The 72,089-nt window shown below is 28.3% G+C and overlaps 1 protein-coding gene across 1 annotated transcript; it reads right to left on the minus strand.

Moving 5' to 3' along the window:
* Window positions 1-5,995: 5,995 nt before the first annotated feature.
* LOC100165020 lies at window positions 5,996-55,242 on the minus strand. Its single transcript, XM_001951206.5, has 6 exons — window positions 54,979-55,242; window positions 47,398-47,766; window positions 41,126-41,264; window positions 33,728-33,900; window positions 25,664-25,687; window positions 5,996-6,778 (listed from the first exon to the last, which is right to left on the minus strand). Exons 1-6 carry the CDS (start codon window positions 55,055-55,057, stop codon window positions 6,696-6,698), a joined length of 867 nt encoding a protein of 288 aa, XP_001951241.2. The 5' UTR covers window positions 55,058-55,242; the 3' UTR covers window positions 5,996-6,695.
* Between the last annotated feature and the right edge of the window lie 16,847 nt (window positions 55,243-72,089).

Genomic DNA, 72,089 nt, shown 5'->3' on the forward strand with positions numbered 1-72,089 from the left:
ACCGTAGACACTTGAAATGTACACCATATGTTTTTCTTTTCATTTTCTATACATACTTGATAAGATTTTCAAAATATTGTGACTTTTTTCGAGTTGCTTACAGATATTTTCAATTTTCAAATTGTTCAACATTTAATTTGTATGTAAATTAATAAATTACTTTTAATATTATAATATATGCATTTTATAAATTATTTTTATAACATAAGTATATTAGGTACATGCAATAAGTCCAATAAATATAAAATACAAATTATGTACTACTTATACTTTATATTGTCTGTGAAATTTTTGAAAATTAATTTGGAGAGACCTGAGTGGTTAAGAATACTTGTAAAGAGAAATCTACCCTCACAAAAAAAAAAAATAAATATAATTTGCAAAGCTCATGTTTAACATTTTAAAATTATTAATAATGGAATAGTTATTCAATGTGAACAGCATTTTTATTTGAGCTGTTAAGAACAGTTTTATTGTAATTCGTAATATTGTAATGGATGAAACAAAAAAAAAAAATGTTGCACTGACATCTTCTTAAACCAATAACTTTATCACTTTATCATTCCGTTCAAGATCCGTGTAAAAAGTGATGTCACCCCCTTTCACGAATTGGGTACGTATGGAAGTCACAACAGTGGAGCTGATTGCTTTATATTATTTGAAAGCAATGATAAATTGTTGCATTTGAATGACGATTCTGAGCGGAGTTCAATTTATCCAAAAATAGTCAAGATTAAATTAATTTGAACCATTCTTGTTAATACATTTTTTTATATTATCTTACTGAAATTTTTGATTTCTCAAAACTTCTGGGAAATTCGAGAAGTTATTCTCAAAACTTCTGGGAAATTCGGGCAGTTATTCTCAAAAGAATATTTGATCGTGAATCACTCAATATTAAATAATTTTGTTTTTAAATAATTTACTACGGCATAACAGATTAAAAGTGATATTCTAAATTCTTAACGTGCCGTAGGTACTTTGAAAAGAGTGAAAATTATAAACTTAAAGAACAATTTTAGCTTAAGGAGTTTTTTGATACACAACATTCATAAATATTTTAATAATCTTATATTCTTATATAAAAATATATTTCACTTTTAATTGTACCCTAATCAACTTTTGATTTCCAATGGGTAACCCATATTTTTTATTTTTATTCCAGAAATAAATGATAAAACATGTCCTTTAATGTGTTATAGCGTTTACGTCATTATTAATTTAATTCAAACCATTTGGGCGGTAAAATCACTTTAAGTTGAGTATTTTTAAGAAACGTTATAAAATCGTCGATTTTAAACGATAATTATTACTGCAGTAGCTATATTATATAGTTAAATAAAATAATATGTTATATTATTATTATGTCAAAATATAAATAATTCAAACAGTAATCTAATAAACGGACATAACAATAACTTTATTACAGATTATCCTGTGTATTTCCATAATAATAGTATGAACAATTTTTTCAGGCAGATCAAGAAAGTTTAACCTAAAAAAAAACCGGGCCAGTTGGTGTTCTGTATAATTGCCAGATGGTTATGACTGTTATGGGTGTATTATGCTCATAATATTATGTACCTCGTCATTGAGTTGGTCGCTGTAATGGATGTGTAAAATAAAATAAAATTTGAATACGATGATGAATCATCGCACTCGAAAAATGATTTTGAGCACAGACGGCGTGTCAACCTTTATTTCTTAAGATATCTTACAATTTATTTATACTACCGTCTAGTAATTAGTTTATCTATCAGTAGTAGATACAATTGGATGTCATTTTTTTGCATCAAACATTGTATAATATAATTTCATAAAATAAAATATTTAGTTAAAACTGATGTACCTACTTACCTTAGATTGGTGTTTATATAGGATTGTGGAATAAATAGCTTAAAATTAGTCTGGATATTTTTAAAATGTCATTGTGAATAATACAATTAATTTTATGTAGGTAGGTAAAGTATTTCACATCTCTGTTGGCTGCTTTTGTCTATCTACTGAATTGTTCAAAGAAAAAAATCGTTGTGTTTTGTTATCTATAACTTATTGTCCATACATTATTTGTACCTACTTGAAATGTTAACAAAAAATAAATAAAATACGTCCATGTATTCATTTGATATTATTGAACTGTTATAAGAACAATTTATAAAGAATATTTAATAAAATAGATCAGTCGATCAATTTTCTAATTTTTGTGATTGTGTCGAAAATTGAACTTTAATAGCTCATAAAAAAATTGTGTTCATGTATTTTATTTAGAGACCTACATTTAAGTTGCTACAAAGAAACCTCACGGGGAACCTGCTTATATTAAATGTTTGAGCTTATAAACATTTTTTTTATCAGTATTTAAGGAATATAAAAAGGAATACAATTTAAAATAAAAATATAATAAGCTATAAGTAGCTTAACATAATATAAACATTTTGAAAATTGTATTGTGTCTATGTATTTTTGATTTTATTTATAGCTATATGTACAACATAAAAAGAACCTAATGTAATATTTTAAAGGATGCTGAGTTACCTAGGGTAAAATGGCAGTTTGACCATTATGAAATAACTCCTGCTGGTCGAGTTCACTCCTGAGTCCTGAATACACAAGTAAATACGTTTTGTTTTCTAATATTTTTATCTTTATGAAATCGTAATCTGCAATTAATGTTGTATGGGTTAATTTAAATGATTTACTAAAATATTTCCTATACCAAATCTACATATTGTAAAACGGCATTAAAAAATTATGAATGCATAATAAAATAACGTTATTTTATTTATAGAACCTATTACAAAATAATTTAACAACGAAAATCATTATTTGATACGAACCATGAATTATTAGAAATAAAGTTTGAGAGTATTCTAAAATTGTAAAATGTTGTGTGTAAATGTTCAAAAATGGTACAAACAAAATATTTTTCCTTATTAATATTATTAATTACTTTATTAATTCTTTATATTTGTGTGTAAATAAATATTAAATAATTACTATATTGTGTGTTAAAAAAATCACAGTTTAATATATTGTTGATAAGTCAATAATTTTCGCCTTGAAATACTAACAAAAATGTAATATACTATATCAATAATATATCATCTGCTACATTTAAAATTCAAACGATAATTAACAATCTACCTACCAATCTAAATAACATAATAACTTTAAACAGAAACTTTCACTTGTTTACGATTTACGTACCTGTATAACATTAATGTTAATTAAAAGTAGCTTTTTAATTAAACGAAATTGAATAACAAATTATTGAATTGTCGCAATAATTAGATCTTTGCCTATCATTAATAATATAAGTATGTATATTGTATACTATAGGTACATAATAGTGTTAGTGTGTTAGTTATAGGTTTATACCACAAGTATACTATTAATAACATTATTACTATACTTACGAACAGGTTAGTTTAGAGTTTTGAGGTGGATAAAGGGGTAGGGCGGGGGAGGGGCTAGCTCCCCCAAGCTATATTTCTATTAAATTGTATAGGTACTGTTAAAAACAAAATTGCAAAAGTAAAATCATATTATAATATCCAAATTTTCTGAAAACGAAGACTAAAAATGTCATCACTGGAGCCGCATCTGGCCATCTATGTGACATGTTGACTCAACGGAAGAAAGATTACAAGGTAGGAGATTAATTAAATATATTAGAAAACTTTAATAAATTAACTCGCGATTGATTTTATAGAAAAAAATAAAAACAAAAAGTCAAAAACGTGGTATTAATCCTCAACAACGCGAATACACGAATACATGCTGTGTATAACAATATAATATTATAATGCATGCCGTATTTTATATATATTTATGTATCGTTTAGGTACGTTGTTAAACGCACGACTTTAAATGTATTTTATAATAACAGTATGTTTTAAACCGTGTGGTTAGACGTCATTCTTGCCGCAAAGTGAAAATTCATACTTTGATAGGTATATACCTACTGTGATATAATAATAATATGCAGCTGAATATTAATATAATAGGTGTATTCAAAAATCGGTAAAGCAATACCTATGTGATATTATTATAATCCACCGGCAGTAATAATAACTATACGGGCACTATAATACATGATATATTATATTTTATATTTACATTATATTTGCACAGTCATTGAAATAACAAGCGCGAGTCTATATTATAATATCTGTATATACACGACTCTACACCGTATATTATATATATTTATATGTATAGCGTATGTACCTATATAATATAGTATATAGGTATATAATATTATTACATTGTACGTGGTAGTAATGATATCGAAAAGACACTTTTTGTATGTTTTTGCTCTACACACACATTCGTGTTCGGTACATGCAGGTACCTACCTCTATACCTACGAAGCCATACGACCTACCTAATACATTTGTCGAGCTGTTGAAATGTCTAAATTGTAATGTGGGTACTACTCACGGTGATATTATTACGGTGAAGTTAGCTTCACCAGCTCGTCGTCCGATCGACTCCACTCTGCAGGTGTCAATATTATGTGTAAGTACACTGTTAACTGTATAAGGTGGTATGTATATTGCAAAGCGGTTCACACTCTTAAAATACCTGCCTACAAAATATATAATATAACGCACGATATAACCCGTGATTATTTCAGAAATAATTTTAATTTACTATTTTAGGTTGTTGATTATTTTTTTGTAGTATGTTGAAAACTATAAAAATTTCGTTTTAATATTTTTTTAAATGTACATACCATCCACTTTTACGTAAAATCGATAGGTTTTACTGATTTTTGATTATCCAATGACAATACACTTACGTTTTAACTCTCAAAAGGACTTTTTTCCTGAAAATGTCGATGTTATTACATGCATAAATCTACATTGGACGATGGTTTATTAATTTTAACCTTTTAAGTTGGGAACAGCGTGTAACGGTATGAGGAGAACCCGGGACAAATTACTTTAATATATTTTTATACTGTCCTACAAATTCACCCGCACAGAACTTTAAATACCAATTATAATTAATTAATCATTACTCGAAGATTATAGATAAATTATGTTTCAAAATATAATATTCCTGAGAATTTAAGATCAAAACCGTAGGTCTCGCATCTGCTGTATAGTATAGATTTCAAAAATTCTTGTTCGTTTCAGAATAAGTCACTGTACATGAAAAACGGTTTTGAGTAAAAAAAAACTGTCGGTTACCATATTTCATTTTTCATGATTATTTTTGGTATATTTTTATTATTATTATTTAAAATTGCAAAATGTGCTACCCTCCAGAAACCCCTCGAAGTTGAAGATTGAAGACATTTTTCTGCTCGTCGTGAGGACAGGCACACACACAAAATAAAAATCATACTTCATTGTAAAGCCAATTATTATCATCAGTATAATTCTGATTATATATTATATTATAAAATGCCCACATGGTAGAATATATTATACAAGCCAGATCGATACCTTAATGTTTATAATAATATATATACCTAAACCTACCTATTTAAAATATACCTATATAATCGCCTAAATGTAATACACGTTGTTGAACTCGTCCACTGTTAAATTAAGTTTTGATTTAGTAGCTCGCAGATTTTTTAACGCCTTTCAGTTCATAAATCTTGATCATTAAAACCTGGTGATATCGTGCGTATAAAATATGCATGTGCGCTCGTGCTCTTCAGGTAAGTATACCAAAACCAAATACACATACCACACCTGAAGGAAAAGCGAAACCATAAATTATCACATTATTAATGCAAATGTAAATAAATAACTAAAACAGTCGTGATTCTTAATCTACACCTTTATAATATAAAATAAATATTTAAGGTGTTTATAATTATATGTATTTTTTACTATAATATTATGTTATCTACATAAGTGGTACTATAGGTAGTTCACATTGAGTATAGATTAATTATTGTATTTATAATTTTGTTTTTTGCTTTTTAACAATAAAGGCATAGAATTATTATCTTAATTTTGAATGTTTTTTTTTTTCAAATATTGTTTGACTAACTTAACTTAAGTATTAAAAATGTAATTTAAAATGATTTCCTTCTAGTAAATTACAAAAAAAAGTAAAAAATACAATTCAGAGAGTAATAATGAATCCTTTAAACATAAACGTAATTTAATTTAAAAAAAAATTAATACTGTTTAAATTACACATTGACAAAAAGATAACTACGAAAAAATTGATAAAGATATCATTAAAAGTAATTTTAAAATTAAATTAATTCAAAATGTTCGTGAAATCAAATGTAAAATGTGCGTTTAAACGTAAAATCCCATAGCATTGTTATAAGTTAATAATTTATTACCTCCTTGTTGTATATGAACATAAAAAAAATATCAATCAAGTTTCATTTGCAATATAATGATCCTGCCTTAACTTAAAATGTATTAATGTATGGTTTCATTGAATTTATTTTGACAGCTTATAATTCTTTGAGAAAAAAAAGTTTATAATCTAAATATAAAAACTTAAATTTTTTGTACGTATAACCTGTAAATAATTAAAGAAGTTTGTCATATAACGCATACATAATTTAACGACGTCGTTACATTTGTCTTATATATTTATAAGTAATGTATAATTTCCGGGTAATAATTATTTAAACGAGACTGTAATTAATCGTTGCAACTCTCATGAGAATCAATGAATACTAAACAATAATGATATGATTATGAATTTCTTCAGTGTGTAATGACAATAAATAACCATACGATAGTTGTAAATTTTAGCATCTGAGACAATTTTCTTGACCATGCAGCATTTTCTGAAAAAAAAAACAAACAAAAATTAATTATTTAAAATAGATTATAAACAAATACAAGTGTATACAATTATAAATTTATATTTTAATGTTGTAGGTAAGTACAGCAGTTGTGGTTTAAAAATGTTTACCATTATATGAATACATATTAGTACCTACTCGTATATTACACTTAGGCAATTTTTTATATAACTTTATTTGTGTACCGAATAAACTCTAAATTACGTTTTAAATTGACATAATCATATAATATTATTCTAGTATAGTTATCTTGACGTTTAATCGATAAAGAAGTTTGTTGGAAGTTGAAAATTAGTTAGAGCAATAGTTTTTACTTTTTACAAATGTATATTTTAGAAACTAGTTGTATTAAAAATAAAAAACAACATAATAATTTATAAATCTTTGAACAGTAATAAATAAGCATGATTCAAATTGTTAAGAGTTTTCAAGAACTTCATATAAGTTATAGTCTTCAAATAAATTATTTTCTGTAGCGGTGGAACTAGCTTAGTATATAAGATATTTTATTAAGTAAATAATATGTCTCACTAAACATTTACGTCCATGCACAGAACTCCTTTAGTAAAAAACGAAATAATTTTTCAGGAAAATGTTTAAACTAAGAACCTCAAAGTAATAATATACTCGGGTTTGTATTAATATTTTTCTGTGTCATTTTTTATCTCATATGAATGGCAAACGTTTGGCTAAATAGTATATATTTTTTTTATTTATCAACTATATTGCCGATCAATTATTAATAATATGTAGGTACCTAGGTTTATGGAATTTGTTTTATATTTAAATATAAATATATAATCATTTTTTTATATTTGAATTTATTTTATTAGCTGTTGACTACAACATGTCTATTAATTATTATTTAAAAAAAAGAAAAAAAGTAATAATTGTAATTTATTTAATAAAAATAAAAATATCTACAGATGGTTATTTGAACTTACTTAAAATAATTTTGCATCAATATTTAATAACTTTTGTATATAATTTACAATACAAGCTACCTAGCTTATATTTGTTGAGATTCGATATGATTGATTACATACCTATTTATATGCTCAACCGACAACTACTAATAATACTGTGGTAACGAATGCCTATATATTTTAACTTATAAGTCATTATTAGTAAATAGTAATATAAAATAATATAATATAATGAGATCAATAAAACTATTAGTATTCTAATGTTTTCATTTTATTTTTAAAATATTGTTTGAAAATAAAAATAAAACTTAGAGCTAAAAAATTAAATTAAAGAAGTGACTTTTCAATTAATAATTCAATGTAGTATAATAAATATAGTTATTACGTTTAAGTGTTAATTCCATTAAAATAATTTATGCGTCACTTGGTCGACTAAATTATAATTATAACTATTAAAAATGGAAGGCTGGAATATGTTTGTCTTTTAGAAAACCAAAATATATATATATATCACTAAATATGCATCATCTCCAACTAATCTGCATAATTATTTGGTGATTTTAGAACAATAATAATTTGTTTCGTCAAAATTCTAAACAAAAAATAAGTCTACGCTACCGATGACACAGAAATAGATATTAATGTTCCTTCATGAGATTGCTTCATTTTAAAATTAACAAAATTGAACGGCAACTCTTTCGTTAAAACACAACAAAACTTTACCAATATCTTTTGGAAAGGTCGACTGCCTTAAACACTCCTAGAAGTATAATGGTGTAATTAGTGGCGAATGTAGGTGGGGACACTAGATGAATTCATTGTTCACCCTTTCACTTTTATCATGAAAATAATGAGTATGCATTCCAGTCAACTCATTCTTTGGAGAAAAAAAAGAAGTTTTGTTCAAAACAAATTTAATTTCCAATGTAAATTAAAAAGGCAGAGCGTAAAGACATGGACATACGACGACGTGTTTTTTTTTTCAGTGATGTAATGAAAACTCTGTAAAGAACCAAGTGGGTCAGCAACAGAATAAACTTTTTTGTCGTTTTACACGCATTAATCAACCAACAGAATTACTTTTACTACCTAAAGAACTTGTATTGGAAAAACATTTTAAAATGACCGCAAAACGATAAAACAACAGATGTTTATTGAATATTAATTTATCAAGTGCAATATAATCATCAAAATACTTGTCGCTTGTGACATATAATTTTAATTGGAATTCACAAGATAATATTGATATAATAGCTGGTATATTCTTTAGCCAAATTTTGAATATTATATTTTAAAGTTTAAACGGAGAATAAAGTCTATACTCGAAATGTAGAAAAACACGTTTAGGAGATAGTTATTTTATTATTAAATCGATAATATAATATTATCATAACTATAAACGAGTATGAAATTTTTATTAGATGCACATGTTAAAACTCTAAGTGATTCCATGAATGAATTTGATTAACAATAATGTGTGTTTTTATTAAAGCAATTGTGATTTGTTTTGTGTCTGTTATCAGATTTTTAAAATGCTATTCAATCTTCAACTCTGAGGTTCAACACTTTTACGCAAAATTGTTTTTTACATAATCCTGTTAAATTCGTTTTATGTAATACAATAATGAATACCCAACTGCAGAGATTTAAACTTTTCCCAAAATATTTATATTAAGATACATTTTCTAGACGAAATATTTAATTCAAAAAATATTTTTTAGACTTATTTTAAGATAAATATTATAGAAATATATTGGTATTTGAAATTTTTGAATTTTCTTCGTTTTTTTTATAAACGTTTTATGTTGAAACATTCTATGCTTATTGAATAAGGTTAGAAATGTAAAACCAGCTTCCTAATAAGTTTTACTTATAGCAATTTATTTAAAAAGTATCCAATATACATTAAAACAGGTTTAATTTATATAAGCGTATAAACTTTTAAAGTTCAAATTCAAAGTTCACATTTTCCAAATTTACAAAAATATGTGAATTCTTTTGTAGTTAAAAATGTATATAACATTTTACATTTTATAATAGCTAATAGGATTGAAAATGTAATACAATTTTTATCATCAGTTGTTATCTTATATTATATAAAACAAATATTTAAAAAAATAAATTTGCATACATTTTAAGTTTAAATTTTCACGGAATTGAATGCATATAAATAGGTAAAGCTTTTAGTTATTTTATAGCAATTAAAAAAATATTATTCGTATGGGCTTAAAACTTTTTCGACATTACGTATTCTGTTATTTACTAAATACAAATACTACTTTTATACAATAGTATTTTCAAAATATTTAGATTAAATTAAGCTATTTATCTCACAAATTTATTTACACCATTCAGTATACGTATACTCATTTATAACTTATAAGTTTATAATATAACATCTAGTAATACGTATAGTGTATGAAATGATATTGTAATAAATGTCACTATACAATTTGATTTGTTTTTGTCAAAAATTAGTTGAATAACCTACCGTATATTACCTACTAATATCAATGTACGTATAAGATAAAATATTAAAATATCCAGCTATTATAAGTTTTTGGAATGAGATGGTGAGCAAATATTATTATTACACGCGTTATTTATGAAATATAGAGTGTATAAAAATACAACAACAAATACAAATATTAGCAAAGAAAAAGAACGAGAAAACCGAAAAACATGTGTTTAAGTTTGCCCCAAATCTAAATAATAATAACGATATAATTTATTAAAATACAAATAGATGGGGTAAAAACTGCACTAGCGACTAAGCTCGCGGTGAAGTTTGTTACTTGTAAGCACTTATTTTATATTAATAATGATCGAATTACATGCCAGAGTTCGTCCAAATATCGATTTCAATGAAAATAACTCACAACGTCATCATATTTGAATAATAAAGTACTCATGTTATACGTTATAGCCAAAATAAAATAAATATTTTTGATTAAAAATAATTGATTATAATATATTAGTATATTACTGTGTTATTTTTTCATTATTTGCCCAAATAAAATTAATTTTTTGAACCTGTGGTATATTATATTATTATTAAGTACGAAAATCGCAACTAAGTACATCCGTGTTGAAGAACATTAAAATAAAGAAAATTTTACATTCACTACCATTGTATTGAATATAACGTATACTGTATTACTGTCTGAGTATAGTTAGTTAGAAATGTTAGAAACGTAACAATAAATACCTACCTAATAAGTATTTGTATTATAACTTAAGAAAAAATTATATAAGTTTCTTAAGCAGGTAGACACTTTCAGGATCTTAACATACTCAGAGTGGTATGAAATGTATGAATTTAAGCTGAGAATGACGCATAATACTTTTATCATAACTATAAAAATGAATAAATCAAAAGTTATCAAAATTAGTTTTCTCTGAAGATACAAAAAGGTCACTATAAATATGATTAAAAATGACGACATAAGTGGCCCAATAATAAGACCAAACGTCGAATACGATTTTATCAATTTGAGTTCCATGCTTATCTATTTAGATTTTACGAATCACTACATTCAAGGTTCTTATTTCTGTTTATTATAAAAATCAACAGAATAATATGTACTTCGTCGAAAATATTTTTTTACATAATTTAAATGATAGAAGGTTGAATATTTTAAAATCATATTAAATTTGCTGAATGGAGGTAGGATACTATAATTGTATATAAAGAACACTATTTTTTTTTATCCATTATGTACAAAACTAGTAAAGATTTTTTCAACTGTACAATTTAGCAAGCTAATTTTAATCGGCAATAATTACTTTAGTCTGCGATGTTTTTGAACTATGCAGGGTATTTAGTATTGTTTTCACTAAATTCGAATATAAAGGATACTAGAACCATTACAATATTACAATTTTAGCTGAATTGTCAGTTATTAACGAAATTGAAACTATTTTAGCTACATAAAATGTAATACATTTTCGATTAAATGTTCTTGTTTATCTTACGCAGTAAATATATAAGTATACAAACAAAACAAAATAGGTAGGTACACTTAACCAAATTATCTTTTTTTTCTTTTTAGAAGTTTCAATAAAATACGTTAATGTTAAAAACATTTCGTACACACAAATTTCGAATCAACGGATCGCTATAGCAGTAAATGTAATAGAAAAAAAAGTGGACCCATTATTGAGTGAAAAACTACTTTAAAAAAAATATTCCGAAACTACTTTACACATTCTTGAGGGTGCGTAATTTCTGTACCTACTCGGCATAAGAACAATGGACACGAAATCAATAACGTCTTCACCACAGTAAACAATTTGAATTCAAAAAATCTTATATATATATATATATATATATATATATATACATATAATACACATATTACATATTGTGTAGTATATATTTTATATATAAAGTATACCTATGTGTATTGTGTATAGTGTATGTATATATATATATATATATACATAATAATTGAGTAAAGTGAAGAGTAATGAAAGCCTTTGATGTGTACCGTTCTCATGCGGTCGGTTCCTTTGACGTGATACTTTGCGCTGACCCAATTGTACACTCAGAAAAAGTTTCCAACTTCGCACAAGGCCATTAATATTTAAAAAAAATATATATATATATGTAAAAAATTATATATAATGTATATTATGTAATGTAAAAAACGAAAAACTTTCGTGGCAATACTATTATTTGTATAAAATAAAAACAAACGTTCAAAACTATATTTAACGGCGTGTGTCCTACACCAATGCCACAACTATCGTATCACCTGCACCACTAGTATGACAACCATTGGGAGGGGGGGGGGAGCTAAAATATTTGAGTTAACAAAAATATACGGGCGGATGATTACTACGAAGTACATTTTAGTTTTTACTATATTATTTAAGCCTTATATTGTTGTAATGATTAAAAATTGGTTATTCGGGAACCACGGTGTATAAGAGCTAGGAGAACGACGTTCAACAGTCGTCAAAATCTCTAGAAAAAAATCTTTTATTTTTTTGTTATAGGTTCTCTTAATTTTATTTCACCTATCAACATTAATTCTAAACCAAGAATGATTTTTTTTCGATTTATTTATTTGTGAAGATTAAGTGAATATTTTGATGGTTTAAAGTCATGAATACTTACATATTATGTACCTAACTTTAAAAATAAACTTACTGAACTTGTTATACTAGACTACCAAGTAGGTAGGTATAGGCACCATAGACTATGATTATTATCTATTGAAATTATTTTTACTATTTTAAATTAAGTTTCCAATCTCTTTCTTACTATATTCGTTAACATTCGGCACTCTGTACAACATTGAAGTTAATTTAATTGTTGTATTTTTCCCGATATTTATTTTTGTAACACTTATTTATCCTACGCATATAAGTGAACTATATGTTGGTCTCATACTCTCATTTGTCTTACGGATATTCTTTGCTCAATTTAAAAATAATCCTTCAATATTGCTGATCATCTCCTGCTGTAGTGCTGTTAAATTTAAACAAATTCATAGAGAAAATTTCCATCTATTTAAGTAATTCAAGAATTTGAAAATAATTTCTAATTCAAAAGTAAAACTTTAACATATACCCGAACATTTTTATATCAAATATTATTGATGATATAAAATTTAATGTGTGATTTCTAATTTTAAAAATACATCTAATAAATTGGCATTAAATACATATTGATAGGATCAATGTGTAATAGATTATGTAGGTATGTTACATTACAATTTATTTGAACATTTAAGAAAAATGTCTATAGCTTGTTTGATAATTTAGTTTGGAAATTTCTGACAGTCTGAAGTTTTAACATCACTAGCCTATATATTAGCTTAAATAGTTAACTTTGTTCGTAATCTATCCTTATATTTCAGTAAAAATGTGTTTATTTTATTTTCATTAATTGATAAGCTGTAGTATTTTGTGATATAAGCTAAAAATAATACACCTAAAATACAGTACTTAGAGGTAAATATAATTTTAATATTCTGATAATCATGTTAATTTTAAAAAGGTGGATGGTCGTGGTTATATCTAATAATTACTTAATAGTGAAGTTTTCAAGATAATTATATAGGTACTAACATATTTGTATTTATTGCATAATATTGTATGTTTATACTCTTATACATAATTTTGATCTAATTAGATATAAGTGGAAAATGTTATAACTTTCAGGTTATTTTTTTTAAGTTTTACAAGTTGTTATATATTTTGTATCTCTTATTTTATATTTATATATATATTTATTATAATAATATGTTAAGTGTTGACCAAAATTATAAAATAATTAGTAAAATAATTTGTTATGTGGCACTTAAATAGTAAATTATTGTGAAATAAATTTAATAAAGAAACCTCTTATAAAATAAATAATACATTTCTATTGTGGTTGTTTTTATCAATTATGGGTATAAGACAATATTATGCAAGTTTATCGTAATGGACATGTATGTTTCAGAATACCATATTTAAAGTAGGTATAATACAGAGCATCTCGAACAGAGGCAAATATAAATTGATTCTCCTATGGGAGGATGGAAGGATTTTTCAATCTGTGAACATTTTTTTTCTCATATACTCATACACATTATTACATTTACTTATTGTTCAATATGTTTATGAACAGATTGTGCAGTAAAAAAAATATACATCATAAACTATTATGTTACTAAGAATAATAATTTGTTTATAAAATCATATTGGTATAAATAAAAATTGTAAAATAGACATATTTATATTTTTTCTAGATTCTATTTAGTATACTAGCATGCATATAGTTTAAACATTTAATATACCCATGTCGATTAACATATATTTATATAATATTTTATATGATTATTAATAACCACTACCTATAGAAATTTGTTAATTACTTAAGAAATTGTATCTTTATTTTATGGGCAACCCAATAATTGTTCGCACCGGGCATCACAAAACTTAGTTGAAGCACTGTACAACACGCGACCATATTATTTATTTATTCACTCTTAGAGTTATTCAGATATGGTGAAGAAAATGAACTAGTAAATAGTTGATCATTAAAATAATTTAAAAACATCAAACAAATTTCACAAGCACAGAGCCAGCCAATATTCGTAGCAGAAAATTTAGGAAAAAGTATTAGAGATGTGCAGTTGTCATTTTTACAACAGTATTAAAATTAAAATCAACGTGAATTCTGTAGTCTATGATGATTGAAAGTGATGCACGAAAAGAGGATTCGTTATCCTAATTAACATTATTATCCATTTTAAAATGTTTATATAATATTATGTCTTGTATTAAAAAATTAAATAAAGCCGGCGACATTAAAACCATTTTTTTTTTAATCCTGCTAATAAGTTTCACTTAAAAATTCATGATTATTTTTAGCCTAAAAAAAGTAATTACTAATTAGTAATCATTATTTTGTAAATTGAGTTATTGTACCTATATGATGTATGGCTGTATACGAGTAGTGAGCTACTAAATGGTTTTGCACATTTTTTTTAAAACGTTTTAAGGGTTTTTATAACTATACATTTTATGCAAGGTAACTAGTACATCATATTATAATATATATTTGCTTTACTATAATTGAAAACACATTGTACATGATGGTACAAATGCTCAATGTATAGATGGTAGGCAACGTTGGGCATTAAGAGTTAAAAAGTTAAAAGTTAAGTTACTTTTAATTAAATTACAAAAAACAAAACGAGTGGGTACTATTTTTAAAGTAGCTTCTAACTCTTAACGAGTTACATTATTTTCTTTTCTATACTGTTAATAATCAGTTCATTTGTTTTATAGTTACGTTAAGCTAATTTTGTTGCTAATAATTAAACCGTAATTATAAATATTATACTATACATATATAGCTATTTATGCATATTGTACAAATTGTTTCTTTATAAAAAAAATAAAAATAATAACCGTAATCATTATTATGTAATACCTATATGTAACCTTTATTTTTAGTAAAATTCTGGATGAAATAGGGATCAAAATAACGTGTATAAATATCACTTTTTAAAAATGTCTATGGAAAATCACAATGTCACCCATAAATATTTATTTAAAATCGCTCAACAATTACATAAGTTACAAAAATTCTGTGAACATAACTCAGTTCGACGTTCACAAAGAATTTGATGCAATGATATCTAAAAACTAAGTCAACCCAAAAATTCACCTAAATGGTGACTAGGTAGGTACTTCTGCTAGTTCCATTCTATTATTTTCTGTTATTTTTTCATCAGTTTCGTTTATAGGTACCTATTATACTAGGTATTAATTTCGGTTTTGTGTACATACATTTATATAATTATTGGTTTTTGTGCTTTGGCATGGATTATAAAATATATCCAATTTACGAGTTAAAAAAAGTAAAGTAACTCTTAACTCTAACATTTATTTACATTTATCTATACTAACTCAACAAGTTAAACAATTAGTTAGCTTGCACCGCCTCACAGTCTTGGACTACTGTGGTATTTTAGATTTAACAGAACTAAAAAGTACTCAGCAGTTTTTGAATACAGATTTATACCTATATTCAAGGGAAAATAATAATATATTAATTACCACTATTGCATTAACCGTATTATACCATATTATATTGCTGATTTATTGTACCCTTAGTGAGCATAAAGGTATAATATTTCCCCACGCTTTTTTCCGACAGTAAAAAATAAAAGTATACTTTTCCCAGAATGTATATAAGCACCCCAACGCATACATTATAATATTATAACTATCATAAAATCTGTGGATTTTTTTTTCATCTATTCTATAAAAGGTTAAAAACAAAATATATTATGATCATACTAGATCGAATGTATACCTACTAGTAGTATATCTGACCGAACAAATAATTGAACTATTGAACAATATAAAATTTGTTCTCATAATATTATCTTCGGCAAAACCAATATTTTTTCAATCATTTTTCTGGTCGGAATCTAAGCTAACGTATATAATTGAAGGAAAAATAATATGTCATCGTCCGGTTTATTAACTCAATAGTTTGTTCGCGTCTGTCGTGCATTATATAGTCATTTCGAGGAGGAGTTGAGCAAAAAACAATATGCATTGGTATTACTATCAAGTATTCAGGTCTATTTAAAATTTAAATGGCGAATAGAGGGTACCTATAAGAATATGACCTTCATCGTCAATATTTATTTTTTTGAGCTTCGCCATCATACCGTGTAAGCAAATAATAATTATTAACTAAAATGTTATAATTGTATTACGTTGTCGCAACTAGGTGTTAATGTGTGATAGTAAGTTAATACCCCTCATATTCTTAATTAAATTTAGATGTAATAAATTTCTATTTTTTAACAAAATTTTTAGTCTAAACTCCAACACCAATTTATCAAGAATTTAAGCAGTGTAAAAGTTGTATAACAAAATATTTTATCTCAAATAAAAAATAAATATTTTAAATAAAAACATTAATTAGGTATATTTTTTTTAGGACGTACCTATATACATTAAGTACATTTCTTATATTTTTTCTTAACGCCTACACTTGAAATAACAAAATATAAAATAATATACCTAGCTTAATAATAAAATATGTATTATTATATTTAATATGAAAAAGTTATACCATTCATTACCTATACCTACTTAATCAAACGTGATGTGAAACAGTGAAATGCGATAAAAGAAATGTAATTTGTTAAGGTGGTACTATGTATAATTGTATTCAAAAACTGCATACAAGATAGTATTATCAAACTGATAAATATTTAATAAAATATCTTGAAAACATTAAAATAGTAACATATTAAAAAAATGAATTACCTATTATATTAGAAAAAAATTATTACAATTTAACCTAAAGGCTTGAGCGCGTAGCATCTGTGTACCTTTAGAAGAGTTGACGCTGTAAGTGTGGACAGAATTAACTAAGAGGGGGGCCGAGTTCCTTTGCACCCCCCCCCCCTTCTCCACTTTAACTCCTGATTATTATAGGCATCAGTGTCATTGCTGGCATTATAACCGTGGACGCAGACGTATGCTTAAATGTTTTATGAACAGTCGGCCGGAAACGCGAAACATGAATCATTTATCTCGTCGTGTAACGCTCGCTCGCGGGCAGACTCCCCTGAGAATCTGTTCGCTTGAACTAGGTATATATGTTTAATATAATATGTGCGAATCAGGCGTTTCGGTGATACGATAATGACGTCATAAAGTTAATCGAAATCGATAATGTGCAGGAATGGCAATTATTAACCACAGACAGAATTAACGAATAACGGTAAACGTAATAATATTATTTAGGTATGTCCTACTGCAATCGTATGCGATTTCTTAGCCTTAATTTTGGTATTTTTTGCTTTTTTTTTTAGACAAAACTACTGTGAACTGATACGCATGCTTTGAAAATGTATAAACGATGATGTCTTACTCAGAAATAATCGAAATCACATGATCGCTCGCTTCCCCGCCTTTCGGCAACAGCCAACCCGAATATACGATCTGATATTTACAAAATAAAACCTAAGATATACTTAAACTTCTGTATTATAAGCGTAGCTATGTGATTGGATATTTATAGACAAAATGCAATATAATATATCTATATATTAATTGAAAATACAAGACTCAGCAAATCGAAATTATTTTTCAACGAATAAAAATGTTCAGTACACCAATATTATTACATGTAAGTCAAGCGGAAACTTTCACGCGGAGCGCCCGGCGACAAACGCCCAACGGTCTGACGGTTCTATAGTGGTTTTTGCACTCGCAAACACACATACAACACACACACACACACTTATATATACAATAACATATAATATATATATGTATGTGTTATAGTCGAACAAGTTTTTGGCCGAAAATTCGTTTTTCCGCGGCGGCTGTTCCCAAGAGGGAAAAACGTTTTCCGGCAAACCCCTGCTTTTACCACGCGGCGCCTATCCACACCCCCCCACCCCCACCTCAAACTGATCATTGGGACAACGGTGTACTCTCCCACCCCAGAACGACCCGTTAACGTGATATTTTAAGTTCCTTCCGACGGGAAACTTTTACCGCTTTGACGCGTGCATCGCAACACTATACGCCTATATTATATTATTATTGTATATATAAGCCGTCCACCACGGCCGCGGTTTGCCGTTAAACAACGCCCGGCGGACTTTGTCCATACCCGTACACGTATATTTACGAATTTACGTACTGTACAGTATAGGTATATATTTTATATATTATAAAGGTGTATGCGCGCTACACATAAATGCAGTACAGTATATATCAGCAGCTGTATATAAAAGCTCTACGGAGTTAGGTATACGCCATCGCACAACCTTTTCGTGTCGTCGCGGTCAACTGTAATAAAACATCCGCGTGTGCAGACTCGACCCGGAGCAGCAGCTGACTCTCGTAGTCGTGATCCCCCGTGTTGAATGTGTAATTTGAATTCGCTATATTACGGCGTACGTCTTTAAATGGCAGCCGTCACGCCGCCTGTACGTGGTCGTTCTTAATATAATATATATATATATATATATATGTTTGCATGTAATGTTTATCGTAGTAGGTATAGTGTATACATATTATAGTAATAGGTAGACACAGCGTACACACACGATACACGCTTAGGTATATATATTTAGGCTAAAGGCTAAACGCGCCCGATAGACGTCGTCGGTCTAAAACCAGCCGGTAAGTCTCCGGAAATTAAACGGCCGCTATATGACCACCGAAAACGATAGTCGTCGACTACGCAGTCGGTATATTGCACACATATAGCCGGTAGGTTTATATAATATATATAGCACAATATAGACGGACTCGCGGTCGTACGTTTATATTATATAAATCTATATTACCTATATAATACGACGTAGGTATATAGAGTTTTAAGTGACGGCCGACAGTTTGCTATTATTATATACACATGTGTTATGTGTGCGTGTATATATTATCATATAATGTTCGTATACACGCATGAACAAACCGCGGTACACCGTTATACACATATTATTATAGACCGCGACATGTAGGTGGTACCTATGTAAGGCATATTACGGAAACCAACCAGCAAATCACACACTTTTGTGTGTGTAACCGAGACGGCGAAAAGTCAATAAAATACCTACACAATGTATATATAATATGATTTTAATGGAATTGATGTTAACCAAGTTTTTTTTTTTTTTTTTTTGTTAAATTATACGTACGAAGCCTCAAAGAAACGTCAACGTTGTATTTAATACCAACAAACAATGTCTTGCGAACGTACTGCTGCAGGTTGGTATAATATATATTATATAGGTACCTATATATAGACAATGTTAAACCGACTTCCGTTTAGATTAATATTTATGCTTACAGCGCTTTGTCTTTTAATATATACGCGTGTTTAATATAATTTTACTCCTCACGTCGAAAACTTTAGTTGTTTGGTAATTGAAGGAATTCGGTTGATTTATCTGGATTTGTAACTGAAGCGTATTGCTTTTTATTGCCAATCGTACCCATTAAATACATAAAACATTTCGGCATCTGCAGGTTTACTAATTATGTAAACTTAACTTTAGACTTGATTTAAAACAACCTGAAGTTTTCTTTTTGTAGGTATATAATATTAAAAACACGGTTGTATAATTTTAATCAAAAACATTTTCATTTTTATCGAAAAGTAATCACCGAGTATAGGCCAAGTTTTTAATCGATTTTAGGAATTCGACGACGTAAAGAAAAAGAAACTTTTTCGAGATGGTAAACTATACGATCAAAATATAAATTTATAAGTATAATATACTACTTATACACTGGCCACTAGGCATATTATATTTATATAAAGAGATTGTTAAAAGTAAAGTACCTACATTAAATTAGAATATTCAAAGTCATTGGCTACGGACAAAAATCGATATAGAGAGAAAGTGTTTGCAAAATGTATAAATAACAAAAAAAAAATAAAAAATGAAATAAAATAAAAAATCGAATTGAATATTGAAGTAGTAGGAAAAGATAAAAAGAGATGAAAAATTAAATTGTTTGAAATAACTGATCGCATTCGGTAGACGACGCGACGCCCGACTCCCGCGGTGGTGATGAGAGTGAAATAATAATAATAATAATAATAATAATAATAATAAAAATAATAATAATAATCTCGTCGTGCGAATTATATATTAATATGAAAAAAAAGGTTTAATATTATTATGCGAATAGTGAAGAAGAGAAATTTATATACTGTAACACAACAACTATTAGTATACATTATTTAGTTTACGTTCGATGAAAATTCCTTAGCGATCGTCAAATGGGATTACCTGCAACGTCGTGCAAATGCCAACGATTTTTGCGCACGTACGAGACGGCAGGCCGGTTATTATAATATACGCGTGACGTTTACATCCGCGCGGTGTTATCGAAATGTTCCTCTCCAAAATCCAAATTACCAAAACTATTTTGCAGAATTAGTTATTTAAATTCACAAATCGTTTCGACAATGCTAAGACACTTCGATAATATTATAATATAAATATACGGTGTGTTGGTGGTAGGTACTTCGCGGTAGACTACGCGCACGACGACCGCATTATGATAATACTTGCAAATAATATATTACACGCAGGTATATAGGTATATGTATCGAGGGGGCCGCGGCAGAGGAAAACGTGCGCACGTCATTTTTGCGATTTTCTTGTCGAATATCCAATTTGCATACACTTTCGAGAAAAATATCGGAGATACTCGACGGGTATAAAAGAGAGCGCCTCTCACCCCATAATATTATATTATTAGGTGCGTATTATTATTTATTATTATTATTATCATCACATATTTTGCAGTACTTTTGCGGCTATCGGCGCGGGTGTGTAGGTACTACAACAACAAAATTACGTCGTCCGCCAGCACGAAAGCCGGCCGCGCGCGTTCATTTCGTTATTGCTGTAATTATTATCGGTAAAATCGCATTATCGGAACGATAATGAAAACGCGCCGGTAATTGAATTTATACAACGCCGCCGTCGTCGACGAGTTTTTATTCGTAGCGTCGGCCGATGGGCCTCTGACGAGATGGCTGTAACGAGCACATGACACACACACACACACACACACACACGCACGCGGAATATATACCCGTGTGTGTTTGTGTTTTATTACCGAACGTGCAGGAGTAAACGCTATTGCACGTTTAAAATGCAATTTATCGAATTAAAAAAAAAAAAAAAAAGAAAACTGGTATTGTACGCCTTTTGTAGTTTTGTACGAAGAAATAAATAAGGACTTCGATGAAGTGAGCACCCACAAGGCGGAGTGCGGAACACCTAACCTTACGAAAATATTTTTCTCCCGTTCTTGTGATTCCATTATATTACTATTACCAAATCAAGTTACCCAACTATCATCGTCGTACTTACATACGTTATATTATAGATCATGACTAAATAACTAGGTATAGACACAAAAAAATCTGCAGTTTTCGTCCGGTTGGCACATCTCCGCATTATTTTACACACAAAACCATAGCTCGTGGTTCTCCATAATTCATTGGTCGGTTGTAATGTCAATAGAATATGATATAGAAGCGGAAAACTACGCGATATAGACGAGGTAAGGGTGGTGTACACATCTCAAAGTTGTGATCATACGACCTGTTTATTACTTAACCTACTATGTAGGAATTACTAAATACCTACCTATAATAATGTTTGGCATTGATTAAAATAATTAATTATATTCTATATATTCTATAGTTATATCATTGTATCAATAAGACGTTATAATATATCAAGTGCGAAGCTAAGAGGAGGTGGGGGGGGGGGGTATTGGGACAATAGCCTCTCACACGATGAGACATGATTTTTATATTCTGTTTCTTTATAATTTATTGTAGTTTTTGTATAAATATTATATTTTGTGTTTTCTAAGTTGAGTGCTAACAATCACATTTATTTTATCATATTATTGTTATCTACGTAGTACATTTATGAAGGTATCCGTACAAAATTTCGAAAGTAATAATTCAATGTAATAATAGCAAAAGTAATAATCGTAAAGTAAAAAGACTGAAAACTTAAGTAGCAAAGTAATAATCGCGAAATCCAAAGCAACGGTGGATAAATGAAAAAGCTGAAAAAGAAGTATAAAGATAATTAAAATATTACTTACGTAACTAATAACTAATAAGTAATAACTTTTACTACTCAAATATTCAATAATAATTGTGTTATATTTTAGATTCTGAATAGAACGACGAATGTATTGATTTTACAATGATGTGTGTTTTTTTTTGTGTCTGTGTACACGATAAGTAATCGAAATAATGCTTCGATTTTCAACTTCAGTATCTTGTTCGATGGGAAAGTGAATATTATTGGTGCATTGAGGAGGTTAAAATTTAAAATTCCAAATAGTTAGCAAAAGCGCCGGGAAAAACCACATACAAATTGTGGTTTTCCACAAAATCGATTTTGGTTTTTGGTTTACCTCTAAAACAAATGAACGTATACACAGGAAATTTTCACTGGTTGTTTTATTTCCATTTTCTATACACGATAATTTTCAAAATATTTTGATTTGTTTTGAACTGTTTAGGAACATTTTCGGTTTCCAATTTGATTAGTCTTTTTTTCTACAAATATCAATTAACCTTTATTTGTTAGGTAAAAAAGCTTGAAAATCTAATACAAGGCTCCTACTATATTGTTACAATGACATTTGAAAAATATTAAAAATCCTTAGTCACAGTTTTTATTTATAAGCATTTAAAGTTCAAATTTTGATAAAATACGAAAAATTCGCGAAAATTACCAAATTATTTTGAGTTGAGAATTCATAAAAAATTTTTCTTTTTAAATAAGAATTGAAAATGTAATACAAGATTATTCATAAGTTTGTCTACCTTTTTCAAAAAAGAAATGTCTACAAGCAAATCAAATTAAATTTTAATGAGCGTTTGAAGTTCATATTCTTACAATATTGGATATTTACTCGATTTCTCATGTAGCGGTTTTGTTATTTTATTGTTATTCAAAAACGAATACATGAAAATTTTTCTGAGTGTTTATATTTTCATTTTACATACACCATAAAAATTTTGAAAATATTTTGACTCTTTTTGAGCTGTTTACGGCCATTGTCAGTTTTACATTTTCTATAAATATCAATAAAATTTTGTTTGCTGGGTAAAAAAGCGTGAAAATTGAATGCAATGCTCCTGATATATTCATTAAAATAGCAGTTGAAAAATATTAAAAATACATAAGTACGATTTTTTTTTATAAGCATTTAAAGTTCGAATTTTGACAACATTTATCAAATTTAAAATTTAATAATTATTTTGTAGTTAAAAATGTATAAAATGTTCAACTTTTATAGCTAAGGATTGAAAATTTAAAACAAGGTTCAACGTAAATAGGTTATATATAAATTACTTTATTCACAATAATAGCATCATATATACTTAGTATTATTATAGGCTGACTGAACGTTTTCGCTCAGAATCGTTTTTCTCATACCTACAATGATGTTATGGATATTAAAGGATTATAGTCAATGTTATTAGTTATTATTATCAATATTATTATTATTTCATTATTTTGTTATATATGACTATTATTATAGTATTGTAGTATTAAAGATTCAAGACGAAATTTTACTATTGATGAAAAAACCTATGAGCAGAACCACCCATCCAACTACGTGCGGAAAGAAGTCTTTGAAAATATTAAGAATATTTTTTTTTTCAACAGAGAAATAAGGGAAGCACCATAAGTGCTTTGAAGTTCTATTCAGACCAAAGATCAATTCAAATTAATAAACAAAATTTAAAATACTTTTTTGTTTCAAAAATTATATAAATATTTTTATATTACATATTATATATTATTACAACTATTTTATATTTATTGTATTATATAATATATTTCTTATTACATTGTTTATAAAAATATTCTTACCAATAATTAAGAACTGAAAAGTAAAAACTACCAACAAATTATTATGTGTTTTTTTTTTTATCCCGGGACATATTATAGCATTTCATTGATATAGATTTACTAGATTTAGTAATAAACGAATTTAATAATTTAATGAATATAAGCGTCTGTTATTTCTTATTGTATACTTTAATAGTATATATATAGGTGTATTCGTAGTTCGTATGTACATTTATCCAATGTCGTTAAAATAGGTCATAAAAATCTAAGTGGCTTTATGATAATTTTTTTATCAATTTTCAGGTAAAAACTTGAGGAATCTTGTATTAAATCTTTTGTCTGTTATGAGCGTTATGGGACTGAAAATTCTTTCGAATTACTTGCAAAAATTGTCATAAGTTTGGTCTCGATTTAGAACAGGTATTTATATTAAAATTAGGTAAGAAACTGGAAAACTTCAATTTCACTAGATGTTTCTAGATAAAATTCGTATGAGTACATATTTTGCTTTGTGAAGTCATTATTTACATATGCTTATCAAACTTTATCCGTTATTGGAAATCATTTTATTGAATCTACAGTTATAACCACTTCACTTGTCTCCAACACCATAGTCGTTGATTACGTAACTGGTAAAAATATTTATCCCACTGTAGTTACCATATCGTAAGAATATAATTTAAAAACATTTTAAAAAGTAAAAATACGTATGAACCGACTAACCGAGTATGACCAAGTATATTTTAAAATGCTTTATGACGACGAAAGCGAAGATAACACTATTTTAGAAGTTTCTGATCATCCGACAGTTATAATACTTACTATAAAGTAAAGACTGTAGTCAGGATATTCAAATGAAGTATTGAAAAATTACGCACAATGAAAATAAGTTTAAAAAATGTATGATAAAATGATGCGTACTGATTACTCAATGCGGTCAAATATAGGTATAAAAAAAACCACACAACCAATTGAACTTGTATGGTGAATATTACCTATAATATCATGTTTTTATAATAATATAATGCAATAGTACATACCAGCAGACAAACTTTCGGTGTTACCTGAAAATAGAAAAAAACTATTTAAATAGGTAGCATAGGTAATAATTATAATAATAATAGTTGTATAGAGCTGAGTACGTAATGTTTCCAAATATATTAAAATACTTTTGCTACACTGATTTTACAGAAATAAAATAAAATAAAAATTATATACAAAATATAAATCATTATCATGATAAACTTTTCATATTATATTGCATTTTAATTTTAAAGTGTATGGCTAAAATTTGCACAAATCTAAGGCGCATATTGCGTGAGAATTTGATTTTTCGTTTATAAAGGTAAGACAATATCTTAACTATCTTAACTGATCGACGAGTTGTTATTTAAAACTACAACAGCGTAGTTATAAAAAAAAAGCTATATGGAGAGGACCGAATCCATGAATACTAATAAATGCAAGAGGGTGGCCACTTTCAAATTATTTTTATACGTTTCCCAGCAGAGGAAATAACTGCAAAATCCTCTGGATACTTTCTCGTTCGTCCTTCCGAGTATTTAACAAATAGTTTCGAACGGAACCGTGTTTGTTATCCTAACGAGAACAATGCCCTGCTCCTACTTTAGTCATCATCATCACTAAGTAATATTTTATTTTGATTCTGTCAGCCCACGGGCTTTTTATTATTAATACTAAAAATAATAATAATAATAACAGTAATAATAAACAATTTCATCCTTTTGACGGTGGAAAATACATGAGTTGCACCGCTTAAAACTTTTCAAATATTTCATTAGATCACGAGCACTAATATGGCCGATTCCAACCTACTCGTTTGTCTGACGGTTTTATCTACAACAAATGTATAGTTTTTACCCGTAACCATTGTCATCGTCGGTTCTCTCATCGCTGAGCACCAACAAACACTCACAAGGTCCAAAATACTTTAGTACGTGGAGGTTTGGTGGAATTATTATTATAATATATGTAATAATATGTGTAGGTACCTGCATATATTATGTGGAATCAAATTTTTAAAAGCACTAGCATCTCAACATAGTGCAACTTTAAGTGAAAGATGTTATGACGTTGGGGGTAATAGGTAGGTTAGGTTAACCTTTATAGGTAGGTACTTAAAAATGTTAATATTTTTATAAAATTACCAAATATAGGTAGTCAATTTACAAAATATGTGCTTACATTTTGTACATTTCAAAGTGACATTATCTTATAATTTACAAACAACTGCAAGACCATAATATATCATTATTTATAAGCTAATAAATAATGATTAAGTAATAGCTTATGTCTGTTAAGTTAATTATATAATATAACATAATAATTGATTTATGTCCAAAGAGCTATTTTGAATAACTGTTTAGTTATTATTAGTTTTCTTATATAAAGTTAAACGTTGTGGGATCACTGTTTTGAACAGACCTTTCAGCCAAAAGCTAAATTCGTAGCTGAAACACACATACACACACACACACCCACACTCACGGCCTGTCAGGATCATGTTCACGGTGGACCCGTCGAACATCGTTTATAAAAATCGTTACTAAAACCGTTTTTAAAACCAGACGGCGATCCAACCCGCTTGTCCGGTGACAAGTGTCGAGAAGATATCACAACAGTAAATCCCCCTCGCGATGTCAGTCGTCAGTCGTCAAGGTCCACGACAGCGTCAAAAAGTAAACAAGAACGCTGCACCATGATCATTAATAGTATTTTTATAATCAATAATATACTAATGGACACCGAACCACAGAACCGAAGAAGTACTTTATTGTATGTATTGGCTAGGATATATTTTAATATAATTATAGGAACGACGGTACAATTATAAATTATAATAATAAAAGCTACGATGACGTCGTCGGATCTGACGGTTTCGCCCTTATATCTGCGGATGAGAGGAATGTAGACCACAGTCTATATACAACACCCCAGGATAGTATGAAAACAAAACTAACTTTCCATTATTATCAAAACATTAATAATATTAATGAAATATTTATAGCAATATTAAATAAGGTACATTTTTGTTGGTATAAACATACTATTTTATTCAAATATACCGCTATATTAATAAAAACGGAATACATTGAGGTACTGTAAACTTAGATAAACATCAAATTTTCAACTCATACAACTATAATTAAAAAATATTTTTAAAAGTAAAATAAGCCATCAACATTTTGAAATGAACCATTATTTTTTAATTTAAAAATCAGATTACATATTTTATAAAGTATACACTATACACTATACAAAAAAAATTAATGGTCAAAATGTATCGTTCTGAATTTACTTCCCTAGGTAGTACAACTCCACAGTTCATACAGTTTAGTGTTTGCTATATGAGTTGAATAAATAAAAAGTTTGTTGCTATAATATAGTACTTGTACCTTTGTTAAAATAATCATTTGTTATTGATAAATTATTACATTATTTAATCTTTTTAGATTCTGATAGCGAAGCAATTATTAATGTACTTATTGATTTTGCAATGATGTATGTTTTTTTTTGTATATGTGTAGGTACACGATTTAAAGTAAAAAAATTACTCAATCTCCAACTTTGAGGATAGTTTCTGATGGAAAATTGTATCAAGCTGGACTTTTGGTAGATCAATGTTGAAAATTCTCAGTAATTTTCCAAATTATAAGAAAACAAAAAAAATAGCAAAACACAGCCTTTTGACGGAAAGCTAGTATTCGACAAAATTGAGTTTGTTATTTTGTTTAATTTTCAAAATGTTTAGATTAATTTCAAGATATTGCATATTACCTTATTACTTATAGTACCTATAATAAATCACTTTAATAGTAATATAAATATATCAAAAAATAACCTAACCAAATGTAATAATTTAGTATAATTTAGGCGACAATGCGTCTCTATCTGAATCCTACTCAATGATAAGATATACTCAACACCGAATGTACATCATAGTGATTACCTACTTTCTCCTTTTTTAATTTTACAAATAACTTAATCATACATAATTTATATTTTTAGTTGGTGTATTATGCTTGGAAAAAATATTGTTACTCATAAAAGTTATAATAAATTCTTAACTGTATGTACCGAAATAGTAAAATATCCAAATATGCTTTGTATAAACTATAAAATATATAAAAATGTACGACTTCCGAATATTTGACCATGATAATATTTATCCATCTATGGATAATATAGGTACTCGACAAAAACTATCTGTAGGTACATCCAGTACCCTACATTTCTATACCTGAAAATCTGCACAGTTTGAGAATAATGGAGTCTTACATTATTTATTAGATAAAATTAGCTTCTTAATTTTACAAATTACAATAATAAATTGTGCGTCGTTGTCTGTTAAAACAGAAATATGTTTGAACAACAAATGAACTTTCTTGAGTTAACAAGATGTTGATTATGGTGCATAAAAATATAATGATAAGCCTAATTATTTTGAAAAAATAATTCTGAGAAAAATAATAATTATATCGGAATACTTATTTTTAAAATAAAACACGAAATGTCAATAATGTATAATTGAATTGCCCATATATTATTTTATTATGAAAGAACAATGCTCTATTTTGCTGGAAATATATATTTTTATGAATAAAATATGAAGTTTATAAATTGTATGATTCGTGCTTGAAGATAACGTCTGCACTTTATTTGTTTTCTCTTTGGACCATTCGCAACATAGACAAAAACAAAACGCATTCACGTTTTTATATATTTTTCATGTAATCTTTATGTAAAATCACTTATTACAAAAAATATAGAGGATAATATTTTTGAGTGTTCAACATTTGGTTTAGTATTTTATATTTATTAATTTATTATTATCTGAGTTTAAAACTTAAATTTTACTTTGAAAAAAAAGGAAATATGTATAATGATAATGTATATTGAATTTTTAGCAGAGCTTGCATTCGAAAAAAAAATTCCATTTTATGTTATTTACAATTAAAACGTTACACAATTTTTGCATTTATTGTTATTTAGAATTAAAGCGTTATCCAAGTTTTGCGTTTATCGTTATTTAAAATAGTGTTAATACCTATTGAGTTTAAAAATAATAACTAATGCTGGTAGGTAATGGCCCGGATATGGAATATAATATAATATAATCAATAGATTGTTTGCATGAAATAATTGATGTTTCTACGAAATGTATACTTTTAAAATATTAAATTATTTTTAGTTTAATGATGTTCTATAAATTACGTTTTGCGTTATGTTTTGCTTTATGATAGATAATATATTTTATTAATCATTATATTTTGTTTTGCGGTACTTAATTATTTTTGATAATAGCTTTCCGTTAACGTTTACAAATTTCAATCGTTTTTTTTGTCAAATATAACGTTATAATCTTAATGTTATTATAACGTTTGCAACCTCTGATTTTTAGACACAATATTTGTACAAAATGGTAATATCTATAATTTTTGAAATAGGTAGGTAGTTGATTTTAGTTTTTACTATCGCTGACATATATAGAAAATGTTTTATTTTTATAAAATGATGTATACCTAAATTTATCGATTTTAATATTTTAAATATAAAAGTAAAGTAAGTTATTCGAAAGACAGTTTCTCTAGAGTATTTTATACGTGACTTTTTTTGGTCTATATAATATATATACGGGATTATATCCATTTAACGCAGGATATACTCATTATTACAGATGATAAGAACTTATTGAAAATATTTCTGTTGCAATTTTGGAAAAAATTATTTTGTACCTAATATATTTTTTGTAGGTATCGACGTATCGTTATAATTATTAAGTATTTTAAATAATTTGATATATTATGTCAAAGAACTCCAAAAAATATTCTACTTTGGAATAAGGAAATAAAAATACATGTTATCATTAAAAAAAGAAAAAATATTTACAAAATTGATAATGGTAAAAAAAAGTCAAATATAATTTTTTTAAATGTAGTTTCTAATCTTTTAAATATTTGGGAGAACAAATGTTTTCAAAAATGTTTCAGTGTTTCCTAATGTATTAAGTAACGAGTATCTTACGTTAAGTGGATGGCCCGGTTTAATAATATGAATATACTTAATGAATTATTTCCGTACGCAGCGCCTCCGCACAGTTTATGTACATTTAAGTCTGTGGTCTGTCCCCGTAATATTTTGGTCGTGAAACGTAACATTAATATATAATGTATAACGTCATTGTATATGAAATTCAAATTTTCAGTTGTGGGTGGAGAGTGGTAATAGTAAAGCACCGATATATAGATAATATTATAGTCCCATCGCGCGTATCCCAGGACGTAGCAGTATTATATGAGGAGGTATTACGTCGCACATAATATTAGGATTATCATTATTATTGTCATAGGGATTTATGCGCGTGTCGCCGTCGCATACTGGAAAAGCGATCCTACAATGTTTGTTTTTATTTTTGTTCTCTATCACTTTCTCTCTCTCTCTCTCTCTCTGTCTATCTCTCCGTTGTGCTTCCTCTTCTCTTTCAAAAACGAAAAAGAATTAGTCGCGCGCGCCTAATACGTTTCGACGTTCCCGCGAGAGTCGCGAAAGCAATATCCTCTTCCGGTCCATCTCCCTTCTCCCTTCCAATTCGAGCGCGAGCGGACATTATATGACCGGGAAATGCCCAACTCCATAAAGCCTCAACGTTTGGATCTTATTTCGCGGGGCCCGGGTGAACGAAATGTACGAAGATTAAACACGTCATACCGGCAAAACTGTTTACAAACCATTTGCACCGGGCCATCGCCGCCTCGACGGATCCCGCCACCGCAACCGTCCCCGGGGGACAGTTATAACTTTCCAGTATACGTAAGTGTGTGTGTGTGTGTGTGTGTATAAGGTGTATTAACCACGTGTCACTACGATCACTGACCTAGATAAAAATAAATAAATAAAATAAAAATAGGAATAAACTGCGTGTATAGTACTGGATACTTTGGTGGCTGATATCGCTGAGGTCGATAAGCGAGCATGGATGTATCGTATACACACACGTGGATATTATACTTTAGTATAGAATTTTTACACATAAATATATATCCACATATATATTATATATACGCGAGTCGCAAGTATAATAATATATACATATTATACTCGCACCTATATATACACAAACGAAGATTACGTCGTGTATATATACGGAAAACACTCGGAATATTTTACGATATATTTTTGTCATATACGCGTGTATGATACATGTTTAATATGATAATAATATGCGTGTATATTGTATATTATTATATAGAGGTAGGGTACTTTAATATATTATTATTATATTATTCACATTTGCAGCCTTCATCCGCGCCACCGTGCGCGCGAGATACTGCCACGCCGCCGTCAGCGTTTCCGTCGCGAAATTTCGGTTGGCCGTTTTTCCGACGATATTTCTGCTCGCGATCACGAATTTAAAGTTTCCCTTAATAATAATTACAAATTCCGTCTCGAGGGCGCAAAACAATTATAACGATTAAACAAACTATACTTTGTTTACACAATTATTTCTATTGTATGGGACCTGTGTATAATATATTATTATTATTATTATACAAATTTGTAACGTCCTAGGTTGAATACTATTTCGGATTCCGAAATTGATTGAATAGTTTGTGACTCTAAATAAGTAAATAACGCTTTCATCTTGGGTAAGCGAGTGTACATATATGCGTGTGCGTAGTGCATGTGCGTTTGTATACTGTTTGGTAAATACTAATCTATAAGGATCGTATATCATGTACCTACCCACTGCATTTAAATATAGTGTGAATAACATTAATTCACTATTATTTGTTTACGGTGAACCGCGTATTATGTGTTATGTGTTATTTATTGTGAACGTCGAAGTTATTATTATTATTGTTCCTGCAGTCCTGCTCCTGTATTTACGTAATATTTCTATTGGCTATATTACACAACATGATACTTACCTAAAATAGTAAAATATACTTTATTTGGATGGGATATGATAAAAGAAAACAACTGCGACGGGACGAAAGACAAATAAAACAATAATAATATTAAAAGATTGTTATTTACTCGCCGCGAGTAATACATAATAATATACTGCTATGATATTATTACTGGTATTTTTTTTCGATTGTCTATAGTACCTACGAAATATATAACATGTCAATATAAAGGTACTTACATAATATAGCTATTCAAACAGAATTACACCAAAGTCATAATATAGCATTATACCAAAGTCAATATTTTTCATTTTCATTTCATGAAAACGTTAAATTTAATTCGCGAGAGATTAGACAATATCGTTTGTCTAAGAATCATTGATGACAAATAAATCATAATTTTCACAAAACAAACTTTGAAAATTCATATTCCATTGCTTAATCAAACATTAGTGAACTCAACAAAATACATTAAAATCAATATGCTTGTCTCAGAAGTTATTAATATTAAAAGTTGCCCAATAGAAATTAAATTTTATAATGGAATATAGAGAATGAAGTTGTCTTTGGATATTACATTTTAAAAATCAAATCAAGAAATAAAACAATAAATTATTTAATATAGGGACCCAGTACTCTTGGAGCTGACATGATTATTTTGTTTACCTTGTTTTTAATGAGATTTGAAAATAAATCCAAGAATATTTTCTTCACCTATTCTAGTTTTTGATTTTTAAAGATAAAGTATTTTTGAGGCTGACTACCCACTTGAATTAAAATTTTCCAACTTTTACTCATGCTTGGCCAAATGAATAAACAATATTACCTATATGGCTAAATATAGCTATATACATTAATATATAAATAGGCTATATACATTATAGTATATAAATTTATCACGTTTATCTAGCTTTGATATATTTTGAAACAGAAACAATGACATAAAAAAAACAAAATAATAAAAATTAATTGTTTGATTCATTTAAACAATTTTTTTTTACAACACACAAATATTAGGTAGGTACTGCTAAACATTTGTGAGTATTGTATTTACACAAACTCGTACTTTGATAATAAAATGTTTTGATTTAAAAATTGTAAAAATATACATAAATATATACTTGTAAAAAAATATTAAAATTTTATAATATTTATCAATAATATATTTCTTACCAGGATTATAAACGAATCGTTTTGTGATACTGTATGGAGTACTCGGTATTATGAGTTCACAAAAAAATGTTGTTCGCGATGGTAATTCAGATTCGGAGAACAACGTGGATACTGTGACATCAAATGCACCATCGTTCTGATAATCCAATATTTCAATAGGCAGAGAATTGTTTCTAAAAAAAGAACAAAATAATTATATCAAACATATATTTTTAATTTTAAATCAATCAATGAAAACAATTTATTTATGACTGAAATCAAACGAATTGGTCCATACACCGAAGGCAATAAAGGCTATTTGATAATTTTTTTTCAATCAAATATTTACCATAAACCAAAATTAAAATATATTCAATAGCCAATATTAAATAATATTTGAAATAAAAATAAAATCTTATAAACATATTACACTTAATTTAAATTTGGTACTTGTAAAGCTAAATATAAATAATTTATATTACAAAATAAGAAGATGATGTGTAGGTACATATAATAATATGTCTATATTTTAAGGCATTAAATATTTATAATAAAAAATATATAAATATTATATATTTATTTGAATGCGATAATTCTATTCTTAAACTGTATCATCACCTTGACTTCGACATTTTGAGATTGCGTACGACAACGACTTATAAATTGCAGGCCTAAATAATATTACGAATAATGTTTGTGTTTTTTTTTTTCATTGAAACAAAATATGTTTTTATATAATACTTTCTTATAAATTGTTTTATTGTATCTTTATTATATTTTAAACTCGAGATTGAAACATCTTAACAAAAGCTAACCTATCAAGGAAAATATATAACAGATGATGCACATTACAAGTGTCTTTTTTTACGCTCTTTGTTTAGTCTTACTATCCTTAATATGGGACTTTTGAACTTTTGATTTTTGTTTTCACAATGTGTTTTGTTACTTTAAGTAAGGATTTTCAGGAATGTATTAATAGATCTTTCAACTCATCAATCCAAACAATCTTGTTATACGAATCGCTAACATGGATATTTTTTTGTAATTCAAATAAAATTCGTAATAACTAGTAATCCGCTTGTTTATATTGACAATTTCAATTCAGTGGGGTAGGTACTTAGCTCGAATTCAATAAAATAATTGGTTTTATATTTTCTTTACGTTTGTATTATATTCTTATGGAAAATAAATAAAATTAGGGAAAAATTCAATACTTACATAATACATATATTTTAATTTGTTAAAAAAAAAACAAGAAAAATATAGCATTATTGCATGCACTTGAACAAGCTGTTACGGTATTGCTCCTAAGTTATACTAGTCGTTAAACATTTTTATATACCTAGCGAAAATTAGTAATATAATACGCATATTACCTACTGATAAATATTAAATATATTGGTTATTAAACATTACACAATAAAACAACTTAAGAATACATTTATTTCAATTAACGAGGTTAATAACTAATAGACTTAAAAATAAATTTCTTATGACAGTTTTGAACTAATTAAAATGTAACAAAACTAAATAAATGAAATGAAATGAAAATACTGTACATAATTTTCTTCATTTAAAAATTAATTCAACAAAATTAAATTAATAAAAGTTTTGTTGAAAAATTGTTGAGACAAGATACAGTAATAATACTGGGGTCTTCAAATTGTTATAGAAGTTGGTCGATTAAAACTTTGGCTGTTTTAAAAAGCTTTCAGAATTTCTCGAAAAAATTAATATGAATTTTAGAAATTATAAATAACTGAAAACATGACTAATATGATGTAGGTATAATAACATGTAATAATCTTACTATTGTTAATATAACAAAATATTACCAAATTATTTCTATTTTTTATCATAAATGTGTTAAATAATAATTATAATAAGAATATATTTTCTCTTTATAGTTCAAATTCACGTTTATTAATATTTGACTTTATAATGTGAGCGCAATAAAAATTGTAATGACATTCATCGTGACTCTAAAATTATTTTGGGAATTGGTTAAACCACTCGAGTGACACTTTTTTTTGAGCTCAAAATAAAATATGGATTATAATAATAGCATTATTATTAGCTTAAGAAAAAATAATAGAGGTAGATATATAGCGTATAAATTCTGTGAAAGACGATCAGTCATACAAGAACACAGAGCTATTTTTTAAGAAAAGATCTATAGTTATTATATAATATTATACATAGTATGAATTCAACGAATAATAAATTATTATAATAATCCCGAAGAAAACAATATTATAATAATATAAGTTTAATATGTCAATATTCGATATAAAAGTGGAACGTGGTTTTTTTCGTCGATATTATAAGTGACGCCTCGGAGAAATTAACATCACAGACCACCACTTCGGTATAGTGTATATTACATAATATAAGAAAAAGTTAATTAGGCAGTAATGGTAATTACGAACGAATAACGAAAGATAAAAAAAAAACGTTTCGAAAGGACCGAGTTATTAACGACGGTAAAAATTAAACCTTTGAAACAACGTGCCATATTTTTCCTTGCATATCGCGAGCAGCGCTGAAGTTGAAACAATATTTACGAATATAATAGAGATCTAATATAAGGAATTTTTGTTTTTACTCGACACAGCAAAGTTGTGGAAGGCTGCAAAATACAGAGGGTGTGAAAATTACTTATTGTAAGTAGTCGTATTCCGCGTCCCCATAACAGTAGTCTGTTGCTGTTGTGTGCTTTCGATTTTCCAAGCGTATATGATTGGTTACGACAATTTATAAAACACACGCGGGAGAGGGGGCGGGGACGTATCTCATCAATATGTGAACTATTGCAGGCTTCTGCTGCTACATCTTCGGTCAACCGAAGACTTAAGCGGTGACATGATTTATCGTCCACCGACTTTTGTCTGGACGTTTCCACTTTTTAGCGGCGTTTTTTTCCCCTCCCGAAAACGTCTACTAGAATAACTGTTGAGTATATCCCCCCTCCCCTAAAAAAAAAAAATCCTATACGCGACAAACACTATAAATACAGTTTTACCAGTAACTTTTCCTTATATATCTTACTCTTTTAGTTTCTCTAACTCTCACTTCCTCTTCGTGTAAGCATGGATTTTGGTTTTCTATCGTTTGTATTTATTTTGTATGAAGTATATTAATGTTATGAATGTGTGTAGGCACTACAGGGTGACTCACTTTAAGTGCGTTTATATACATGGTTACCTATAGTAGTTTTATTGTAAAACGATACGCGAGCCACTACTATTATAATAGGTACCGTCCAAACAATAGTTGGTGTTACCCAATATAATTATAAAATGTAATTACTTATTACAAACAACAAATTATAAGTAGGTACTTCAGTATAAGTATATTATAGCATATATTGATACTTTCATTTTTTAAAAAATTAATAATTTAAATATCATAATAATAATTATAATGTTAATAATAATTCACAAAATCACTGACCGCTGGTTTTAAATATTGAAACTCGAAAAGTCGAAATTATAATAATATATAAGTAACCTCAAGCTAACCATTTCACAGTAAAACTCCTAATTTCTTTGTTTAGTAATTATGTCTACATTTTTTACGGGGAGTCAGAAATCGACTCAATCCAACTACTACCTAGTGCTTTTAAGGCACAAGGAAAATTATTTCATTTTAGATTTGATCATAATATTATAGAGATTAAATAGTTTCTAATTATGCTTTACAGTGACTACAATGATCTATTTATGGTTTTAAGTAAGTGTAGATAGAATTCAATTGAAATGTGAGAGAATATTAAATTGATTAATGATGTAACTATGTGGTTTATTGCGTAATGCTTAATAGCACTGAGTAAAGGGATTTAAATATGAACTAATAATAACGCGTCTTTATATCAACAATGGAGATAATGAGTATATAGGTTGTATATACTCGTTCACATAAGATATATTATGTATATAACTATTATATATACAAAGAGTTAGAATAATCATAATAATTATCATCGTTACCAAGTTGATTATGTCATATTAATAAATTGTAATTGTAATAATTAACGACAAAATATTAAGGAAAATAGATTAATACACACAAATAAACCCATTAGCAATTAATAACAAATAAAATGTTGGGGAAAATTAATTTATGTACACAAGACTCTATGATTTAAATTGATTTACACAATCTGTTTCTAAATTCACACTTATTATAACTTTAAAATTAAATTCAATATTTTGCAAACCATATTGGAAGGGGGGTGGGTTAAATAGTTAAAAAATCGTACTTTTATAAATAAATAAAAATCAAGGAAAAAGGTAGTTTTTATGCAAAATGCAAATCCAAATTACGACTAAAAATGTATAACTGTGGAGACTTGGGAATTAATCATCAAATATTTTATTAGCATATTTTAAATATGCTATAAATTTAAGAAAAGGCTCTATTTGTACTATTTATAGACATAACAATGTTTCAACTTCTTTACTTTTGTTTCGATTTATGTAGAATACATATTTCGTTTATGGGTAAAAAAGTTTCAAAATTTAATTTAATTTAATTATAAGTTTATATTATTATAACGGTTATATCAAGCATTTAAAGTTCAAGTTATTAAAAAATTCGTCCAAATCACGAAAATATTTAGTTATGTAATTTGCAGATTAAAATGTATGAAATTTCCAATATAATTATCTATAGCTATAAGGATTGAAAAATGTTAAACAAAGTTCTTCGTATTTTTTTTTAGACATTTCGAGTTAAAATGTCCACGACAATGGATATTAAAACGAAAAATAACGATTTTAATTACCTAAAATTCATGTAATTTAAAATATATGATTTGTAGGGACTTTTAAAGAATTTACCGTTACTGCATAAATAATTATTTACTATACACAATGCAATTTTTGAAATATTCATATTCATTAAAGTTATTTTTACCACGAACCTATTCAGTACCTATTGATTTATAAGTTAAAACCAGCTAGTAATATTATAGAAATAAATTTATAAAATTATCTTACAACACATATGGTTTGTTTAAGGCAAAAATGAGTTCACTCAACTGTATAACTAATGGAAAAATAAATTACATACTTATATATTACTAATATTAATATAATATAGATATTAACATATCGTTAGAAATATAGGCTGACGGATTGTATACAAGAATTCATCATTAAATTAAATTTTAACACATCCCATACTGTGACATATCTAATATTAAGAGCCATCAACCTACCTACCATTCAGCAGAGCGAGTTCCTCATTTTTATCAATAAGGATATTGGAAAGGATATCACAAATGATAAGTGATTATAATGTTTTGTTCCTACTTATTCAAGAAGCCAGCCGGTTATCAACTTTAAATTTCATGACACCATGTAATTTAATAATAATAATAAAAGTTAAATTTAGTGTTAATACTTAATAGTGTTATTACAGTTGTATTATAGTTTTCGAACTGAATTATATAGTCTTTTTTCGCCGCCAAGTAAAATACATTCGACTATTCTTTTATATTTTTAATTATTCTGAGATATTATAATTGTGAAGTTTTACAATATTACAGTTCATTTCAGACGAGTGGAATAATTATTTATACCTGACCTCGGTTCTTAGAAAATTGAAAACCAAAATGTACTTATTAATTTTTTTAAGATACAGCAACATTACAAAATTGAAATATAAAAATTACAATTGATTCATAACCTAGATAGTTCAAAATGCACGTAAAAATAAATTTTCAAATCGAATTCAAAGTTTTTGACAAAAGGATCAAAACAATATGAAATCAGGATTTCGATTTAGTATTTAATCGGAAAAAATTATAATTATCTATATTGTGTTTTGTTTTGGAGACTTTGGGTTTTAACTTTTAAAAGCTATATAATAGTTTTAAGAGAAGTTTTTACTTATACACGTAGGTAGTATATATATTATACATAATATATAGGTATATACTGTAGTAATAGACAGCAAGCTTTACGAAAAACCCTACTATTACTGAAAAAAGTAATGTACCTCGGAACTTTATAAATGTATAATTTATATAAATTCGGTAGGTATTCACAAATAAGATGACCTCAATTGTATTCTTACTTAAAAACAGATATTTGATAATATTAGAACAAAATGTTAGTATTCAAAACTGCGTTTTGGAAAAACTACATCAATTAATTGTTCTTATCTATACCTATACATTTTCATGAATATAAATTATGTTTAATTATACACCAATATTGTATTAGTTTTAATTTTTTTAGGGCTTTGCACCCGAATCATTTATTTAGGTTTCGGGTTTTGGTTGTTGCATTTCTTTGGGTGTTGAAACTTGAAACACCAGAATAAAAAAATTAAACACACGTTTGGTTGTTAATAACCGTTATTATCCTGGTTAATATTGGTTTATACGGGTGTTTATTGTTCAGTAGACAGAAAAAACATAATTTTTTATAGTTATTTTTATTAGATACTTTTTTATACAATTTTATTGTTCAGCTGTAATAAATTATAAGTATAGTGTTTGGGTCGCTGACAATATATAGTTTAGTTGCTGACACAGAATAGATCCGACCATCAGATGGACGTCATCACGTAAATATTTTATATTATTGGGTATTGGTTATATTTTGAATTTGTATTTATTCAATACTAATTAAGTAATTAATCATAATTTAAATAACTCAATATCTGGAAAATTGGTTTTATCAGAACTGAATGATAGAAATGGATTTTATTTTCTAGTTATTTTAAGAAAAATGAATATTTATAGTGTTTGCCTCTAATTGAATGTAAAATATCCTAAAATTGTTATAATTAAACAAATAATTAACTACAAAATCGAACTAACCACATGAAAAAATGATATATCACATGAAATTTGTAAAATAAAAAAATATTTGTGCTTCAGGTTAACCAAAATGTTTTATTTGGGTTTTGGTTAATTCGGGTGCAAGGCCTTGTTTTTTTTGTATATGTACTTACTCGTCATCATTTAAAAGATAAAATTAACTCTTATAAGATTTAGCTATTTAGGTATTTTAAAGTTAAAATACAACAGATTATTAATCAACACTAATATATTTTACATAAATAGGTACTAGGAAGATACTATTAATATAAACAAAACCATAGATGCATCTAAAATAAAGTTTGAACGTTTTGAATTCAATAAATAAAATTAAATGTATATAGTACGCTATATCTAAAATTGTTTTTGTTTATCAGTCACTTTTGGGCTACAACAGAAATCATATTTTAAATTCCAATAAGCGACCGTTTTTTGTCTACTATATATAGTGAATAATTTCTGCGACTATGCTAATGGCCATTATAATTGCCGATGCTTAAGATAAAAAAAAAAACTGTGATTGCGATTAACAACAATATAAAAATTACTATTAATCACGTTTGTTAAAGGAAATAGATGCAATTTACCTGTTTTGAGTTCCATTTGTTTCGAGCTTGTACAGTTGCATCTTGGGCATAGGAAATACTCTGGAAATCGTACAAGATATGTTCACCATGTCTTGGTCGTTGGCCTTGGTACGTTTCATGTGCATATGTTGGCCGGGCGCTGTGAAACGGAAAATAAAAGGTATGTTATATCGTAAGCAGGGCTTGCATTTGAAAAAAAAAAATATTTTTTATGTTATTTACAATTTTATTAAAACGTTACACGACGTTTGCGTTTTTTTGCGTTTATTGTTATTCAGAATTAAAACGTTATCCAAGTTTTGCGTTCATCGTTAATATACGGAATTAAAAAATTATCTAATTTTTGCGTTTATCGTTATTTAGAAGTAAAACGTTATACAAGTTTTGCGTTTATCATTATTTAAAATAATGTTAATACCTATTAAATTTAAAAGTAATAACTAATGCAAGTAGGCAATGGCCCGGATATGGAATAATAATATAATATAATCAATTCTTAGACTGTTTGCATAAAATAATTTATGTTTCTAATGTTTCTACGAAATCAATAGACTTTTTAAATGATATAAATAATAGACGTGCAAAACAGATGTCATAATAAATATTTTGGTATATAATATATTATTTTAATTTTAGAAGTTGAGGCCTAGTAGGTTATATTTAATATGTAATGAGTATCATCCTATGACTAAGCGAGGAAAACTTAACACAGATGAAAAAAAACTATTATCAAATATTCATACGTACGCTCAACGTTACAGTACAATTTATATTATTTTTAGTAAAATTACATAGGTAAATAATGTAAAATTCAAAATGAACAGGCATTGTTTCTATAATATTATATAACACATTACATTATAATTGCAATATTTCCCCTTCATTCTTCAACACGATAACAGACGTTCGCGCCGTTTGATTGAATACGTTAATAAAAAATGTATTACTATTGGCATAAACTTCGCAAGGGCTGGACTCACCCACCTCCCGAAATCGCAGACACGCGTCATCCGACGGACCACCGCGATAATATGACCGTTCATGCGTGTCGTGTGTATATACAACAGGGTATTTTACGGGTCCGCATGTTTATTCTTACTTTTATCATTATTATTATTTTATTTCATTTTTTACATAATCTATCTTGCGATTATCCGTTGCGCACACCCGCCGCCGTACATACGGGGTGGCGTCCCGTCGTCGCTTATCCATCTACGTCCGATGTGGCTTAAAAAAAATTGTCACCCCCCGCGTTTCACGTAGGTACATAAGCTTATATAACAATTTATGACTATGTATCGTGTGTACAGCGGGCGCGAGTGTGAATGATTCACACGTCAAAAAAGACCATCAATCAAAAATTCGGGAGGAAAGTAACCAGACGTTTTAGCTTGTAATCGAAAACAACACTCTACCGTGCGGCAGCAGTAGCAGTAGCGACGGCCACAGCGGATACAGCGACGGCTACAGCAGCAGCAGCAACAGCAGCAGCAGCAGCAGCCGTCTTTCCCCCAAAAATAATTCCAACCGTCGTCGTCGTCATTGTCGACTCTGCACTGTGTACACGTTTCACCACGATCGTGCCTTCAACTCATATAGGTATACTGCTGAAATAACAAGAAATTCCGATCGAATGACCTGTGCCACACATGGTACATATATATACACGGCGCCGTGGTAATGTGGTATACGGCAAGCCAGTCTAATCGAAATCGTAAGATTTCCCGTCAAAGTTGAGAATTCCTGAGCTTCCGACACCGCGATACGTGCTACACTATATATTATTATATTATATACGTATATATAATATATTACACATTTTATTCGGACTTCGACGTTTAATCGGTGCTTGAATTCTAGGATGTCTCGCAGTGTTTATACTGTCAATTTATCACGGATGTTTGGGAAAGCCGAAGCATTTAGTTATAAACGTTGCACGTGAAATCTCATCATTGCAGTCGGTTTCGGAGAGTATCTGACTATATAGGTGATTTGTGTTGGTGTGTGTCTAAAAAGCGCAATAATTCATTGGTTAGAGAAATCTCGTGATTAAAAAAATAATTTTAATAAACGTATATTAATATTAAATCATATTATTATCTATTACACTCACTGTAGTTTCCCTCAAATATAGTGAATATCTCACTGATTTTAGGCATGATTGCAAAATCCTTAAAAGTTTCGATACTATTATTTGTGTCAATTTTTCTATCCATAAGACTTTTACAACACTGTTTACGATCAAATAAAAAAACACATAGTTATGCCTTTAGTTGTAAAGGCTTAAACATTCCTTGCTTCACTAAAACTCTTATGCGATTTTATAGCAAAACGCGACGCAGCTGATAATACATCTGGTTGGTCGAGTAAATTGGTAATTCCTTTGATGACATAAACTGTACAATCAATTAGATGATTATTTTTTCTTTTAAATAAATTTTATTTTTGAAAATTCTTTTTTTTTTTAGTATTTAAGACGCAAGGCTCAAATTATAGGTATGTATATATTGCAGGGTGTCACATATCTACATGATCTAAATATCAGTTCTTTATAATGTTATCGTGCATGTCACCCGAGAAATCCATGTTTACAACTCTGAGCTCTCGTGAACGTCACACAAAAAAACCTTCTTTCAATTCCAAATCATGATATATAATATATAAACACGTTTATATCATTAACTACTTTGATTATTGGATTACGGGATACACACAAAATACACAAGAGTGTGGAATATACAAGTTTATTCTCTACATTTGAATTATGATAATGTCGTATATCATGTAAATAAACGATTAATCATTAGTGATTAACTGATAAATAATATTATAATATATATTTTAAACCTAGCTGAACGAGTGGATGCACTTTTGACTAAAAGTTTGTAAAATATGTTACGTTAGTGAGGTTAATAAGGAATAAGGCATATAAGTATGTTAAGTATGTATAGATACTCAAACGCTCAGCCACTCAGAGATATCAATGTCACATTATGTTTTATTGTTTTTGAAAATTCCTATTTAAGAATTAAAAGAGTAAATGATCCATAGTACGACAGTAGGGTACTACGGTATAATATATATATATATATAATATATAATATATAAAACTATTATATTACTATATATATAATGTGCAAGATTCAATTAAAAATTAAATTTTAATGATATATTATATAATTCATACGCAAGCCATGTCAATAGAATTTGATACTCAAAATGGGTGAATACACTATAACAATATTATATTCATCATTTTTGAAAATTAGTCAGAGAAAAATTTTAATAAAATATCACATTTTAAAACGTATATACACTTGTAAAACATAAAACCTATAGGTAGGTAGGTGCTCTTCTTTTATATGTCATCCCTTCCCTAAATACAATATATTACTAAAACAATAAGAATTGTTGGGCATATATCTATAATAGTATATGTATTATATAGATCTATACTTCTCTATATATTTTATTTTTGTTTGAGAAATTTGTACTTTGTTAGTTGTTCTAGAACAGTGGTGCTCAACCTTTTTTGGCTCACGGCAGACGTTTATACATCACAAGTTTTCACGGCACACTCACGCACTTGATAACCATAACAACTTTAAAAACTTCGCTGAAAACACTGTTTTCAATATTTAATAACATTTCTTGCGGCACACCGGTTGAGAACCATACTGTTCTAGAAGAATGATAATTAGCGAGATAAGTTATTAAATAACTTATACAGTATAATTTATTGGATAAATTATACATTTCATTTGAAAGTCGGATTCAATAGGTACCATGTAACGAATGAAACCGTATAAGTGAAAACAATGAATTTTATAAGTTGAACATCTATTATTACTGACATCGCGTCAAGTGTCAATTTTTTCAAAAATCGTGAAATTATTCACGATTCTAGAATATGTCTAAATGCCACAAAGCTTGGAAGTAGTAGCAAGTAACTATGTGAAACTTAAAGTTAAGTTGAATGTTGAAAAGTTACTCGTAAAGTATAACTTTTTACCTTAACTAGTTGGTCTTAATTATTCATAATACATTTCTAACGTAACGAGTTTAATTGAATGCATGAGCATTAGGTATACAATTTAATGCCTTAAAAACAAATAACAATAAGTAGGTAGGTACCTACCAAGTTGTTTTTGTAATCACTGCTAAAATCCCAATGTTCCGTAACACTGGTGACTGCAGGTTAGACAATTAATTGTATACAATTAAAATCTAATATATTAGATACTAGATAGTATTTTGTTATAATAGGTAATTTTTTTATCATAATATATTAGTTCTTGTTGTACAAGACTTAAAAAACATTGCATTGGGTTGATAAAATTATGTTGTCTCGGGGCTGCCGAACTCCACAATTTACCGCTATCGCCGTATTCAATTGAATTAATCAATCATCACCATTAATTTTCGTTAGATAAAATGATTAATTTAATAAAATATTTATATACCTTACATTTGAACGAACGAATGAATGTATATTTAAAAGTTTTGAACTGTAAAAAAGAACTAACTTATAACTTTAATTTTACCAACTAAATTCTATGCAACTAAGTTAGAGTTTTGGGAAATTTCAGAAACTAACTTGATTTACAATTTTATTAGTTTTGGGATTAAAGCAACCTACCTTAAGTGGTTAAAAAAAAAATGTGTCAAATGGTCATTAAATGACATTGCAATTGGGTAATCTTAACCGTGATAGGTATTTAAAAAGTTGAGTATCGCACTGAAATAATGTGCACATTGACTGTTGATACCTTTCCAGCTCTACACTTCCATTAAAAAAAATTATATATTTTAATTACTCTTGGCTGGATGAATAATATACAAATATTAAATTATATTTTATATTTTTGTTGATGTATTAACTTTTTAGGTAAATTATAATTCCAACCAATCAAAAACTTTTATAAATTAAAAGAAAAAAATATAAATTCTAAAAGTATTTGAATATATATTTTAAGCACCATTACTCATTTATTAGAATTTCTAAGTCTGTAAAAATGGGAAGGCAAATATTTTTTTTTGCAATCAATAATTTTGTTTTAATGATTTGTTGATATTAAAGTCTATAGACGTACACAACAATCCATGACATTTCGCGTTTCAATAATTTGATGGCATGTATCAAAATAGTATCAAAAATCTATAAGGAAATTCCAATTATGTTATTGAGTCCAAAAAAAAAAAAAATAAATATTTTATTATTGATGGAAGCTTGGGTTACTCGCTATTTGAGTATTTCAATAAATTTAATATATTGACATTTTGTTGACTTTTCATATAGGTGCTTAGAATAAAATTATTTCAGTGTAAATTTGTTCCTTACACTTATAAGTTATGAGATTATTAAAAGCGTTAAATGAAAACAAATTAGTTTTATCGGAGTAGAATGTTAGTATTCACCGAGGAGGAAATAAATAAATATGTGGGAAGTTTTAATAGAATTCGTAATAACCTATATGATTGAAGATTGTCTTAAGTTAATATGTATTTTTACATACGACCCCAAGAAATTTAAATGAAATTTAATAATTATTAGTAATAATAAATGAGAACAACAACAACAATGGTATAATTTTCGTTTATAAATGATAATGTATTTTACATTTTTACCATATTATTATAATACATATTGAGTGTTAGGAACGAATGGAACTGATAGATCTTTGTAAAGCTGAGTAGCTAAACACATTGTAACGGTTTGAAAAGAAGTAGTTTTTTGAATACAATAGTAAAATGAGGAAATTATTTTTTTTTTGAATTCTAGCCGTAAATATAGGTATGTATACAAAGAAAAAGTACACTTGGGGGAAAAATGCGAAGCCATGTCAAGCATTTTCGAATAAAGAGTCATGTATTAGAGTAATAAAAAAAATTGATTATAAAGCTCACAACATGAATTCAAAGGGTTCCCTATTCTGGCTATTCTTAAAGGAAACGAAAATATTCGGAAGAAAATAAGTGGATCGAAAAAAGTTGTATATTTTCGACGTTTACGAACGAACTACTTGCCACAATCTATAATGTTTGATTGCAATAATATATATGTATTATCATACTATAAAGCTCTTTTACAGCAAGTTTTACGTATCACATCGACTGTTCTTCATTATTGGTCACGCGGGATCGAAACATTCGACTGTAAGCCATAATATACAAATTATTTTCGATTCATTTCGCTGGGCTCCCTCACTCCCCGCACATACTACCCATCACACTAAAATGTACGATAAATTGCATTAAAAGTGTTCGCTTACCGTAAACGATCATCTTCTTAATCATAAAATCCTCGTCGTTGTACGTGGACACGACGCACTTGTAGTTTCCGGTCAGTTCGGTGGTCGGCCGGATGATGTACAGGGCGCGATACTTGGCCAACGCGTCGTCAGTGGGCGCAGCGAAACCCAACTGGATGTGGTTTTTTAGTGGACCAATGGCCCGGGGGGGTTGGCCCTGTATCCACTGGTATGCGGGGCTGGGGCTGTTGTTGAAATACCACGTGATCACCAGCCCTTGGGCCTCTTCCGGTTTCACCTTGTACACGCAGTCCAATACGACATACTCGGTACCGTTCAGCACCGCATTCGGCACCCTCTGGTCCGTTATCGTAACGCTGTCCACGACCGCTGTACACACAGACAAACACACACACACACTTTTAACATGATATTATTATGTCATATTTTAATAATAATTGGTAACAATAACAGCAAGTCAACACGTGTATCTTTAAATATTTGATTTTTATGTGAGGAATCGTTTATATTTAATTTTTGTAAAATCAAATAATTTACATTTTTGTTTATAACCTAGTCCATGGTTATTGTTCATTAAATTGCAATCCCAAAAAATAAATTTTAGTAATTATTAGGTACAATAGAGAATTTATTACTATACATATATTTGGCATGCATTGTATTCAAGTGTGATCAAGTTATGACGACTTCACAGCTACGTCGTCTGTCGTGTCATGTGCCTTTTATCGTATACTTATAGGCTGTTAAATCGTGGTGTCATTCACTAACCACGATCTCTCGAGACATTTTCAGATATGGGCCGTGCTCAAGTTTTGGATATGACACTACACGACATACGATTTAGCAATGTGAGCTTGGCTTTAGAGCATTTTAGTTATGAAAGTGGTTACTTGCAATGGTTGCCGGTTGTGGTATCTTCACCACTGATAATATTAAATAGGTAATAAACATATAGAATAATAACTTCAAAATACGATATGGCAAGTATTCTTACAGTCATTACATTAAGAGAACATCGCACCTGCATAATATGTTGTCTCCGTCTAACAAACTATTTAAAAACGCTCATATTTTACTTAAAAATTAAAATACTGTAAAAAACCAACGAGATAACACAGGTAATATTTATACCTTAAAGTTTTATAATAGATCAATTCACTCTAATATGAAAATGAACAGCAAACTATTGAAACTGGTGAACAAAAATTTGGTATGTCGTACGAGTGTAAGACGGAGACAACATAATATACATATTATAAAATAAACTAAATACTATTGAAAATTCAAATGTATTGAATAAATGTTATAAACCGTTCCCACAACCATATATGAGTTATTAGGTAGGTATAGGGATTTCCTATCCTATAGTAGTTATACGTATTTAATATATGAAAAAGCTTTTTTAAATTATGATTATTTTAGATACATATTGCTGCTGTTAGGGTAGCGCGTCTTGTCATTCAATCGTTATGACATGTGAAAATGTAAGGTTATAGTTACGCTTCTTCGTTGCTACCACGGTAGATCTATCGTGGTTCACTGTGATTGCTACCTATACTAGGCAAAACAGTCGTCACATGAGTGTGTAACTGAATTTTGAATCACATTTAAATGTGTTTTTGACATTATACATAATAAACTAGTATACATACTACCATATTATATAATATGTTTTAACATTTTTTTTAAAAAGTTTTGTCTAAAAATAATTTTTCAAAATTAAAAATTGTGAATGAAAGTTGCTGTATAAACGCGCCCTTGAAAGTATATGCGACGAAAACGTCATGTTTTGTATTGTGTGCATTTCATTATTCATCGTTTTCGTCATAATTAATTGGTTGGCGATAATTGCAGCCATATCTCGTAGGCTAGAAAAATCATTAAGTTGTCTTAACTTTGAAAACAATTATCGTGAAAGCTTTTTTTACCAACTTTTGTAAACACGTGACGAAACTTCTGCAAACTGCAGGCATCTTTGCGTGTAGATACCTATAACCTATCCCGCAATCTAACGCCGTTTATAATTACTTATTATATTATTATTACCTAGATAATATTATATTATGTATATATGACGTATAATACGTAAAAGTGTATAACCATAACGTATAATGTGTACTTTCCTCTGACAAGTGATAACGTATTTAAAATATGCTTGAAATCAATGTCAAATTTAGGAATTATATATTATACAGTGATACACCCTAAGTCAACATATCACTGGCTTCTCACATTGTGGACATTTCACAACCATCTATAACTGATCCACAATTAATACGTCATGTAATAGTAATATTGTATATATTTTGTAGAAATTAAATATAATAATACATTTAAAATATGTCAAATATTTAAACAAAAACTACTATTTACTTGATCTATAGAAAGTCAAAATGAAATGTTCCTCAAAAGTTCCACTTGCAGCAATTTAAAAATAAATGAGTACAATATTTTTTAGACATTTGAAGTTTAAATTATGATAAAATTGTATATTTGAACTAAACTCTAAGCCTAGGTATTTATTATTCCACAAACTTTGCATACATCGGTACATCGGTGTTCACTTATAAGTTAAATGTTGATAACAATATTATATAATATATTATAACATTTTATATTTTATACTTAACTGTAGATATTAATATATTCGTCAATTTTGTCTAAAATTAGTCCAAATTCAACATACTATTTTTGTCGCTAAAAAAATATAATAATATAGGTAAATATAAATATTATAAAACATTCATAGAAATGAGTGGCTGACACCGTCTGCACTTAGAATCGATTTTTGTATAGGTATATAATGATTTATCATTAAATTTAAATTTAACACAGCCATTACCGTGACTTATTCAATGGCGAGAATACCAGATACACTCTAAATCAATAAGTTTACTGACAAAAAGTATTTACATTAATCACAACTTATAATTTTTGGATCACTAGGTAGATATTTAATTTTTACCACCCCTAAAATTGGGGGCCTGGGGCATTCGCCAAATCGTCTCAGTCACCCTTACCCCCTAAATGCGCCACTACTTGTAATTAATTATAATAACATTGATAGTTTATAATAATATGAACCAAGTACAAGGTATGTGATATGTATGCTAATGAATAGTATGTAGTACTACACAGGCAAAATATTAAATGCACCGCCTCATTACGTAATTTCTAAACTCTCTTATACCTAACTCTAACTTATAATCGAATTTCACAAATTATTCATTCGGTTATACCATACCACTACACACCCTTTAACTACATAAACATAATTTTAACTAGGTACTCAAATTACTCAAAATGGTTATTTAAAAGGATAGGGAACGAATAAGGTAAGGACATGTCTTTCTAGAAACTAACAAAATGTTTACACACTTATTTTCTTGATCTTTTAAACCCTCATTTATCAATTAAAAATATGAACATGTGCCGTGAATAAGTTCCGGAAAAATTTTTATTTCACCTGTACCTACACCACGTCTAACGTGTATGATGCTTATTACATTGGATCAATATCTACCTATATGACTATATCGATAACGTATTACAATAACGTGTGCAAATAATATATTCCAGCTATATTATTTAGAAAACCAGACCACGTATACGGTACATTTATCTTAGAAGCGGGAGAAAAATGCTGGTGCTTGCATAACTTGATGGCTTAAGGACTCAAAACATCAAGGGGTGGGGTGAAAAGGATTGTCTAATAATAAATCGACTCGCTTCATAGACAGCGGGAAAATAGGCCTGGCTGCGCTGATATACCTCTGTATTTTCAAATCTACACGTGTGTCTTGATATAGAGTCGAACCGATGTATTCAAAGCGGAATCTTATATATGTACATAATAAACAATGCGGAAAACAAAACGAGTTTATGTCTGAAGACATAATGCGTTATCCTTTCACAAATATAGCACGCGTGTAAAAGAGAGAAATAAAAATTAATATTTCTTTAATCTAGAACTCAACACCACGACCACCACTGCCACCACTAAAACCACCACTACACAACTCTCGTCCGTCGTTCATGCTCTGAGTCTGCATCTTCCGTGGATTTAAATTCCATTTCCATTTCCATATATTATATTTAAATATATCGTTTTTTATGTATTTTTCTTTTTTTGTATAAATATCAACATAATCGCTTTCTTCCAGTGGTGAACTTTCGTCGTATCTATACCTCATCGTTTCCGTCATCGGATATGCGGGAATACCGATAATGGATTGTTTCGTTTCGTCGAAAAATAATAAATAAGTAATTCCACCCCGTCTGCCCGGCTTGTAGGGATAAAATGAGAAGTTTTTCAATGTAAAAATGTTGTGGGCGTAGGGGTGGGATGGATATCGCTAAGACTTTGAAGCACCAAAAATCACCTCTTGATCCAGAAAGACACTTAATTAGCCGCACATAAACTGACTTGAATTAACGATGACAGTAGCAGTGAAGGAAATAGTCCCTTACTACAAAGTTTGATCGACCACTTTCACCCGAATGTTTATCGGTTATTTTTCAAAATTGTTTGTTTGCACACGCATCCTCCGCCACGCGCACTCATCTTAATTAAAATCGAACACCCTGTGATGTCCGATTATGATGGATCCGAAACGATGAAATTAATACCACTCAAAAATAGAGGACTTTAAGTTATTCCATATTATGTATACGCGTATACAATATACCTACATGTATAATGTATAAATTCTACCTATTTTGTATTTATAATCTGCATCATAATACGTTTATAATATATTGGCATTACCTATACACAATAAATTTGCTTATCGAATTGTTGACTAACCGTATAACAGTATTTATTAAAACACAATAATATATAAAAATGTACTATAAAGAATATTTGAAAACATGCAATAAGGTAATAAAGTAAACTTCAAAACTATCTGGGTACATATAAGCTTATAATTTTCAGTACCTACCTGTATTTAAATTAAATAAAATAATAGGTATATTAGTTACTGTCTTAATATTTAAAACTAGATAATTCACAATACAGGTTATATCAATCAATATATTTACTATTTAGAGTAGATACCTACTTACCTAATATAAAATACAAAAAATGATAATTCATAATAAAAAGACTCTGATTATAATATGATATATTATAGGCAAGGCGTATGTTGTAGTTGTATAACCATCGAAAAAAACCTTATCAATTTTATCCATCGTCGTTTCATAATGAATAGAACACACGTGTTTATCACCAATTCTGCACTTTTAGACATACACAATAGTATCCACTTATTTAACTTATTTCCAATATTTAAAGTTTATCTTTTTTCGTCTTGTAGCAAGTATTACTCATACTTATCGCCCGACCATACAATACATGTCACTCAGTGAATAAATTCACCTAGACATCCCATTTCCGTTATTTTCTTTCTTCATCCTTGCTTTTATTCTAACGTCTGTGGGGTAGTATTTTTTTTTATTTCGTCTTCGAAAAGGATTATCTTACCAAGATGACAAGTAAACATTTAAACCAAACATTTTACCGGAAATACAATTAAAATTGTCTTTTAAATTAATATTATGCGCACTTTAAAAGCACATCGATTTCATTATTATATTTTATTTTGAGTTGTAAACATTATTTAACTAAAAATACATTAAGTTTTTAGTTTATGTTGAAATCATAAGTATTTATGTAACAGTCAGTGAGTGTATACAAGTAAACTTTTAAAATTTAAACACGCACTATTAATTAACAATGTATTACTACTTTTGAGATTTGACTATAAACTTCTTCATATTTTTAAAGAACCGTGAACGATGTCGTCAAACAACTTCTCCGAGCTATAAGAAACTGATTACTCACGCTAGACAGTAGGTAAATTTATTTTAATTACTTAATAAAAATGACTTTCGATGATTGACGTTATCAGAATTTAACACTTATTGTCGTGAAAAAATATACTTTTCATCAAATCCCTACCAAATAACCTGTCAAAAAAAAATTACTAGTCCCTAATAAATATAATATTATTGTTTTTTTTTTTTTTTAGAACATTAGAAATATTCAGAATATATTTATCAAATCTTTCATGATTAATTGATAAAAATATATGGCGACAAAAAGCAAAATGGATTTAAGATTTTCAATTTTTTGTAAAATATTCTTTATTATAATTTATTTATATATTATAAACTTATAAGTATTTGCAGAACAATGCAATATCTTATATATCCGTAGACAATATTACAAAATGCGTATTTAAATGTATATTATTATTCTCGTTGAATCCGCATTTGATCATTATTCTACACCAGTAAACAAATTGCCTGTCTAAAAAGTTAATTTCAAGTTGATGTCAAGATCTTAGGGAAATTATATCGTATTACAATTTAAAGACTATTATTATGTATGTTTTCGAAGGAATCTTATGTCAAATGTATTTGCAAATGTGAATTGTGAAATGATGATGTTTTGTAATATTGTTATTAATATTTTAATTATATAATTACTTATTCTTTGAGTGTTAAACGCAAATATTATACAATATTCAACAGTTTTGTCAACTTGTTAATAAAATAAAGCATTGGTATTTTAAATTTTAAATCAAAAATTTGACTGTTTACCTTCACGTACTATATTTCATAAGCAAAAAATAAGAAAAATGTTTCCGCGAACGATGTAAAATAAATATTGTATTATATTTTATTATATTTTTGCCTACGCGTTTATAATATGACTCAACAAATGTCACATAAGTTCGCAGAAATATTTTTCTTAACCCAAATTAACTTTGAATAATGTGTTAGCTTTCTGATTTAGATTTACGACTTAAAACAACGAAATGGCTAAATAATAAATATCTCCACGGTCCCTTTGAAATTATCCCTAGAGATCGTTCTTAGCCGCGTCACCCCTATCCGGAAAAAACTGTTTATTATTCGACGCGAACGATCGCGAGTTTTTCATCTTTATCCTTGGCAAAAACTTTGCACCATATTCGCTTAAAATTGTGTAGCGTTTATGAAATCTTCCGGCTTAAAAAAGGAAAAAAAAGAAACGTGTACCTATTTTATTCTCTAGATGCACTTCAATACGGCGCAGTATTATTAAACCTCCGTGTACACATATATTCGTTCTCACACGGTTCAAAGGCGCGTCAATGTCTTTTACATTTTTAATAATTATTTGTCTCGCGCAAAGATTTAAAAACTCTTGTGCGCTCGGTGCGCATGCCTTTACATATGTATATAGTATATACCTAACAATATTTGTTTTTTTCCAAACCACCGACTATAATACTCATGCACCGAGAAAAAGGTTAACCTGTGTCAAAATGTTATATAATTTTGCGATTAGACTGCGTAAAAAAAACATCTTGTCGTGTCATAATATAATATTATACTGAAGTGTTCATGTACCTATGCGCACCAAAATTGTACGATCAACCCAGAGTATTAGAGTTGATAAGTTTGCGGGGTATGACGACGACCACAATGACGCCGATACTTAATCAATTTCATATTTTATATATCTAAACGGTAACCAATGGGGGGGGGGGCAAACAATTAAGTAAAATAATATATAGATCGGCTTCTTACCGTCGAGAGCGATCGTGCACGAGTAGAGCAAGGAGTACAGGCCCAGGAGCAGCTTGGTGGTCACCGGTGGCCGGACCATGGCTGAAATCGGCGTCCACGGCGGTCCGGCGGCGGCGAAGATGATGCTCTCCGGAGTCCGGACAAGAGTGTCGGCCGGCCGGTCGTCTCGCTCGGCTTCGGCGTCGGAGGCGATGTGTGCGTAATATGGCTGTCGACGGCGACCGAGTGCGTCGTCGGCGTCGGTGGCGGCGACTGCCGTCGTAGGCTGATACGACGACGGCGGAGGGATGGGATCCCGCTGCCGCCGCCACCACCGCCGGATCGGTCCGGTGTCCACGTGGTGCGCGCCGCCCGAAATTCACCACCCTCTCTACCGTGGCTGCCGTCGACGGTTGCCGCATGCCTTATTGTGTGTTTACAACCCTTCAGCCCGCCCACGGAACACACACGTCCGGAAAACGAGAGTAAAATTCGAACTTGTTAATTTTTTGCTATAGGTATTATTATCATTTAAGTACGGTTTTGAGATGGTAAAAAATTGTGCACATCGAAGTACTTACAGTTTTTTCGCGTAATTTTATATCATTATGGTAAGCATATTACCGGACTTGGCCTGTTGGCCAGTGTCCTCTGCGTAAGATTTTGTCCTATGGTGGTGAGTTCAAGGCCAAGTTCAAGTTTTCAAAGCTAATTATTTCATATTATTTCAGAAACATCAATAGTAATTTTTTCTTGTATAATTAATTCAATATAATTTCTCGGTAAACAAAACTCCGTCCCTCACAGCGCACACCGCGTGTTATAATACCACCTATAGTAGGATTATGTGTTTTGTTCGTCACATAATACTATAGCAGTAGGTACCTATTGGGGTTTTGATGCAACCTTCCGGTACCTATATACTCCCCTTCTTGTGTGTATTCTCGTACGTGGTCGACGAACAACGTCGATTGTACTTTTTGTTTTACGACTGTTGAAACGGAAACGCGACGACTGCCCAAGTATTGGTTTGCAGTTTGTGCCAGCCACCTAGGGTGCAATTCGGTGTTCAGTAATTTTATTAATACGTTGAATATCTATAAAATTAAAAAATAATAATATATAAATATTATGTTCATATTTAAAAAAATTAAAACCTGGGAAAATATAATAGGCCCCCTAAGCACCTCCCTATTTTAACCTGCACTACCGCGGACGTAAAGTGATGTAATTATTATCGATAAATCAGTTTTAATATTTTAAGAAGACTGTGGAAATATAATATGTTGAAATTATTTATTCTAAAAACTAAGCGAGAAATAGCTTTTAGTTTTTCAAAAATATTTTAAATAAAAAATGTTTTCATAATTTATTCTTTTTGATGGCAGTCAAAAATTTAATACATTATTTGCAGCTACAATATCTAGATTAAACAGATGTCCTATACTATAAGCTATACGACGATTATTCTTTGACTGCAATCATTTTCAAAAAAATATTGACCATTTAGTTAAATTAAACCTCTATCAAAATTAAATAATTTTATTAAATACATTTTTACTATACTGAATAGTACATAGAAAACACGAATTGAATATACTCAACTAGCATTATTCTTTAAAATAATTACTGTATCTTGAATTTCGTTATATTTATAATACAGTAAAATCTTTAAATATCATGGTCATCTCGGTTGCTGAAACTTCGTCGGGTATTCGGAGGTGTCTACTGTCTTCTCTCGAGAGTGTTCAGTTTGAAGAAAGTTTATCATTTGATCAGAACAAAAAACGTTTATTATTTGGAGGTATCTGTTATATAGAGGTTCTCGGGTCGGGGAATGGGGGAGTTGTTTACAGTACTTATTATTATTATTTTTTTTTTAGTTATAAACACTATAGTTAAATATTATAAAATATGGTTTTAGTCTATTAAATTATGCAATACATTTTGCCATTGAAACAAAGTATAAAGTATTGCTAGGTAAGGTTTATTTGCATGGCTTCTCCTATAAAACATTTTTAGTTATGCTGTTTAACCCCTTCACGCTGTCAACAATGTGTAATATCGTTGATCTCAAGCACTCGTCAAATTTGATACCTTTTTTATGTGTAGGTACCTACAAGTTACGATAACACCCAAAGGGCTTTAAAACTAACAATTATTCTGCAGTGAGGGTGATTATGTATTGGCGTGAAGTTGTTTGACTTTCTGCGACTATGATGACCCAACTCGCAAGCCACAACCGATTGAACAGTCCCACATGCAATAGAAATGGACCTAGAGTCTTTTAAATTACACTAGTGAAATATTTTCGACATGTTCCGGGTTCTTTTTTATTACCACAGCAGATCGGTCTTAGAAGCACGGATTTAATATATACCTATAATATGTACTAGTTAGTAGTTACATACAAAATGTTCAATAAAATATAATAAAAAATTTTAAATTAATAATATAATTTGAATTTAAAAATAATAATGTATCAATAATATTATTTATACCAGACTATGCGTATAAAATAATAAGGTAGGTAAGTAACGCAATTTAATAAAATAATACTATTTCGTTGTAATTGGCTTATGCACATTTAAGGTTTTGAATAAAATGACCCTTTAATCAAATTTATTTGTCCAGCATTATGTCCTATGTCCATTCCTAGGACTTATAGGAAAACGTTAAATAAATACCATGTAAGTATACATTTTCTGTGATGAACTGGTTAAAATATATCAAATATCCAGTAGCTGTAAAAGTGTAAACATATATGTTAAATTTATTTTATATACAATAAAACCAATTTAGAAATTAAAATCTTAATTGTATATATTATTTTATACTTTATGTAAATTTTGTGTAGACAATTTTATAGCTTATATAATAGTACATTTAAGAATATAACCAAGCTCAATTAATAATATTATAAACTGTGGTCTGTAACTACCTATAGTGCGTCCACTACAACCTCATATTTTCGTCTCATGCGTGGTGTGTCCGTAAATGTATTGCATTAAAATTACGCGCACTTACAGTATAGGTAAACCTACGACAAATGACCTTAAAATAAATCGATTATCTTTGAATAGTTTAAATTAATTTATCTAAGATTTCATACTCAATCCATATATTTGTATGGAATAATAAATACATTTGTTAATTATTTATTCAAATAAATAAATAAATAAAATAAATAAATTTGTGAAGTGTTGTGAAATAGTGAATGACAAACTTTGTTCTTAAATATAATATTTGTATAGAATTTTGTGTACATTTTCTCCGTTCTAAAAGCAGGTATTATTTAGACTTTTAGAGACTTACAACTTATAATATAACATAATATTTTATATTAGTGATTTTTTTTGTATCTGTAATATTACCTGTGTATCAAGTTGCTATATAAACTGATGTTTGCAATTTGTTTATTATAAATGTGGGATGTGGGTAACTAATTACTATAGCTTAGACTTCAACCGTTAGAGTGTAAATATACGTAGGTAGTTAAGGTATAATATAAATTATAATCCTATACCACGGGGCACACGGATTAAGATAATATTGACATACACAACAAGTGTTTATTACCAACAAATTACTATTTTTAAATTAATGTTCTTCTCTCAACACACTATGCAAATAAGCAAATATTTGAACTGGTAACTTTATAACTTACAGCAATTTTGTAAAAATAATATACGTTTATATTATTCACTATTCAGATAGTAGATAGTAAGAATGTACGAAGATAGTAGATAGTAGATATAGTATCATTTCAAATTTTATTGATTTGTGTTGTATTAAAAATTATTTTAGTTACTAGTAATTATTGAAGGTAAAACTTAAAAGTCTTATTTAGTTATAGTGCATGACTTTTAATTCATAAGTATTCATAATGGAAACTGTTTCAACTTAAAATAGGTACTTGCATATCAATATTATCATTATTATACCTATACAATATACATAGTACATGGGTACAGGTACTGCATATATCTGGATTGCTGGTTCAAAATATTCCACAAAAGTCGTGACGACTTTTTAAAATTCAAATTCCTGGTAATAAAATATAAAATAAAATAAATATATATACATATATGTGTGTGTGTGTGTCTACCTATATCATAATAAATAAAAACTCGATACCACCTTATCTTTGCTTGTATTAACAGCAAAAACAATAAAGTTATACATTTTTATATACTTTATATTATAGGTACATATTGTAATCAGTTTGTTATATTTTGCTTTAATTCTTATCAACAGTCAACACGTAAAATATTATGTTTATAAAATGTATAGTTAACTATAATAATAAACGTACGAAATACATATTTTATTAATAGTATAATAATATTATTTAATAAATTTCTTCAAATTTTAAATTCAACATTTTTATTTTTTAAATTTCGTATTCATATTCTAGTAAAATGAAACTACATACATACATTATATTAAAATGTAGAACTAATAAATTATTAGTATAAAACAATCCATACAAAACTCATTCATATAATAAATACCTATTATAACTTGTGACTTTGTCGGGTTTTTATAATATACTCTCTCTTATATAAGAAATATAAAATAATAGTTTTTGTCACTCATATGATCAGAATGAATTATTTACATTTTATGAATTTGTAAATAACAGTGAAGGGAATATTGAAGAGCTTCTTAGAAAACTTATTTATCATAATGAGTAATGACAGTGCGACGGTACGTGAGATAATTTGTTGAGAAGGGTGGCGGTCTTCCGGGAATTAGAGCATCGACGAAGAGTGTAAACTATTATTAATCATTTTCTTTTACTAACATTTTTTTAATTTCAATAGTTCAAAAGCTAACAACTAACAAGTAACAATCATAAAATTAAAGATCATCCAAACAGAAAAAAATAAATCTTAATTATGTGTATTAATTATAAATATTAAACACAACTTGTTTTGTGAGAAACTATTTAAATTATTACAAAAACAGACAAATTTGAAATCACCCGCTGAGGTGGCTAATAATTTGCTACAAAGATATTATTTTATGACAATTAAGTAATAACTAATAATATAATATTTATAATGTATGTTATGTTATAATATGTAGGCATAATTTATAAATATAATATTCTTATAAAAATATTTTAATAACCTCCAAAATTATAATATAATATGATAGTATTTTTTATTCCTTTATATCCTGTGTAATATTATCCTTATGTTTAATGACAATATATAAATTGATTAATTAAAAAATATTTATATGATTATATGATATTAAATATCTAAGAACAGTTCATATTGGTTCATATATTTTATTATTTTCCAAAACAAAAAATGTAGTGTAGGTTTTTAGTTAACTATTTCGTTTAGGTGCATTCGTATGCATTCAGTACAAAACCATTGTACGACTTATGTTTAATTCTATGCAATTTATATAGTGTTTTTAAACAATGACAATTATTTAGAGACAATATTTGTGAAACCCCTATATAGCGGCGTAGCATGCGGTAAATAATAAACTTGTTAAAAATGTGTAACGCTCGGAAATAATATTTTTACTTAGACATGGTATAATAATAATAATAATATGTGGGCTTATATTATGGACCGACTTAAATGCATTTCTACTACCCTCTTATATTTTAGGGTTAGGCTTAATTGAACTTTCCCTTGCACTATAATATAAGACTAGCTGATATACAAGCTACCCAAGTACGAGCGTATATCTACCCCATTGTTGGCCCGTTCTACGAGATTTTTAGATTTATATCGAGTTGTTATTATTTTTTTTTCGCGGCGTTCCCTACTGGGCCGGCATATGGCCACGTCGTACGAGTTAATTTTGTTTCGCAATCAAAAGTGACGGCGGTGTTATAAATCGTACGTATGAGCTCGACGGGAAGGGTTCCTATACACAGCGGCTATGTTCGGACGACGAAAGACTACGCGACAATGCCGAGCGTACAAATGCATTCAATATTATATAGTAGGGTCGCCGCAGCAATGTCTTCTTTTCAACTTACTCCGATAAAATCCAAAAGATACCATACCCCCTCGAAAAGATTAAAAAAAAAAAACCGTCGTATAATAAGGTCTCAATATTTTGATGATGAGGGCACATATAATATATATATAAGCGCGTATATAATATACATATATACAGCTGAATAATGGGGTGCAATCAGTCTGCAACCACAAAAAGCTGACAACGGCATTATAAACTTACCCACTCGCACATATATTCAAAATAGAGCATTTGAAACGCGTAAATAACACATGATCACGTTCGATTCGTATTGATCTGAAATCCTCATACTTCCATCACGTATGCTTTTTTTTTTTTGTAACTTTTACACACGTAATACAAATTTATATTTAATTACAATTCAAAAATCGGCCACAAAACCATATAATATTATGTTTTCAAATTATGCAAATATGCAGGAAATTCGTTGTATCCAACTATAGCGATTGTATATAATATAATATGAAACATATTTTAACAAATAACATGATATGGAGGATATATTATTATAATTGTATAATTATTAGTAATTACTAATTAGTAATTTATAGAAACACATTAAAATTGATTTGATGATCAACGTTATGATCGATCAGTTTTTCTATTCCCCATCTATTTATTTGTATAAGTTTTTTTTTTAAACATAAAAATACGTGTATACGAATATCATATTACACTGTCTGTGAATATTCAACGATTCTTAACAACTTTTTTTTTTATATAGTTCAATTGTTTTTGTTTATACATACCTAGCTCAAAATAATATAAAACCTATTTCCTTTCATATTTGGTGACACCCATTATTCCGTATGGTTAGCACAAAGTACTTAAAAAAAATTCCTTGTAATACACCCCTTCGAAATTGCACTGCGAATAACATCTCCTCACTGGATAGTGACACACACCATTTTATTCCCTTGGCGGTTGTTTCCTTCGCGTAAAATTAAACAACAAAAGGCCCTGTTCTTTGTCTGGGTCCTTTTTTTTGGTCTTCATTCAAATTGACAATCGTTTATCATTTCAGTTACCCCAACATCGGGTTTTAGAGTCATACACACACTGAAATATTCTAAAAATGGTACGATTTTTATTCAATTCATTTTACAAAGGACTTTGTAACAAACTTAATTATTTTATATACTCTAACAGGTTCCGTAAATTCAAACGTTAATGATTTAAGTAAAAAAAATGTAATTAAAATGGATTTCAATCTAAAATATTCTATATAATATGATTTTATGAGAACAAAACATTTTTCAAACTAACGAATTTAAGTAAATAAATTTGTATACATTTATTTAATATTTGCTTTGAAAATGACTCAGAGTCAATGTATATTGAATATTTAGAAATTTCAAATTTATATACATCGTACATGATGCACACGAGCTATATAAACAAATTATTAATTCGAAAATTTTATTGAAACTTATCTATAAATATTGATGTTTTATTGTTACCAAAAATTATCTTATCTAATATAATATCAATTTACATTTCGTATTACCAATGTTAGTGGTTAGTATTATTGTTTAAGGGGCAAAATATAGGCAATTTTAAATCTGGTCGTTACTGCTCGAGATCTTTGCGTTAGTCGTAAATCATTATTAGCGTTAAATTGGTTTAAATTGTGGGTGAACGTGGCAACTATGTTCTATAGCAAATTTACTCACATGAACAATAGTCATCGAAGGCACTATATAATATTTTTGTACTTACGCCACAATGAATAATGCCAATAAGCTGGCTGAAACGAATAAGTATACTTCCATTGAGTACAGTTCAAATTTTGAAAAAAAATTTGAATTCGACAGCTTTTTCTCTGTGTTTTTTAGGAAATAGATTTTTGACATTTTGAATAGTTTATGTAGTTTGGTTCCAACTCGTACTCCATTTCTCAAAATAAATATGCACATAAAAGAACTAATGAAACAAAAAAAAAAATGAAATAGTTTTTACTAAAAAACATAAAAAAATGACTACCTAGTGTGATTAATGATTTCATATTATTTTTCAAAATTATTATTGGACTACTATAGAAGTATGTTTATTTTTCGCCTGCTTATTGCTCAAAATTCATGAAAATCCAGTCGCTTAAAACTCCGTAAAGCGTATTGAAAAAATTATTAAATTTACTAATTATAATAATAATGATAAAACTAACTCATATTTTATTTTTCACGTACTCAGTGATTTTTAAAAAACTATAGGTTTGAAAATATATTAATTAGAAATTTAGAACGTACATTTAGAACAAATCAAACCACATCAATCGTTAATCAAGTATTTAATAAACAAATTATTCAATTTTCGGGGTTTATTATTGGAAATTTTTCTACGTTATTTATGAGAGAATATGATAACATAATTTAATATTTATGCAACAAATCTTATTTAAAAAATGTCACAAAATATTTATAGTTTACGCTTTAAAATGTAAACTTCATTAGAATATACTTTCAAAAAAATAAATTAATATACAAAACACATAAGACATACCTAATATAATTTTAACATTTCTGAAAATGCATTATCTAAAAAGAATGTACTAATATTTTTTTTAATTGATTAGTTTTAATTTATTATTACCATTTACATCCCAATAAGTTATTCCATAAAATTAATTGGAAATCTAAAAGTTTCGCAAGACAATTTCTGAAGTGACAAAAACTCAAATGAAAAATGTAAATAATTTTATTAACATTACCTACATCAATTTAGATAAGTACATAAATAAGTTTCTGGGTATTTCAAAGCACACGGGGTACTACGAGTACAACAAGCTGTTCCAAAGGCTTATACAAATTGTGGAAATTGAACGAGCGGACCGCGCTGACTTTCGTATAAACGTTCACGTATCACTTTCATCCAAAAGTTAACCAACATTCATTACCCTCAAAGTCTGAATTATGAGTTAACGTCACACCTGCAGGGGGTCTACTGTCCTCCGTTACTCAGATGCATTTAGTTAGTAATGTTATTATTACCTCGTGATAGAAAACTTTGTTCATGTGGTAGTATCTTTTGAATGTGTCAATTTACGCGGATATTAAACACGCGTACATGGTGGGCAAATTATTAACATTCGAAGGTACGGAATTTAATTTAATACCTTAAATGTAAATAGGTACCTAGGTAAAGACTATACCTATATAGTTTAACATACAACAGTATAATATGTACTAGAGTGGTACAAATATTAAGACGATTGATTATATTATGTCCATTGATTAAAGTATTTATTATTATAACCAATGAGTTATATTATGTTGGTCCGTATCTACTTGTGTTGGTGCAATGATGCCTATACCTACTATATTTTATATTTTAATTTTAAATCAATGATAAATGATTAGACATGGTTGGAACTTAATTGAATATAATGTTTGCAAGATGACTTTTCTTTTTTTTCTGAAAAAATTACCTAAAATTTTCAATTTGTATAATAGTACTTAACTTAGTATAATTGTACGTATAACCAACTCTTTTTGAGAATCTATGCATGACTACTAGAGTAAAAATGTGGTTGGATTATGTTTTGTTCTAGTTCAGGGTAAAAATTATGATTAAGTATATCAGTAATAAGTTATCATTAAAATATCAACTTATAAGAGCTAATTTGAAAAATAAAATTCAGTCATGACTGTTGGTTCTTTCTCATAATCATTTCCTTTAAGTCATCGATTAGGTAATATTAAATGGTTATGTTAACACAATATAAAATAAATATTTACATACTTAGCCACAATACGTTATAAGTTGGAATAAAAACGTATACATAATTAATTACACGTAATATTATAATTTAACCGATAATAACATATCATTAAAATAATGTGCATTGTTATTGGACCTAGGTTAGGTTAATTTGATTTTTTTTATTCAAACTTTTAAAAAATATTTAATGAAATATTGACCATAATCTCTATGATATTCTCAAATGCACATCCTTCGACATTCTAACTAAACACTGAAACGTTTCCCCAACCTAAAGGAATCGAATTATTAATAGTAGACGGAAATTTAAGTATTGCTCCTATCCACCACTTCCATTAAACCTAAATGTAGTACTGTATATCACTAATATCCAATTATCTCTCACTCCCAGCAAATCAGTGGATTAGGGCGGTTATTGGAGGAAATTGGAATCAACGAGGAAATTATACAAAAATAATGTCATAACTCGTAATGAATATTTTGGTAGCCACCAATCTTGCACAATTCGTACAGTTTCTAACGACTATTTATTTACCGTCTCCTGCTGTGCCGACTGCAAATGTCCCAGCGACATTTTCAACGGAAATAAAATATCGAAATGTTGTTGAATTTATGTAATGTATTTAAAATATTATATTAATAGTTGTATTAAATTAATTATTTTACTAACAAGTCACCTACATATAATTTATTGTAATTGATACGGAAATCAAAAAATATTAACAGACACTTAATATTTATGTGCAATAATAGCATACACTATAATGATATTATACAATATACACCTATAACATCAAATTAAAGTGGCACAAAGTGTGCAGGTGCTCAAATCGACATTAGCAAGAAAATTATTAATAACATATATTTCCAAGCCCCAAGGATAGTTAATGATATATTATTTTATTTTAAATTTTGACCACCAGTGATTTTACGACATCTGACAAAATGCTTAGATTTTCTATTTTGAGGGTGGTTTCTGGTAAAAGATTGAATGAAGTTGGTAAAAATGTATATTGGGTAGTAAAAATTTAAAAGTACGCAAGGAAAAAATTTTAATTAAGGAAAAACGGTAACAATTTAGTAATTATAACCGTTTCTACAAAATCGATTTTGTTTCATTGGTGTAAAATTCAATTTTTTCTTTTAAATACCGATAAAAATTGAATTCAAAGTTAACACATACATTACAGTTACTTAATACTCAATGATGAGTTACACTCGACACCTACTGTACAGCAGAGCAATTTCCTACTTTCCCCCTTTTTATAATTAAAATTAATTGGCGGGTGTGTGATTTTTTTGAATTAAACGAAAACTTTAAATACAACTATTATAAGTCAATATCGATGAACCATATTATTTATTCGTGGTATAAATACATTAAGATGATGTCAGATTGTCAACACAGCATTTGTTTTTTCTCCCTGATTCACACACAACTTAGAAAATGTAGGTTTAGTAGAACCAACCCTGCTGTGTTCCTGTGTTATTACTTTTAATATAAGAGTTAATTCACCTATTATTAAGCTTTAAATTAAGAATATTATTTGTGTTCTTAAGTTGGCTATCTTATCGTATTTTAATTTTAATTTATAAGCGAAGAGTGTGTAAATTATTACGTTTTAAAAATGCATATAAATTGTATAAAAATTAAAATATCGTAAAAATAACCAACATAGGGACACGAGGCATTGTTTTATATTATAGTTTGATAATAGGTGAATTCACTCCAATATTATAATAGTAACAACACATGGTTGGTTCCGTTATGCATACATTTTCTATATTTCTCTGGGGTCAGAGAGAGAAAAAAATGGTGTGCTGATATCCTCTTAACATTAGTCCTAATATTTTGAATATTTCACTGTGTATTGAATATTATCATATAAGTATTAGTGGAATATTTCAAATTTCAATGATTAATATGTTTTAAATTACATCAAATTAACTAAACCCATTTGAAGAAAAATTAATGTTTTACGTTTGAATTTCTTATTTTGTCAACATATGAACTTCCAACGCTTTAAAAAAAAATTGTGATTGTGTATTGTTAAAAGTAAAAACAACTTATGATAGATCTTTGATTCATCGTATTTTTTAGTGAAAAATTAAAATATTATGAGTTTATGTTCGTAAAAATTGTTAAAAAGTAGAAAACTTTACCATGACAAGAAAATAATAAAATAAATATATAGTGAAAATTTCGAGTGTCTGCAGTTATACCTTTCAATCATAATTGAAAAACAAATAAATATATTTATTATAAATATCGAGTAAATATTCCCGTTTTCCTGCTGAGTTTTGTTAGTTTTTCCAAATAGGAAAAACTATATTCTTAATAATTAATTAAGAAAAGTGCCCAGAATTTAATATTGTTGACAACCCAGTGTATACTAATTACATTAAATTTTCTACTAGAAACCATTTTTAATATTGAAGATTGAAGCAAATTTTCTGTCCCAAACCGCGATGACAGACACAAAAATAATCCATATATACCCACTTAATATAAAACCAATTCATTATCTACTCGGTCTAAAGTTCAGAATCTAAAAATCCAATTAATTTTTTTGGAATTTAAATATCCATTATATAAAATAACCTATATATTAAATTACGAAGTAAAATAATAATTTTGTGAATGCTCAAATATCAATGTTTTTTTAATGACCGGGACACATGGGTCGGCAGGAACTCATGTGCTCTCTAAATATGCCATATTTATAGGACTTATACAGACTTTCATATGCCTAACCCATATTGTTTATCGTTTCTATATTAACTTCTGTACACAGCCATACCCCGACTCAGATCCAGTGTTGAGATTATCTAGATAATAACTTCGGAAATCTTATCTTACCTATACCTATCTAGATAAATATCCGTAAATGATTTTGAATTTAATATTATGAAATAATTAAAATATTAATTAATTATTCTGCGAAGAGTATTTTAATAATATATATAAAAGGAATTCGAAGCAAAAAAACACAGTAAAAATGAATGAGAATTCTTCAAAGGAAAGTCTATATTATATACCGGGTGATTCTTTTATCAAACAACACTCAATATTTCAAAAAGTGTATATTTTCTTACATAATTTCAATTCGCTTATAAAACAACGTTTTTCTTAAAAAATTATATTTTTAAATATTTTTTATCCTTATCATTTTTTAGGTTTTTTACTTTTTTGAATGACAACATAGGGTTTTAATTTTATATTCCAAAGCAGAATATTTTTCTTAGTATTTTGATACATGAAAATCGAATTTTGGGCGAGTAGTTTATGAGTTATAAATATTCAAAGTTAGATGGGCGGAGTGGAGTGGTACAGAGTTACCCCGCGAAATGTTTGTCCACTTCTCCGCTCATCTAAACTTTGAATATTTAAAGTCTAATAATAACGTTTTATATTTATCTTTATCTGTAACTTATATAGATAATTTTTTTGTCATCTGAGCTCAACACTGCTCAGGTCCATACTATTATATTCTAAATTGTGTAATCTGAGTTTGGATGAAAGTACATTATAGGTCTTAAATTGAATAAAATAAATACATTTAATACCTCGCCGTCTTCATAATACATACAATATGTCATTATATAAAAATTCATTATATAGGTACCTATTTAAAAAAAGATATACCATATGACTAAAATTTAAAATAAAATATTTTTATAAACAATTTCGTACTAGATTAAAAAGTAAAGTTTAACTTTTTTGGTTTTATTTTATATTACCCAGCCATCTAGGTATCATAATATATCTAATGTATTTAATGTGGGTACCTACATAATATAACGAATAACATTTGACAACAGTAAGTAGGATAACCAGAAGAGATTGTAGCGATTATTTTAACTGTTGGTTAACACTACAAGTTATAAGACAACTGTCGTTTTAAAAACAGTTTAACTTGGAGATATTATTAAATGTCAGTTAAGTACAATTATAACTGTCGTCTGTCAGCTAAATACAATCGAAAAACCGGGCAGACTATAATGCAGAGTCACAGTTTGCGATTTTTTAATTAATTTTTAGAACAGATATTTGAAGAACTTGAACAAATATGAATTTAATAAATAGTTATAGATAATCAAGAATATATAAAATTTTATAGATGATATAAAAGTTAATTCCAATTTAAACTTTTATTCGGTGGGTAATTATTAAAAAAAATAAGCAAAATGCCGGTCATAAAAATGTATTTACGCAATATAAAATTTCTGAACGACGAAACGTGATCACAGTCTTAACAATAATTATAAAAGCTATATTTACAACAAATTCTCAGGTCCACCACTACTGGTACTGGTGCTAGTGTGTGTGTGTGTGTGTGTGTGTGTGTGTGTGTGTGTGTGTGTGTGTGCTTGATGCTAGACATGACACCCGTGGTCACCGAACACTTAAAACGCTAGGAATATTTCCAATTCCAATTGTTTTGGTATATAGGTAAACAAGACAGGCCTGATTCCGGACATTCAAGGGGTGATAAATTAGTTCGCATTATGCAGCGCCATATTACGGGCGACCAATATTAAGTTAATGACATCTATTTGATGGATGGTCGGAAAACGTCGCAGACAGCCGTAGAAAGATCTCTCTGCACGTATAAACGGCTTCCATTGTGATATTGGATTGCATTGTGCTGGACTGCAAGTGCTGCTTCGACCAGCGGGGGAGGTCATCTGGGCAATAGTTTTCGAGGGGTGGTGTAAATGGAGATGAGCGTGTAAGGACATCGCCGGTTGCCGAGAAAACGTCGGGTCAAAGTACATTTGTAATCAATCAGAAGTCCTTTATGGGTAGACGGCCCGAATCCGTGGAACCGGAGATTTGGAAAAACTTGAGGGTGAGGTACGAGCTCTAGGTGTTATTTCTTATCAAATCCTAGTCACGTCATTCGCATTACATCCCTGTAGGACTGCAGTGTGACTGTGTGAGGTTTCATCAAAGTCGTTTTCGACTGTCTTCCGAAAGACCTTTCTTGACCCAACAATTAGAAAGGGATCGTTGTTGTGCTATTCAAAAGTAATTAACCCCAGCAATATCGTTTATGTTTCTCTAGACTTTATAGAACTTACTAAGATTATAATGTGTATAATAACATTGTGAGTTGTGAGTACTTGTGACAGTCATTAGATAATAGCTAATATGTAAATATGTATAATTTATATTGTATATTACACACTATCGTATCTAAAATATATAGCGCAACCCGTGTGATTTTTAAAATATATTATAATATTTTAATGTACCTAAGCACTAGTTATTTTTATTTATTTTACTAGACATTTTTTTAAGTTGCTACTACTTAATATTTGTTCTAACTTATTTAAATTTATTTATTATTATTTAAAAAACAAAGACAATTTTTGGTTTTTAAATAAATAATCAAATAAGCTTGCTAAAGCGAATGTTTCTTCCATATTTGTAGCTTAATGTTTTGTTGTTTTTATTTTTTTTTTTTTTTTATAGAAAATACATTCCTCGAGGAATGTGATCACATCGCTCAATATCTATTATGTCAATCCTAATTTACTATATGTCTTAGATAAAGTGAAATGACAATTTGAAAAATATATATATTATACAGAGGTCGGTATGTCAAACGCAAATAGTATGTGTATCTAATGCGTATAGACACTATACCTACTAAATATTATTGATCTATTCAATATTCAATTGTACTCGATGATATGTTGATTTTAGAAAATTCTATTTAAGGTAAGTATGTATAATCAAATTTAAAAAATCATTTGCTTATAAAATTTGACATTATAAAAATTAGTTTCAAAAATGTATTTTATTTTAATTTAATTTAATGATTAACATATTGTCTCAATAAATGTATTTATAGATGTTCGAAGTTTATACATTACAACTTTCAATTTATTATATTACAATATAATTATAGTTGTCATTGATTATCATACTGTTAGAAAACCATATAAATAGTTGTGAATTATTCTCCAATCACCGAAAAATTGAAACAAATTATAAATTTATTTCATGGTAGTTAAGAGGTCTTTAATACAAATATACAATTCCAAAAATTGGATAAAACTCCATCTGTTTATAGTAGCAATATAAATTTGAATACGTAAATACAGCTTTAAATCTCACGTTAAAATGTAATGTGCCCTCATTTTAATGAATACAATATTACGTATAATATAATCATTTACACATTTAATATTATTTTCTGAGGGTTTCTCAGGGTAGACCTACATTATATTATGTGTAACCGTGTATTTATAGAAATATTCATGTTTTTTAAATTTTATAATACTATATTATATTATTGACTAAAAATATTATTCCACTAAAAAAAATTATCTGATATAGGTAAGAACTATTATTGTATTAAAAAAGATTACAAACGATAAAATAAATATTTCTTATTTTTTTCGGTAAAATACGATTGAGAACGGTACGATTGAGAAAGGCATTTTTGGTAACACGATTGAGAACGCTCGAAATTTTATTTGATGATCTTAGATGATCTGAAAATGTTAGTAATTACTAGTCATCTATCAATATAAATAAGTTGTAAAAATGATTGAAGTATAACAAATACTACCTAAATATAATATTACATACAGTTTATATCTTTCTAAAACCATATTTAAGGACTATTATCATTAGTATGAATATTTTAACAACTCAGAAACTACTTATTAGAATTTTGATTTTGATACTTCAACATTTTCAAGAGAATCACCCGCAAAATTATTTAGGTACATTAAAAAAGGGAGATTTTCATTTGAATAATTTAAGTTTGTATTGCCACAGGACATTCCTTGAGTAGTACAAAATGATCAGTAATTTGAAAATATTTGTCTTCAGGTATACTTATAAAATCAGAATTTGAATAAAAGTATTATTAAAAGGATAAACGGAGGTGACCACGTTTAAAAAATCATTCTGTGTATTACATATTTTTATAAGTAATACATTTTATTTTACATTTTGTATTCAAATATTTGTATTACATATTATTAGGTGCCCATATATTTGTATAAGGTTATAATTATTAATTGATGAGTTTTTTCAAGAATATTTATTTTATGCATACGGATATAAATCTTTCAATAGCCAAAAAAATTATATGGCAACGTTGCACGTAAATTCGTTCTCAATCGTATTCTTTTTCTGGTATTTTTTGGGTCAGCGGTAAGTTCTTTGTTAATTTTAAGTGTTCTCAATCGTTCGATAGCCATTTTTTTAATTTAAAAAAAATGTTATTTAAATATTAATTTTTGTTTATAAAACATAATATTATGGTTTTTGATGAGTGTGTGTTTTCTATGTATTTTTTCATAAAAAAATGTCATCAAGTCATGTTATTATGTTAGTAAAAAATAAAAATTTTACTACATATTTATTTAAATTGCCTATT

Source organism: Acyrthosiphon pisum, chromosome X (assembly GCF_005508785.2).
Source record: "Acyrthosiphon pisum isolate AL4f chromosome X, pea_aphid_22Mar2018_4r6ur, whole genome shotgun sequence".
Taxonomy (NCBI): Eukaryota; Metazoa; Arthropoda; class Insecta; order Hemiptera; family Aphididae; genus Acyrthosiphon; species Acyrthosiphon pisum.

What these genes read in the sequence shown, in the direction of transcription:
- LOC100165020 (XM_001951206.5), bottom strand. Translation starts at nt 55,057, where the DNA reads ATGGTCCGGCCACCGGTGACCACCAAGCTGCTCCTGGGCCTGTACTCC. An exon ending in TAAGAAGATGATCGTTTACG is followed by an intron (nt 41,265 to 47,397) that starts GTAAGCGAACAC and finishes TCCGTTTCACAG; the next exon opens with CGCCCGGCCAACATATGCAC. An exon ending in CACCGAAAGTTTGTCTGCTG is followed by an intron (nt 6,779 to 25,663) that starts GTATGTACTATT and finishes TTTTTTTTTCAG; the next exon opens with AAAATGCTGCATGGTCAAGA.